The 72,089-nt window shown below is 37.4% G+C and overlaps 1 long non-coding RNA gene and 1 other non-coding gene across 2 annotated transcripts; both read left to right on the top strand.

Annotated features, from left to right (window-relative positions):
- Positions 1–38,885: 38,885 nt before the first annotated feature.
- On the top strand, positions 38,886–40,840 carry LOC141608974 (uncharacterized). The gene is made up of 3 exons (XR_012527103.1): positions 38,886–39,041; positions 39,145–39,248; positions 40,776–40,840. It is a non-coding gene; the product is annotated as an uncharacterized LOC141608974 (long non-coding RNA).
- A 10,947-nt stretch (positions 40,841–51,787) lies between these two features.
- Positions 51,788–51,894, top strand: LOC141609641 (small nucleolar RNA R71). Its single transcript, XR_012527563.1, has one exon. It is a non-coding gene; the product is annotated as a small nucleolar RNA R71 (small nucleolar RNA).
- The last annotated feature ends 20,195 nt before the right edge of the window (positions 51,895–72,089 follow it).

Raw genomic sequence — 72,089 nt, 5'->3', positions numbered from 1 at the left:
TATTCTTTTTATCTAGTTTTTACTCTCTTCTACATTAGACTGTTACTTTCGACGTTGGATTTTCTTTGCTCGGATTTCGTTCTTTACGCCGGAAATTGCTGGATTGTAATTCTCTTTCCCTTTTAATAATAATTAACCTTCCTTTGTTGTTTAATTCTTGTTTTATGTTATTGTCTCTTTCTGCCCTAATTTCTATTAGCAATTTTTATTATCATTTCATTATGTCATCTCATTGGAAATCTACATCTTTGTTAGTTTATCAATAGACATGAGTAGCTAATCTCCCTTCATGTTGGGATTAGGGGATCTGCGGTAGAATAATGACGACGTAGTAAATGAATTAGACGAATTGATTAAAGAGATCCTGTCACTATAGCAATATAACTGTAATTCCCGACCTAGTTGAGTGCACGCTTCTATGTCACCCATTAATCTGGCTACAATTAACCCTGGATCGAAAGATTGGATTAAATAGGCCTGCTATAAACAGTAGACTACCCTAATGAGGACGAAAGTTAAGTTAGTGGTATTTTAGGGTGGGAAGTGGACCGAAAGGACCTTCTAATATCCGTCTCACATTAGTTCGTCTGAGTCATTTATTGCCGAGTTGTTGTACTACCGTAGTGAACCGAATTCCCGACATGTCCCTCTCTATTTGATAGTTTAAAATCATTTTCTTGCCTTACTGCTCTGTCATTATTTCTCTTCCTTTTACTCCGTAGTTTAGAACCAAAAATTAATCAAACCCAATTGTTACCTTAGAATTAGAAATAGATAGTTTTGTAGTTACATTCCTCCCCGTGGATTCGATACTCGACCGCCTCTACTACATATTTAGTTGAGACCGTTAGGTTTTATTTTTGACAGTCTGCGACGGACGTGTCAAATTTTGGCGCCGTTGCCGGGGAGGCAATTGTTCCAATTACTAGCTGTTTTATTTTTAATTCTCCTTTTTAGTTTAAGGAACATCGTTCCTTAGACTGTTCTCATATCTTGTTTGTAGTTTCGTCTTATGCGCAGGTCGCAAGGTGGTCCACTACTACCTTTTGATCCCGAGATTGAGAGATCTCTGCGCGTAAAAAGGAGACTATTTCAAGAGCAACAGGCCGAGGAAGAGCCCAGTTCTCGTGGTAACTTTTACGAGAACGAGCTTTTCGAAGACAATCCACCGTCTTCTCCAGTTTCCAATTCATCACTTGAGTCTATCACTTTCCCAGAATTTCCCGAAATGGCCGAGGAAGCTACCATTGCTAGTCACTCCGAGCCCACCGCTGACAATCTTTATAAAGGGTTCGAACTGCCTGGAGATGCTAGGAAGTTTGAGCCTAAGCCTTCTTACATTAGCATGGTCGAGAAAAATCAGTTCGGGGGAGCTGCGAAGGAAGATGCAGCTCAACATATGGAGACTTTCATTGATTATCTTTGCTCCATACCACCTCCCCCACCGGCGTGACAACCGACCAAATCAAAGAAACTATGTTCATCTTCTCACTCCGCGATCTTTGCGAGGGAGTGGTACAGGATTTAGACAAAGTCGCTCACGGCATATGATTGGAATTCGCTAGCATTGGCGTTTTATAAGAAGTATTTCTCTGCTTCGAGAACCATTGCCATTAGAGCTCAGATAACCAATTTCAAACAGGGTCCCGACGAGAACTTCCACGAGGCATGGCTGCGATTTAAGAAATTGGTGCGGACCATACCGCATCACGGTTTCGAAAAATGGAGTCTGTGCAACCATTTTTATAATGGTTTATATGATGATCAGAGGGCTATATTAGATGCTGCAGCCAACGGTCGATTTTCTGACAACTTGGGGCCGACGAAAGGATGGAAAATCATAGATGATTTAGCCACTCATAGGGCTGAATACGGGAATTCAAGGGGAAACCAAAGGAGAGCTCACGAGTCCTCTTGGTGGGCTGCGTTAGAGGCCCTTCATCGCTAGGTTCGACAAGTACGAACTAGGGGGAGCTCTAAAGCCAGGGATGTACCAGGTTAATGCCATGACAGACGGTCCTTTCGTCTGTACGAGATGCGGGGTAGACGGACATGTCGCTGATTATTGTCCTAGTCCTTATGAGCAATGTGCTGCCTTCCAACATTACAGGAAAAACAACACCCATTACGAGCCGAATATCCACCCCAATTTGAGGTGGAGTAATCAGAACAACGTACTCAATCCCACCGCCCCTCCAAATCAGTCGCAGCAACCCTATATTCCTCCACATCAGAAGCAACAAGGCTATCAGAAACCTCCGTCCTTTAACCCTCCTAACCACGGTTCATCTTCAAGTGGGGTGAGTGAAATGGGCGAGTTGAAGTCTATGATGCAAGCCATTACAAAGCAGCTTCATGCGAGTGATCAACAAAGAAGCACGAGTGATCAACAGAGAGACGCGACCATAAAGGCACTTGAAACTCAAGTTGCCCAACTCGCCGCGAATCAATCCTCGAGGAAGCCAGGTCATTTACCGACTCAAAATGAGAAGAACCCAAATGAGACGGTACATTTGATAGAATTGAGAAGCGGTCTCTCTTACGAGGGACCAGAAATGAAGAAATCAGACCTGGAAGCAGCTGCAACTGATAATGAACAGTGTTCTGTTAAGAGGAAAGGACTCACGACACAATGATTACTCGATCGATCAAGTCAGTGCTGAAACAGTTCGATCGAGTGGAATTGGTGAGGAAAGCCCTCGATCGAGTAGTCACTCTGCTCGATCGAGTGAATCGAAGCGAGGGTGGTCGATCGAGTGGGGATGTTGCTCGATCGATGATGTTTCTTTGAAGAAGGAGCTCGATCGAGTGACCCACCGCTCGATCGAGTAACATTGATGACGGGAAGCTTATTCGAGAGCCTGCTAGTGCTCGTTTAAGCGATGAATTACCAGAAAGACCTCGTTCGAGAGGTAAGAAGCGCTGAAGGATCGAACTCGCTCAGGAAGACACTTTGGAAGCGAGAAACAAGGGACTCGAGATTCCAACCATGTTCCCTTCCCGAGGCGGCTGCAGAATACCAAGATTAATCAACAGTTTAGCAAATTTGTTGAGCTTTTGAAGAGTTTGGAAGTTTCCGTGCCGTTCCTTTGAATTGTGACTAAGGTACCTTCTTACTTGAAATTTATGAAAGAGATTTTAGCACGTAAGAGGACCATAAATGATAATGAGACCGTAGCCTTGATCGAGATGGGGTCACCCTATCTCAAAATAAGCTACCTATTAAGCAATCGACCGGGTAGTTTTTCGATCCCTTGTCATATAGGTATGCGAGTTGATTGATAATGCGCTATGCGATTTAGGCGCTAGCGTAAGTGTTTTACCTTTGTCTCTAGCTAAGAGACTTGGTGTGACAAAGCTGAGTTGCACCAATATGATGTCCGGATGGCCGACCGTAGTCTATCACGGCCACTAGGTGTAGCGGAAGACGACTGTTAGGATCGGGAAGTTCTTTATTCCCGTTGACTTTGTCGTCCTAGATATCCCCGAAGATGTGCATACCCCTATCATTTTAGGGAGACCATTTTTGTCCACTTGCCGTGCGGTGATAGATGTCGATGGGAAGACTTTGACATTTCGGGTAGGGGATGAGGAGCCGACATTTCATCGGTCCAAATTCCGAGGGCTCCCATGCAAGCTCGGCCTTGCAATGCCCCTCTTCTCGTTGACCCTATTATTGACACTCCGGATGAAAGTCCGGAGAATATTGCTATTATTGCGACCCTCCGCCTCGGATTGAGAGCAACAAGGAGGAAAATTCGTCTCGTTGTCCTTACCGCAGTACGAGATGAAGGCAAGAAAGGAGCGATCAAAGGACAGGGTGGAACCATTGTCAATCAAACTGGAGCCAAGAAGGCTAAGGAAGCTGACAGAGGGGCGAGAACGAAGACAGTTCGCACCTACATAGATGGGAACTACATTCCTCCTACTGTCACAAACAGCAATTCAAGCTCATGGAAGTCAAAGAGGACGGTCAGTATCGCTGAAGTGACGTCCTCCAGTCAGAAGCCCACGAAGGGGCTACTGACAGCTAATGGGAATTAAACGGGGAAATGCCCCGTGTAACAAAGTGTAATAGACAAGTTTTGAATTTCCTTTGAATTGGTTTATTTGCATTTTTATTAGGACAATTAGTTTAGACATTCTTTTTAGCGTAGAATAAGACTATAGACTGTGTTGCTGCATATTTGGTATTTTTGGGATGCGTTTGGATATGTTTTATGCAGGTTTGGGGAAATATCGCGCATTTCGAGGGAATAAAGACGGAAATCCAAGAGTCAACGAGAAGAAGCCCTCGATCGAGTACTTTTTATACTCGATCGAATGGTAATTGGGTCGATCGAGCTAGCTGGTTACTCGATCGAGGAAGGCCACAACAAAACAGCTCGATCGAGAGGTTGGTTACTCGATCGAGTAAGGGGACATCAACAAGTCCTCGATCGAGTGACTTAAAATCACTCGATCGAGTGGATTGAACAGGGACCGAGGGAGTTTTCTATCTTAAACTCTTTAATTCCCTAATCTTATTTCATTTCATTTATAATTTCCCTCTAACTTCCTCCCCTAATTGCGATTGATTTCCCCCAAATCCCCATCTCTTGCCCAAAAATCACCTAATCAAACACCTACATTCTCTTGCTAGTTAATTAATCTTCCATAACCCCTTAATTTCCCCCTCTTTTGTGCTCGTTTTTACGGTTTTCAAAGGGGATTAGGGTTTGCGGTTTTGTCGATCAAATTTCCGCCATTGTTGCCTGTTTTTGGAGTTTAATTACTTTTTGTAGGTCAATCATCATCAAGTAAGTATTTATATCACACTCTTTGCTATTTCTCTTGATTTAATTCGAATTTCTTTGAGGTGATTGCATTAGGGTTCGAAAATTCCATGTATAGTCGACTTGTTTCGATTTTATTGTGTTTATTTGCCCTTGATTAGCTCATTGATGATGTCTTCGCAATTCCTCGCTGTTTCTGCATGATAAATTCGAATTTTGCGCGATTTCCGCGGCTAGGGTTCCTGTGAGTCGAAATTTCGACTGTCAGACGGCTGTTTTGCTTCCATGCTTTGTTATCTGCGGTTATCGCCTATTTGTTACTGTTATTAACCGCTGTTAACTGTTTTCCGTCCCCTATCGCCATTACATGCTTTGAATTATTAGGAATCTCGCGCTGTGAGTGGTTATTCTCGACTGCCCAGAGTCATACATGCCCCCATTTCTGGTTTCATGCTGTTTTAGCCCTTGGCAGTCGCTGCTTCATCATTTTTTCACCACTCACATGCTGTTTTTCGAAAAATCTTTGAGGAATTGTTTGGTTTTGATTGCTGTACGTCGATTGTTTTGACTGATAGGGCCTCATATTTGCTGTCACATGTTGGTTAGCGGGTTGTTTTAACCACGGTTAGCAGCATCGTTTCTTATTCGTGCCTTTTGATACTTTGCAGGATGGACGCGAGTTCCTTGCCTTCTAGTAGTACGTCCTCCAGCTCTTCTGCGAGCGAGCAAGTGGTCCCTGCTGTTGCCACTAGCTCCGCCTTAGTCACCACTGCAGCACCAGTTCTACTTGTCTCAGCTGCAGGGACAGTTTACTCCGCGGCTAGCACAGCCGGGAGCTCGGTTCAGGCTTCACAGGCCATCACCCTCACTCCCACCAGGCCTTTCTCTTTCTTCGGACCGTGGACGGACGCCCGTTTCCAGCACTGGTATGCCGCCACCGAGACCACACAAAGAGCAGCTAGCCGGCTAGCCATCACTTCCAGCCCGTCTGAGGCTGTTGTTACGGGAGAGGGCGCTATCGCACCTGTACCGAAGATGCCCACGGTACGTTTCACTTCAGAGGCCCACCGGACACGGTACCTTACTGAGATGAGGCGGGATATGGCTTTAGCTGTATTCCCGCTTTACGAGTTCCATATCCGAGCCCGGCGACCGATTCCAGAGGGGTGGCCGCATCCTTCCTTCTACCGATACCCAGCGGACGGGTACCCTCCGTTTTCTTCTGACTCAGAGGAGGAGCCGGAGGAGACAGCGGTAGCACGAGAGGTGCGGCTACGGGCTGAGCAGGCGGCACAGCGAGCTTCCAGAGAGGAGGAGAGTGACCCTCCGTTCGTACCCGGTCCGGAGGATCAGGATGGAGATGACGACCGAGTCTCCCCCTTGTTTGTTCTTTGGTTTGGGGAGACTGTTTTGTTGAGTCGGAGTACCTGAGAGACGGCGGTGCCGACGACGAGTAGCTACTGGTCTACTCACTTCCCCAGTTTTCTGGCTGGTTTGGGGAAGTTCGTGTTTTGTATGTCTTCTTACTCTTTTATTTTCGTCTCCCTTATTTTTATTTTTTTGGTTGTATACTCCCATCCCCCATTTTTCTGCTGGTGTATGCTGGAGGACAACGAGGGCGTTGTCCGTTTTGGTTTGGGGAGGGTATTGCATCCTTTTGAGTCTGCATCTGCATTTGTTTTGCATTCACGTTTAATTTTTCAGTTTGCATTTGTTGTTTATTTTCAAAAATCAAAAAAAATCCAAAAAAATTAGAAATTGTTAAAAATTCAAAAAATTTCACGTTTATTTTTTGCATTTAGGTTGAGTCGGAACGGTAGATTCCCGTGATGAAATTGCACTATAGCTTGTCATATTACTTGAGCCTTGCACTTTATTGATGGTTTTTAGCTTTGTCATACGCATAGTCTACGAATTTCTGTTCAAATAATAGCTGACTGTTTAGACTTGACCTATAAACTGGCAAACTACTTAAAAATTCTGAGTTTTAGAGCCATAACTGGTGACATTCATGACCAGTTCATTAGGAATTTTGAGAGTAGTACTCCTTGCATAGCATGTTTGTCTCATTTGCACATTTATGACATTCAATTTCTCGTCAAATGCACATATTCGGGTCTGAGGTTGGTGTCACATGCAGGGAGGGTCTTGCAATTCCCCTTCTTTATATATCTTCACCCATTTAGCTCCACTTTAGCCAAAACTTGCCTTTTTGACCCATTAGCTACACTCCAAACTAAGCCTGCCCAGTCAAGCTAGTTAGTTTGTCCTTTTGTGGTATGTTTTCCATTGCAGTTTGGCCTGTCTCTCTTGTTGGAGTTGGTGTTGTATTAAGGAAGGAGGAAAGAAAGAAAAAAAAAGAGGTATTGAAAAAAAAAAGAGAAACGTGAAGTAAGAAAGAAAAAAGAAAAAAAAAAAAAGAAAAGAAAATGAAAAAAAAATGAGATTCACGTGAAACAAAAAAAAAAAAAAGAGAGAAATTGTGAAAAAGTTGGACCCTCTTGTCAGAGTTGAGAAGATGTTTGAAGACGTACAATCGACAAGAGGGTTGGTTGTTTCAGTTAGTTGTCTCAGACGGTGTTTAAAAAAGGGAACTTTGTGACCGTCTAGCTCCTCCACTCTTATTCCATATTTTTTTGAGGAGATTGTGCTTCCAGTCTAGTGAGTTTTGTGCCAAGTGAAGGGCACCTGTGTTTAGTCTTTCAGTCAGTTTGAGATCCGGATGGTTTATTATGGTCCTGTTAGGAACTAGCTTGACGCTTTTACCTCCACATTTCCATAACTTGTTTTGCCTTTTCTCACCTGAACCTCACTATTCCCATATTGTTTGCATACCCTCGGCTGTGACGGACATTGTTGGTTGGAATTTGTGCATTAGTACTTGAATTGTCTTTCATCTTTGTTGCATGCATGCTATGTAGGTCGCAGTTAGGCGAGTGACTGTCTTTTCTTCTCTCTTTTACATATTACATTTGCCCTTTGCTTCATGAGAGAAGAGTGACCACGTGAGAGTCCAGTTTTGTTGGTCTTGCAAGGTCGATAGGTCAGCCTTATTCCTGAACAGCTTATAATTCGTTTGCGTATTGACTGCCTAGCTTAAACTGTCGATTTCTGTTGCATTAAATCGGTTCAAGTAGACAAGTTAAGCTAGCTCTGAGTTGTCATTTCCGTTCCATTAGTTTAGTTTTGAGTTTACTCGAGGACGAGTAAAGGTTTGGTTTGGGGAGATTTGATACGTGCCTAATGTATAGTCTTTTTGGCCTATTTCAGCACGTATTTCTATGCATTTCTATGCTATTTTTATAGTATTTTGCCCCAAATTGGCTACTTTGGTGTATTTGGTCCTTTTTGTAGGAATGATCGCGAAAGTAGCGGAACCATGCTCTTTTCTGTCCTTTTGCATGTATTTAGAGGAGACGGGATTATCCCAGAGTGAGATGTTGCACTGAGAAGTGTCGTTGCACGCATTACGAGGTACTTGAGTGAAGACGTAAGCTGAATTGAAGACTCAAGTGGTCTATCGAGTTGATGGGTGGTCTATCGAGCAGTTTATAGGTCGATCGAGAGGTCCCTAAGCTTCCCAAGACTCGATCGAGCTGTTCCTTTCTCGATCGAGTAAGCTGCATTTGATCTGGTCCTCGATCGAGTTCCCTGAAGGTCGATCGAGGAGTTTCTGCTGAGCTGATGGTCGATCGAGTAGTCTAATCTACTCGATCGAGAGGACTTTGACTTCGTGGGCTTAATTAGTCCGTGTTTTAGTATATTCCGCATAAACACTTAGGCTTTTTGGCTATTTAACCTATGTTTAACTAGGTTATTAGTCATCTTTTATATTTTTATTCTCTTTTCATCCAGTATTCTTTTTATCTAGTTTTTACTCTCTTCTACATTAGACTGTTACTTTCGACGTTGGATTTTCTTTGCTCGGATTTCGTTCTTTACGCCGGAAATTGCTGGATTGTAATTCTCTTTCCCTTTTAATAATAATTAACCTTCCTTTGTTGTTTAATTCTTGTTTTATGTTATTGTCTCTTTCTGCCCTAATTTCTATTAGCAATTTTTATTATCATTTCATTATGTCATCTCTTTGAAATCTACATCTTTGTTAGTTTATCAATAGACATGAGTAGCTAATCTCCCTTCATGTTGGGATTAGGGGATCTGCGGTAGAATAATGACGACGTAGTAAATGAATTAGACGAATTGATTAAAGAGATCCTGTCACTATAGCAATATAACTGTAATTCCCGACCTAGTTGAGTGCACGCTTCTATGTCACCCATTAATCTGGCTACAATTAACCCTGGATCGAAAGATTGGATTAAATAGGCCTGCTATAAACAGTAGACTACCCTAATGAGGACGAAAGTTAAGTTAGTGGTATTTTAGGGTGGGAAGTGGACCGAAAGGACCTTCTAATATCCGTCTCACATTAGTTCGTCTGAGTCATTTACTGCCGAGTTGTTGTACTACCGTAGTGAACCGAATTCCCGACATGTCCCTCTCTATTTGATAGTTTAAAATCATTTTCTTGCCTTACTGCTCTGTCATTATTTCTCTTCCTTTTACTCCGTAGTTTAGAACCAAAAATTAATCAAACCCAATTGTTACCTTAGAATTAGAAATAGATAGCTGTAGTTACATTCCTCCCTGTGGATTCGATACTCGACTGCCTCTACTACATATTTAGTTGAGACCGTTAGGTTTTATTTTTGACAGTACTGCGACAGGGACGTGTCATCGCTTTAGCGTTATATAGAAAACGCTTCTTTTTCTTTGATGAGAAAGGTCGGCGGCGGCTCGCCACCGACAACGAAGTTAGCTATATCTGCATACCAAGGTTCTTGGTTAACAATAGACGATACAACAAAGCAATTAAAGTATCGTCGGGAAAAGAATCATCAATGGGTAGAGAATCTTCCCCTTCTTGTCGCATCAACCGCGACAAGTGATCGCCTACAACGTTCTCGGCTCCTTTCTTATCCTTAATCTGCAAATCAAACTCCTGAAGAAGGAGTATCCATCTCAGTAGCCGTGGTTTAGCCTCCTTCTTAGCAAGGAGATGCCTCAAAGCTGCATGGTCAGTAAAAACAGTGACTTCTGACCCAACTAAATAAGTACGAAACTTCTCTAAGGCATAAACTACAGCTAACAGCTCCTTCTCAGTGGTAGTGTACTTCACTTGAGCCTCATCCAGAGTTTGGCTCGCATAGTAAATAGCATTCAAGGCTTTGTCTTTCCTCTGGCCAAGCACCGCTCCTAGTGCATAGTCACTCGCATCACACATGATCTCAAACGGCAAGTCCCAGTTGGGAGGCTGTATGATCGGCGCGGAGACTAAGGCCTGCTTTAACCTGTTAAAAGCAGAAAGACAAGCATCAGTAAACACAAAAGGGGCATCCTTAAGCAGCAATTGTGTGAGTGGTTTAGCAATTTTGGAGAAATCCTTGATAAACCGGCGATAAAAGCCGGCGTGGCCAAGGAAGCTCCTCACCCCCTTAACATTAACAGGAGGAGGTAATTGCTGAATCACTTCCACCTTTGCTTTATCAACTTCTATTCCCCTATCAGAAACCAAGTGCCCTAAGACAACTCCCTCGTTGACCATAAAGTGGCACTTCTCCCGATTCAAAGACAAGATTAACCTCATACAGTACTGCAACACTTTCTCAAGGTTAGACAGACAAATCAGAAAAATCACTTCCATATACACTAAAGTCATCCATAAAAACTTCCATGATAGACTCAATATACTCTGAAAATATCCCCATCATACACCTTTGGAAGGTGTGGGGGCATTGCACAAACCAAAAGGCATTCTCGCGATACGCAAAAACGCCCTTAGGACAGGTAAATGTAGTCTTGGCTCGATCGTGCTGGGTGGATAGGGATCGAAAGAACCCACGAATACCCGTCTAAATAGCAGAAAAATTTATGAGAAGCTAACCTTTCTACCATTTGATCGATAAAAGGAAGGGGGAAGTGATCTTTCTTGGTGGCGGCATTTAGCTGTCTGTAATCTATGCACATCCGCCAACCAGTCACTACTCGAGTAGGTATTAATTCATTCTTCTCATTCTTAACTACAGTTGTCCCTCCTTTCTTCGGGACCACCTGTACTGGACTCACCCATTTAGAATTACCGACAGAATAAATAATACCGCATCCCAGCAGACTTCATTACCTCAGCCATCACGACATCCTGCATCTTCTGGTTCAGCCGGCGCTGACCCTGTCTGCAAGGTTTGTGATCCTCCTCCAGCTCTATCCTGTGCATACAAATATCGGGACTAATCCCCGTGATATCGTCCAGTGAATAGCCCATTGCCTTCCTGTTTTTCTTAAGTACAGCTAACAAAGAGGTCAGCTGATCATCACTAAGCTTGGCACTAACAATGACTGGATATTGCTCTGTATCGTCTAGGAAAGCATATTTAAGATGAGAAGGGAGAGGCTTACGTTCCGGTACCTTTACCTCAATGGAGCAAAGAGTGCTGATCATTTGTTCCACCTGCTCTCCTTCGTGCTCATCTAAATCATCAACAAGCAATTCCAACGCAGCGTCATCGTGCCGGGCTATCTCGCACACTCATCAAAAAGCATAAGAGCTTCTAGGGGTCCTTCATAGAGGAACCCGACCGAAGTCATAAATAGACTCGTCAATGATATCGACCGAATAGCAAGTGTCCTCTATCATTGGGTGGGCTAAATCTTGGGCAAACCGAATGTGATAGCGTCATCCCCCTCGCAAGAGTCGACGCCCTTGTCGACATCAATAACGCCCCATTTGTACAAAGGAATGGTCTTCCTAAGATAATTTGGGTCCGGGTGTCCTCGGCTATATCCAAAACAATGAAATCTCTTTGGGATGTAAAGCTTGCCTATTTTCACAGGCACATCCTCCAAGACACCTAAGGGTCTCCTAAAGATCTATCACCATCGTAGGGTAATGTTAGTCACTTTGAAATGACTCATCTTGATTTTTCTTGCAGACAGGAAGGGGCATGACACTAACACTGGCACCTAAATCGCAAAGGGCCTTATCAATAACCATATTGCCTATGACACAAGTAATAGAAAAGCTGCCCGGGTCTTTCATTTTTGGAGGGGCCTTATTCAACAGTAAATTACTAGACTCTTCCATAAATGAAACTGTCTCAAATTCACTCAAATGTCTCTTACGCGTCACGATATCCTTCATAAACTTAGCGTAAGTGGGTACCTGAGCAACAAGTTCGGAAAAAGGGACAGTTACCTGGAGGTTCTTCACGATGTCCACGAACTTACCGTACTGTTGCTCGATCTTTGCGTCCTTCAGACGACTTGGGAAGGGTACCCTGGTAGCGATGAGCGGTCCCGCAACCTTTTCTTTACCCTTATCAATGCGTGACATCTCCACAGCAGGGGAAGATGACACGGTGGCGGTATTAGATAGTGAATTAGGATTTCCGCCACTTAAAGTACTGGATCGAGTGCTTTTATCGCTCGATCGACCATGTTCATCACTCGATCGAGTGATTTCTTCAGCAGAGTTGCTCGATCGAGTGAGAGTGTCACTCGATCGACTAACTTGGGATTCTGCACCTCTCGATCGACCACCATTTTCACTCGATCGAGTGACAGGATGGGTTGAACAGCTCGATCGAGCAGAAGAGTCACTCGATCGAGTGGTTACAGCACACGCAGCAAGTATTTCCTTCAAAAACTCGTCTAATTCCTCATCCGAGTTATCGTCAGCTGTCAAAACCTCGTCTTCTTCATGAGTAAGGTCGTTTTGAAAATTCATTGCACTGACTGGATCGCAAATTGGAAGAAGCTTGGCTTGGTCTGTCGCAAGTGTCAACTGCGCGACTTGTTCTTTCAATTCCGATATAACTGATTCAGATTGCTGTGACATCTTTGACATACTCAACATGATGGATTTTAACTCGGCAATTTCTTCATTTGCAGAGGGAGGAATCGGTAGCGGAGCTGGCGTGGAGGGGGCAGAGACGCTCTTTATCTCTTCATAAAGCTGAGAGAAAGGGACCCCTTGCTTGTACTTCTTATAAGCAAGGGCGCGCTCTACACTTGCCATACATTCATAAAGGTCGTGCCCTTCCTCGCCACATCTACCACATGGCTCTATATGCTCTGTAATCGTAGGCATTTCGGCAATTAAACCTTCAAAGCAACAACTAACCTGCAAAACCAATCAAAGCTTTGAAGAAATGAGATCGGTCTCAAGGAATAAATTCCCTGAGACGAGAGACAAACTTAATTAAAGCAACAAGTATGCGCCACCTCCCCGGCAACGGCGCCAAAATTTGACACGTCTGTCGCGCACTGTCAAAAATAACCAAGCGGCTCTAACTAATATAGCTAGGGAAGTCGGGTCGAATCCACAGAGAGGTAGGAATTTGTCGGCTAAGCTTAAGTTCGTCAAAGTAACTAAATTGGGGGTTTATAAAATGTGGTTTCTAAACTAAAGAGGACAAGGAGAAGAGAAATAAAAGGAAGGAGTTAAGCAGATAAAGGAGAACAGCTAAGACAAACGGTTCACCATAATCATCTGGTCGAGTAATCTAGGTCCTAGGTCAATGCAGCACGGTCTAAGGGGTAGAGAACGTCACCTTTCGGTCCTTAATTCACCCTAAAGTGTAAACAGTTTAACTTTCGCCCTCGCTGCAATACTCTATTGTTCGCCACTAGTCTGCCTCTTCCAACCTTTCGGTCTAGGTCAAGGTTCACTAAGAATAAGGGTCTAATTGCGTCGACTCAATTAGGCAATTACAATTAATTGTAGCATTTAAACAACAAAGACGGTACCAGCATTAACCTAGTAAATCGATTACTCTCCCTTCAAATTATGGATCCCCTATAGTCTTAGCATAGGGAAATTAGCTACTCATAATCGTCGGATTAACAATTACAATAACCAAATAATTAAAACTAAGCATGATGATAAAACTATTAAGAAACCGATTGAACAATTATAAAACAAAGAGAAGAAGGATTTAAAAGCAGTAAATAAGATTAAGAAATAAACTAGATTGATAATACCGAATCCGAGTAGCAAAATGTAGAGAGTAAAATCCAAAGAATAGTCACAAAAGTGGCAGTGAAAAATGAACGAAGTGAAGAGAGAGTAACGTGATGTTCTCCCTCAGTCTTATACTAAAATTCCACTCTCAAAACCTAATGTATGGACTAATTACAAAAGCCCATAAATAATTAGGCGGAAATTAACAGTAGCACAGGAAACCGCTCGATCGAGCAGAAGTGATCCACTCGATCGAGCAAATTATCACCAAACCACTCGATCGAGTAAGTATGACCCACTCGATCGAGCACCACTTGCATGAACTCCTTGATCGACCCCTAAAACAGCTCGATCGATCAATCTTGAGTGTACAAAGCATTCGATCGAGCAGTTAACCACTCGATCGAGCTACACAGGCACGTTAGACCTTGAATCGCTTCCCAAACTCAGCTCACGCGTCTTCCAAGTGTTAAATTTCCAAGCTCCAGCTCCTTATTTTCCATGAATGCATACAATTGGGACAATTAAGGCTCGATTTAGCTCCTCTTCGGTCAATTCCTGCAAATTACAATAAACGGACCAAAGTAGAACATTCGGGGGCATTTGTAGCCAGATGCTACATAAAAAGCACAGAAATGCGTGTAAAAAATGAGGTGAAAACCTTATATAAAAGACACGCATCAGTAAGACCCTCTAATCTCTCTTAATTTATCTAATACTCTTTCACTATGCTTAATTTCTTATGTTAAGTAATTGAATGTTTGGTTTGATCATCCTTGCATATTGCTTACTTGACTAGTGCAAATCCTAGAGAAATGGTTTTATCTATTTAGGATTGTTTGAAGCAAGTGTGTTGTATGTTGATTTGGTTTAAAGGATTCATATAATAAATAGGAAAGTTTATGTCTTTTTCTCATTTGTATGGTTTAATCTCTTGAGGAAGTGATCCTAACTCCATCTTTTGATTAAAATCTTAATTTTCATGCTTAGTCTCTTTTCATGGTTTAACGACTTGTTGTCTAAGTTTGAAGGGTATATGTAGATGGTTTAATTTATAGGTATCAACATCTTGAGATGGTAGAGAGTAAAAAGGGTCAAGCTTTACTAATTGTTGGTTACTAAGAAGGAGTTACACCAAGTTCTCTTTAATATTGAATTTTCTTGCACACCAAGTGTTTGTTGTAGTGTCTTGTTAGAAAAGATTACAACTTTCTTGTACATTCATGTTACCAATCAACTCAAACCCCCCTTTTTGGTTTATGTTCATCTATTGTTTGTCATTGTTAATAAGCATTGTGTGCTTATAAACTTGTCATTAGAGTCTTAATTAGTAGTAGAGTCTTACTTAGTATTCAATAGTTTACAATTCAAGTTTTTAGTTTAAAAGTCCTTCTCTTGGGATCGACCTTTACTTGCACTATATTGCTTTATCCATTAGAGTAATCTAGAGTACAGTTTGGTTTATAAATTATTAATTTGGTAATTAATTCTAGTAATAACGACAACCGGTAATTTTACTATCAAATTTTGGCGCCATTGACGGAGAAGGCAACATAACTAAAGCTTGTTTTTGAACTATTGGTCTTTAATTAGTTTAGTTAGTCTTTGTAAATATTAGGACTCATTTATTTGCCATAATTATTATTTGTTTGATTAAATGGCTAAGATCTCCTTTGCACAAGATGAGGGTGAATTGTTTTGCAATTACTTTGATAGACTTGAGCAATATGTCTTGCAATGCAATTATTCTTATGATTCATGGGAGCTTGGCTGTATGGTTTATTATAGTTTGAATGAGGAGTATGTGGCTCGTGTGCATAACTTGAGCAATGGAAGATTCTTTGAATGGAGTTGTGAGGATAAATAGGAACTCTTTCACTACTTAGCCAATCTTACTAGGAAATGGGAGTTCCAAAACTCTTGTCAAACCCAATACCAACAAAGTGAGACAATGCCCACCCATGATACACCTTCAATGAGCATCCAAGAAATGTGTCAATCTCTCCTCAAGGGTCATAGTGAAATGAATCAAGAGTTAGATATGGATATAGAACTACACAAATCGAGAATGGACATCTTTAATAATCAAATGAACCAAATTCATGGTGATATTGATGGAAATGAGATGGATGAAGAGGTTCTTCACACTTTAGACAATGAGTGTTTTGATGATGGTTTATTTGATAAAGAGAATGATTGTGAGGTTGAAGACCCTCCTCCCCTTAAATTTGATACGAGATACTCTTATAAAGAGTATTGTTTTTTGGATGATGAGAAGGATTCTTATGTTTTCACCACTCTTCCACTCCTCCGTTGTAGTATCTACCGACACTTTGTGCACTTATGATTATGGTTCCTCGAGTAATAGTCATGTGGGTTAGGACGAATCCTTGGTCCTTAGTGGCCTTGATAAGGAGTCATTGAGTCAAATTGTTGAAAAAGATGAACATGAGGGAAGTAAGGTCGAGGAAGAGGTTGTTTGCGCCTTTGACAACTCTTATTTTGATGATTTATTATATGAGGAAGGTGAGATGTGTGACTTGAAACCTTCTTTGGCCTTGTCATCCATTGAGATCCCTATTCACACTCCTTGTACCGAAGTTGACGCCCCACACCTTGGAAACAACTCTTTGGTTCGTAGTAACTCTTGCCCGGAATTGGCCTTTAAAGAATCGGCGAGTAAGGTGTTTGAGAAGAATGACCAAGGATCAATGAATTTTGAGGTGGTTGGGATAGAAAAAGAAAAGGTGAAGGCTCTTGAAGCCGTGATTTATGGACCTCCAAATCCTATGAAACTTGTAAGTGTGGGGGTAAAGGAAGATGCAGAAGAAATGGAAAATGAGTTTGTAGAGGTGTACCCCCTTAAGTAGGAACCTCCACAAATTTGCTTTGAAGTGTCATCCAACTTACACCCGAAAGAAGCTCACGAGTCGCCTCATTCTTACTTGATTTTTACCAAGTCTATCCCATCATTCAAAGAACTTTATCGTTACAAGAAACCATTCCTTAGGCATGAAAAGTTGAAATATGTATCTTGTGCACACTCGGTCCTTGCTTGTACTTGCTATGTGGGTGATTCGTGCTATGATCATGCCTCTTATTTGTGGGCTACTGTGTATGACAAGTTACTAAAGGCGCTAAGTTGTTCCGCTATTGATATTGAAGAAGAATGATCTTGAAAAGTCGTCGAGCAAACGTCGAAAACCAAAAGCGCTTTACGGGAGGCAACCCGTACTCCTTTTACATTTCTTTATTTCCCTTTGCATTTGTAGTACTCTCCTCCACATTGAGGACAATGTGTAAACTAAGTGTGGGGGGGGGGGGGGATATTTGTGACACCCTCATTTATCGCGGAAAAGTAAACACGTAATTCTAGAATAAAACTGCATGGATATGTTTGTAATAGGTTCATTTGGGTAAAAACCTGTAATTTTTAAAACCTGAACCTGTTATAAAGATATCCAAATTGGAAGGTGTCAAACATACAAGGTCTAACTAGAAGTTTCATAACATAATCATCGCTAAAGTCGCGAATAGCAAATTATACAACCAAATGTAAAGAGGGAGACATATGTCCCTAAAATGTATGTGACATAAAAAGTGTTTAAGGGTCACAATAAAATAAAACCAATCTAGGTTCCAAGGTTACTTTGCTCGCTAGCTCGTCCATGTACCCCATATATGCATCACCTACCTGTCATTCGCATTTTATACAAATACAAAAGCCACAGTCAGTGGGGAGTAACTCCGAGTTCTCCCAGCCACGAAATGTCATAATTAATATAACATGTAAACATAAGAATATGAATACGAATCACACAATGCTTTAGCATATAGATGCTAGACAATCGTGCTTATCATGTGAACAACAATATAACGCCACATAGTCCTAGCATGTGAATACTAGACCGACTCATACTACACTATCATGTGAATCACATAACATCCAGGAATCCAAACTCTATCAACCATAGCCGGCTTGCATCTCACCTTCTATGATTCATAGAATCATCAAACAAGAAAGGGCAATATATCAAAGACAGGCATAAGTTCTTAGTACGGTCAATAGTCATTCTGTAACTCGAGTCTATACCACGAGGTAGGGAAGGTAATCGAACCGGTATCTTGGCTCAGAGGTTCTATCAAAACATGGCCAAGACACAACACAACCCTAGCCTAAAATCTGCGCAGACCTAGACATGCAGATACACACCACCGCACCCAAGACCCACAATTTTTCTAAAACAAAGTGAGTACCCTAAGGAGTCCACCAAAGGGTTGGCTAGTACTTAAGCTGACCACTTACTATCAAAATAAGTAACGAGGTCATGCCCCAACTTGGATATAAACCCACCAAGTCAGGAACACAGAGGCTATTAAGCAGTGAACATACACTCGTCAAAGACTATAATGACCTATCTATGATGAAGGCCGAAACACTCACCTAGGACCTAAATAAAACCAATCTAGGTCCCAGCTTGAATACTTTAGCCCGCACCACACAAGACCAGTAGGATACCCAATTAACCGTAAGAGGGCAAAAAGTCCAACTTACCAACATAAATGCTAACCTTCTATCATGTGAAAGACTATATAAATGTCTATTCAGCAGACAATCCAACAATATCCTCAATATCAATAATAATCCAAACTCCAGCTAACCGTTAATCTCATAATTCATGAGAACAAGCTAAAATGGCAACAAGACAAGAAGACTCAAGTATAAGGCAACCAATTCATCCAACAACCAACATGTGAAATGATAATTACAAATATCAAGGCATAACATAAAACATCCAATCTCACCTCAAAGACAAACCCTCGACCCGAGTCCCGCGACGGGTCATCGGTCAAATCGAGGCTGACTAGTTTAAACCTAGTTTGACCAAACTCGTTCGGTCAATCTGGCCCAGCTCAGAGTCTTTGCCTACTTTGGCCCAAATCATAAAATTTATCACAATATAATTCTCATGCTATTTCTATCATGTGAAAAACGAAAGTAACACATTATCAATCACCTAAACACTTAACAAACAACAGGCACAACATTAACTACTAATGTGACATTAATTCGTCGAGTAACTCGGAATAGTTACCTTACGCTAGCAAAGAGACAAGTAAAAACTTGAGAAAGCTTCTAAAACCCAAAATTACTCTTCATCTTCAACCACATATGATTCACCTAAAATAATTATGTGAAAGGACGATATTAACGAATTATCTTTATATCAAATATGAGACGGAAATTAATTTAATTATATTTTAAATAAACCAAACTAGCGTCAAAACAATTTATGGACACGGCTCAAAAGTTATTATGACAACCTCAAACTCGGCCTAACCACCAACTACACATGGCCTCAAACTCGTGACTTAGCTAGGCCACGGCCAGGCCACTAGGAGTCCGACACGACCACCACCCGACTACCCATAGCCACCCTTCACCCTACTTCATAACCTGACCCAAAAATCAGTCCAAAAAAAGAACCCAAAAGATGCCTAAATTCGACCCCAACTCCGGTCCTCAAATGCAAAGTGAAAACCCACGATGACGGCTCTCGTCCCCGCCCAAAACAGTACCAATCGTCCCCTTAAGACTCCTTCTCGCGCCTAAAAACAGTCCTAGTTGAGCCAACTAAGTCAGCATTTAAAACGGTTTTAGAGCGGAAATCCACAAGTATAAAGCAACTCAAAAAGGACCCTAAAGACTACAAAAATCGCCCCAACACACGAGTCCAAATTAGTCCAAAATAATCCCTACATGTCGGTATACACCGTCTCAACTATAAAACACACCAATTATCACCCAAAACAATCCATACATGTCAGCATACACCGTCTTAAATATACCACTTACTAGCTAGCATCCCAAATGATCCCTAGAGGTCAGTATACACCGTCTCAATCATCTCCACATATCAGTATACACCGTCTCAACTATACAACTGACTAATTAACATCCATAAGGATCCCTATATATAATTATACACCGTCTCAATTATAAAACAGACTAACCAGCATTCGAAATAAACATATTTTACAAGTAATATCGAGTAATCCGTTATCGTTACCTTTTTAAACTTCTACCGGGCACGTCTATTTTAGTACATACAACCGTCTTATAATAAATAAAGCTGAAAATATAAATGGGTTTGTAAAAATACATGACGAAAATGAATTTTACTTACAACGGATTGACGAGAACGACGAAAGGAGCGCTATGGAACAAAAATAGTTGAAAACGGATGACAAACGAGACATCGTATCAATTTTGAAGATCAAAATTAAAACGAAGGAAAAGAAGAACAAAGAAGGGAGGAAGAAGACGTGAAGGGATGAAGAAATGAGGCGTGCACTGTTGTCACCGCTATTTATTATACGTACGTTTCTTCGTTGTTAAGAAACTTCGATAGTTATTAAAACCGTTTCGAGTTAAATTTAACCGGTTTTAGTAAAAGTTTCAGTAATAAAACGGAATCAATAATAAATAAATTTAATGAGTGAAAATAAAATAAACTCAGCTAGTTAACGTAAATAATACAATATCAGCTTGAATCGGAATTATTAGCGATTTTTTTTTTACAAAACTAACGGATATTAATAAAAATTGCTAATTTAGTGAAATAAGCTCAAAATAGTTAATTGGACGGTTTTGTTCCCAAAATCCATCTCGGGTTTACTTAAAACAACTTTCATAAAGACTCGTAAAGAAACGGAAATTATTAAATAAATAAATTCGAACTAACTTCAATAAACTCGAACTAACTTTAAATAAACTTATTAATGATTATTAAAATTAACGTATCGAATTATGATGAAATTAATTAATTAGCTAAGCATATATATATAAATCGTTAAATGATGTAATTAAATTCAAAATAGCAATTAAAAGAATTTTATCCAACTTAATAAAATTCGGGGTGTTACAATCACCCCATCTTTTAAAAAGTTTCGTCCTCGAAACTTGAAAGTATAAATGAAAGGTTATAAAAATAAAACTGGAATTGGAATCGGTAACCAAAACATTTAAAAGGTCACTTATCGTAAGAATCAAAATTCTTTCAAAAGTTTCAAATAAAATTTTCCGACAGAACCAGATTCTCATCAGAGGAACGGAAGTGTTCTCGTTGCGCATTCAAGAACATCACATTCCAAATCCAAGATAAGGTCAAAGGCAAATCATTTGTATAAATCAAAAATCAAAATACTTTCGAAAACATTAATGAAGAGTTTTCAAAAGTATAAGTCTCATTCATGGAACGAAATTGCCCTTGTCGTGCACACAAGAGCGCTAACTTTCCATGTCAAAGACAGATTTAAAATAAAAATCATTCGCCGATAAGCGCAGGGCAAGTTATTAGACGCCTTTAATAACGAGTCCTAACATCCCATCAACGTTAAAATCAAAATAAGAGAAAGGTAATCTACTCAAATTTTCTTTTGTAAAAAGCCAAAATAGAAATAAAGGTTTCACCTTTAAACTAAAAGGGGAGTTAAATTCCTGAAATATAATATTAAACTTTAACAAAGGCATCATGATTAGATTAAAGTGAATAGAAATTGGATAAAATTTACAAAAATCTCAGGTTTAGCAACTCAAAACCATGATAAAGAAGTCTATACTCAAAGAACAATTAGAGAATTAAATCGAATTTTCATTTTCAAATCTTTAAAAATAGGCTAGGTTTGCAGAAGTGACATAAACTTTCAAGAATGAATCGAAACTGGTAGCTTGAAAGTTTAGAAGTTGTACAAAAAGGAAAGTAACTTAGATAGCATAAAAACAAAGTATGTTAAGAGAGCTCAAACTTAAGCCTCAAGAGAGCTATAATGAATTTCATAGGGTAGAAATTGAAGTCAAAATTACAAGGATGTCAAAGATAGAGTTTCACAAGATACGAGTGTCAAACTTAAAGGAGAAGCAAGATGAAGCGAGGAAAAGAGGTATGAACGGTAACGCTTATGATCAAGGAGAAAGGAAAACTAGACAACAAGGAAACGCCAGATACTCAAATCTCAAACAACAATGTCATCACTCCACTAAGGAAACAAAGGGTAATAACCAGATCAGGAAATGATAGGAAATTTAAAAAGGGATATATGAATATGTCAAGATGTGAGACTAAAAGAGTCGAATCATAAACATAACTAGTTACCAACCAGTAAGAGGTATTAGAATTAGGAAGGTACTCAAGACAAGGAAATAACGAGTAAACTTTTATACTTAAGAATCAAATCCAACCAAGGTATGAACGAAAGGGAGGAAAACGATTAAAGGTATGAAAGAGGATTTTAAGGCTTAAACCATACGCTTCCTAAAACTTAAGGTTCTCTCTAACAAGGTCACGCCTATTATGGTATTGTACCTTCATGACAAAACGACAAATCCCAAACAAGGGTCAAGGTAAAATAAACGCTCGCTTAAGGGGTGATAAATCGGTTAGATACTTCTTCCACCTATCTTATCACATATTAGGATTTCCCTAAATCAAATCTATCACTCAAGTATAAAAGCATCTCTTTATCTCAAGCACTCGACACAACCTCAATGTTTTAAAAAACCAAAGAATGAATTGATAAAGACTTCTCAACAATGTTCTCAAGGAACAACTAACACCAAATCACATTCCCAAACTATACGGGATTATTAACATCTAAAAATGGGTTTTCTTCCAAATTCATATCCTAAACTTATCTCATGTTTACTCCTAAGGCGACGACGCTCAACCTACTAAGCTTTCAAATCCCAAACATAAACAACAAAGCCAAGTTCTATAACTTTAATCACATAGGCAACTCATTCCTAACACAAAGAATCTACCAATCAATTATACTCACTTTGTCAAGGAACTAGGTATAAGAATCACTAAGTATGTCTCATCACCTTACCTAAGTCTTTCTAACATCACGACTTCTCAAAGCCAGGGTTAAGGGTCAGACACAAACAATCTCCTCAAAAGTCAAATTTTCCAACCCAGGTCAACATTCCTCACAAGAAGGAGTACTATCTAATGGCGTTAAGGGAGGATAAGCAAAGAACAAAGGACAAGTTAGGAGTAGAAGCGTAGCTTTTAAAGTAAAACAGAAGGGAGTTTAGAAGGAGGATAAGCACCAAGAGATTAAGAATAAGGCGAGATACAAAAAGAACGAGAAACATCTTCAAGGAAGTAGAAGCATTCTTCAAAGGTTGAACAAATCTTCAATCCTCAGCAATAGGCACTAAATCTTGATCTTCTTAAAATATAAGTGTCCTTTCAATGGAACGGAGATACTCTTGGCGATCACTCAAGAACATCAATGTTCCAATTCAAAGACATAAAAAAAATACATTTTTACACCAACAAATGATAAAACTAATTATCAGACGTCTCCAATAACAAGCTTTAACACTAATTGACGTTAAAACCAGTGAAAAACATTAAAATATTTTCAAAACCTTTCGTTCAAATTTTTTTTTTTATAATAAGGGTAATAACTCCATTAGCTATAGATAAGCTCAGGGTCATTGATCCAAGAACGCAACAATTATTAAATGACAATCAACAAACAGGTTAGTACCTAACAAAGAGCAAACACAAAGAGACTACAACATAAGGTCCTAAGTCTACCCATCCTACCCATCTCTCAAGTTTATTATTTTAAGGTCAAGTTATTTATATTGGGGTGCACAAACGTGCGTCGGGAGCAAATATGCTCTGATACCAACTGTGACACCCTCATTTATCGCGGAAAAGTAAACACGTAATTCTAGAATAAAACTGCATGGATATGTTTGTAATAGGTTCATTTGGGTAAAAACCTGTAATTTTTAAAACCTGAACCTGTTATAAAGATATTCAAATTGGAAGGTGTTAAACATACAAGGTCTAACTAGAAGTTTCATAACATAATCATCGCTAAAGTCGCGAATAGCAAATTATACAACCAAATGTAAAGAGGGAGACATATGTCCCTAAAATGTATGTGACATAAAAAGTGTTTAAGGGTCACAATAAAATAAAACCAATCTAGGTTCCAAGGTTACTTTGCTCACTAGCTCGTCCATGTACCCCATATATGCATCACCTACCTGTCATTCGCATTTTATACAAATACGAAAGCCACAGTCAGTGGGGAGTAACTCGAGTTTCTCGACCCACGAAATGTCATAAATAATATAACATGTAAACATAAGAATATGAATACGAATCACACAATGCCTTAGCATATAGATGCTAGACAATCGTGCTTATCATGTGAACAACAATATAATGCCACATAGTCCTAGCATGTGAATACTAGACCGACTCATACTACACTATCATGTGAATCACATAACATCCAGGAATCCAAACTCTATCAACCATAGCCGGCTTGCATCTCACCTTCTATGATTCATAGAATCATCAAACAAGAAAGGGCAATATATCAAAGACAGGCATAAGTTCTTAGTACGGTCAATAGTCACTCTGTAACTCGAGTCTATACCACGAGGTAGGGAAGGTAATCGAACCGGTATCTTGGCTCAGAGGTTCTATCAAAACATGGCCAAGACACAACACAACCCTAGCCTAAAATCTACGCAGACCTAGACATGCGGATACACACCACCGCACCCAAGACCCACAATTTTTCTAAAACAAAGTGAGTACCCTAAGGAGTCCACCAAAGGGTTGGCTAGTACTTAAGCTGACCACTTACTATCAAAATAAGTAACGAGGTCATGCCCCAACTTGGATATAAACCCACCAAGTCAGGAACATGACCTCGTTACTTATTTTGATAGTAAGTGGTCAGCTTAAGTACTAGCCAACCCTTTGGTGGACTCCTTAGGGTACTCACTTTGTTTTAGAAAAATTGTGGGTCTTGGGTGCGGTGGTGTGTATCCGCATGTCTAGGTCTGCGCAGATTTTAGGCTAGGGTTGTGTTGTGTCTTGGCCATGTTTTGATAGAACCTCTGAGCCAAGATACCGGTTCGATTATCTTCCCTACCTCGTGGTATAGACTCGAGTTACAGAGTGACTATTGACCGTACTAAGAACTTATGCCTGTCTTTGATATATTGCCCTTTCTTGTTTGATGATTCTATGAATCATAGAAGGTGAGATGCAAGCCGGCTATGGTTGATAGAGTTTGGATTCCTGGATGTTATGTGATTCACATGATAGTGTAGTATGAGTCGGTCTAGTATTCACATGCTAGGACTATGTGGCGTTATATTGTTGTTTACATGATAAGCACGATTGTCTAGCATCTATATGCTAAGGCATTGTGTGATTCGTATTCATATTCTTATGTTTACATGTTATATTAATTATGACATTTCGTGGCTGGGAGAACTCGGAGTTACTCCCCACTGACTGTGGCTTTCGTATTTGTATAAAATGCGAATGACAGGTAGGTGATGCATATATGGGGTACATGGACGAGCTAGCGAGCAAAGTAACCTTGGAACCTAGATTGGTTTTATTTTATTGTGTCCCTTAAACACTTTTTATGTCACATACATTTTAGGGACATATGTCTCCCTCTTTACATTTGGTTGTATAATTTGCTATTCGCGACTTTAGCGATGATTATGTTATGAAACTTCTAGTTAGACCTTGTATGTTTGACACCTTCCAATTTGGATATCTAATTCAGTGGGGAGTAACTTCGAGTCCTCCCAGCCACGAAATGTCATATTTAATGTAACATGTAGTGTAACATGTAAACAATATGATAAACAATTTAATTATCAAGTATTCTAACGTATGAACACTAAACTGACCAAATTAAACTATCATGTGAAACCTATAACAAGCAGTAATCAAAACTTTATCAATTGTAACCGGCTTACATCTCACCTATTACAATTCATAAAATCACTATACAAGAAAGGGCAATATATCAAAGACAGGCATAAGTTCTTAGTACGGTCAATAGTCACTCTGTAACTCGAGTCTATACCACGAGGTAGGGAAGGTAATCGAACCAGTATCTTGGCTCAGAGGTTCTATCAAAACATGGCCAAGACACAACACAACCCCAGCCTAAAATCTGCCCATCCTACCCATCTCTCAAGTTTATTATTTAAAGGTCAAGTGCTTTTAAGTGGGGTGCACAAACGTGCGTCGGGAGCAACAAGCTCCTTGGACTTAGTTTGGCTATACTTTGTAGTAAACCTTTATATATTTGTTGTGTTTATATTTTGAAGGGACATATGTCTCCCTCTTCTATTTTGGTTTGTATCTATATTCTCGCAGTTTTAGCATAGTTATGTAAATTAGTTTGTTAGTATTTGCAGGTTTTGGCACCCTCCTCTTGGAAATGTTTGTGAATGGTTTAGAAAAGTTTTAAAAATTACAGGTTTTGTCTAGTTGAACCACTTACAAACATATCCTGTCAGTTTTTCTGTAGAATTTACGTGTTTAATTAACGCTATATATGGGGGTGTCACAGTTGGTATCAGAGCTTCATATGGTGCCATTTTAATGGAGGCTTGATAGCTGTTGTTGTAAGAGAACTTAACCAGAGGTAAACATCTCCCAGGAAGTTTGGAAATCTAAGGCACAGGCACGAAGAAGATCCTCTAAAGTTTGAATTGTTCTCTCGGTTTGACCATCAACATAATTTTTACTACTAATATGATTCATTTCAAAAGATTACCCATTTGTTACTTATACTAATTATAACATTAATAAACCCGAAATGACAAATAATGCATGAAAAACCGCGAAACAAGCAACGGGTGACCGGGCCGGCCGTGGGCCGCACGAACTGCCGGGCACTCTTTGGCCGCCACCCCCAACCCTCCATTTCTCCATTTTTGTTCAGTTTAACATCGTCTGAAGCATCAATTAATCGTACCCATTTCATTTCCATACTAATATGAGAACTTAAACTAACAAAAGACATGAATTAGACAAGAATTTAACCCATATTATCATGTAAAATAAACTACTCACACAACAATCACAAAATCATACAAGAAAACAAGATTGTGACATTAAACCGTCGAGTAACTCGAAATATGTTACCTTTAGCAACAAAATGAGCAATTAGCACCTTGAACCCAAACCCTCATCTGCCAACTAACCACTATCTTCAACTATATACGAGCCTCCAAACTCGTCTTCTAAATCTTCACCTAAATAAACAATAAAAACACAATAATAAGCACAAAAATCGAAATATGCCCAAATTCGTCTTAAATCAACATCAAGAAAACTGAAATTAAAACATACTAGGATGTAGATCTTGAAGAGAGGATTCCGAAAATATAAATTTTGTGAAAATCGGACTAGAAACGAGTGAGTTATGGTGAAATTTGGCTTAGAAAAGCTTAGGTTGAATAGAAATGGTGTTTTGTTGCTAGAAGGTTCAAGGAACATGAATGGAAAAGAAAAAAAAATGAAAAGGAAAGGAAGGGGGAGGGTGCCGCGGGAAAGGGAGAGGAAGGGAGCGGATTTTAGGCGGGATTTCATGAGTCGGGTTTGGCTCGTTACGACGATAATTAGAACCGCTTGTCAATTGCAAATTCCGACAAGACCAAAGTTCTTAAACACGAGATTACAAGAAAATTGAGTATTCATATGACCCATTTCCATAATCGTTTGCCCAATTTTCGCTCTAAAACCGTTTTAAATGATGACTTAGTTGGCTCAGCTAGGACTGTTTTTAGGCGCGAGAATGGAGTCTTAAGGGGACGATTGGTACTCTGTTTTGGGCAGGGACGAGAGCTGTCATCGTGGGTTTTCACTTTGCATTTGAGGACTGGAGTTGGGGTCGAACTTAGGCATCTTTTGGGTTCTGTTTTGGACTGATTTTGGGTCAGGTTATGAAGTAGGGTGAAGGGTGGCTATGGGTAGTCGGGTGGTGGTCGTGTCGGACTCCCTGTGGCCTAGCTGTGGCCTGGCCGTGGCCTAGCTAAGTCACGAGTTTGAGGCCATGTGTAGTTGGTGGTTAGGCCGAGTTTGAGGTTGTCATAATAACTTTTGGGTCCTGTCTATAAATTGTTTTGACGCTAGTTTGGTTTATTTAAAATATAATTAAATAACCGTCTCTTATTTTATATAACGATAATTCGTTAATATCGTCCTTTCACATAATTATTTTAGGTGGCTCATATGTGGTTGAAGATGAAGAGTAATTTTGGGTTTTAGAAGCTTTCTCAAGTTTATTGCTTGTCTCTTTGCTAGCTTAAGGTAACTATTCCGAGTTACTCGACGAATTAATGTCACATTAGTAGTTAATGTTGTGCTTGTTGTTTGTTAAGTGTTTAGGTGATTGATAATGTTTTACTTTCGTTTTTCACATGATAGAAATTGGAAATAGCATGAGAATAATATTGCGATAAAATTTGTAATTTGGGCCAAAGTAGGCCAAGACTCGAGTGGGCAGATTGACCGAACGAGTTTGGTCAAACTAGGTTTAAACCAGTCAGCCTCGATTTGACCGATGACCCGTCGCGGGACTCGGGTCGAGGGTTTGTCTTTGAGGTAAGATTGGTTGTTATTGGAGGTTTTATGTTATGCCTTGATATTTGTAATTATCATTTCACATGTTGGTTGTTGGATGCTTTGGATGCCTTATGCTTGAGTCTTGTTTGCCTTTAGCCATTGTAGTTTATTCTCATGGACTATGATATTGATGGTTAGCTATAATTTGGTTATTGATAACATTGAGGATATGGTTGGATTGTCTGCTGAATAGACATTTATATAGCCTTTCACATGATAGAATGTTAGCATTTATGTTGGTAAGTTGGACTCTTTGCCCCTTTTATGGTTAATTGGGTATCCTACTTGTCTTGTGTGGTGTGGGCTAAAATATTCAAGCTGGGACTAGCTGGGACTAGGTCCTAGGTGAGTATTTCGGCCTTCATCATAGATAGGCCTTTATAGTATTTGACGAGTATATGTTCACTGCTTAATAGCCTCTGTGTTCCTGACTTGGTGGGTTTATATCCAAGTTGGGGCATGACCTCGTTACTTATTTTGAGAGTAAGTGGTCAGCTTAAGTACTAGCCAACCCTTTGGTGGACTCCTTAGGGTACTCACTTTGTTTTAGAAAAATTGTGGGTCTTGGGTGCGGTGGTGTGTATCCGCATGTCTAGGTCTCTGTGATTTTAGGCTAGGGTTGTGTTGTGTCTTGACCATGTTTTGATAGAACCTCTGAGCCAAGATACCGGTTCGATTACCTTCCCTACCTCGTGGTATAGACTCGAGTTACAGAGTGACTATTGACCGTACTAAGAACTTATGCCTGTCTTTGATATATTGCCCTTTCTTGTTTGATGATTCTATGAATCATAGAAGGTGAGATGCAAGCCGGCTATGGTTGATAGAGTTTGGATTCCTGGATGTTATGTGATTCACATGATAGTGTAGCTTGAGTCGGTCTAGTATTCACATGCTAGGACTATGTGGTGTTATATTGTTGTTCACATGATAAGCACGATTGTCTAGCATCTATATGCTAAGGCATTGTGTGATTCGTATTCATATTCTTATGTTTACATGTTATATTAATCATGACATTTCGTGGCTGGGAGAACTCGGAGTTACTCCCCACTGACTGTGGCTTTCGTATTTGTATAAAATGCGAATGACAGGTAGGTGATGCATATATGGGGTACATGGACGAGCTAGCGAGCAAAGTAACCTTGGAACCTAGATTGGCTTAATTTTATGGTGACCCTTAAACACTTTTTATGTCACATACATTTTAGGGACATATGTCTCCCTCTTTACATTGGTTGTATAATTTGCTATTCGCGACTTTAGCGATGGTTATGTTATGAAACATCTAGTTAGACCTTGTATGTTTGACACCTTCCAATTTGGATATCTTTATAACAGGTTCAGGTTTTAAAATTACAGGTTTTTACCCAATTGAACCTATTACAAACATATCCATGCAGTTTTATTCTAGAATTACGTGTTTACTTTTCCGCGATAAGTGAGGGTGTCACAGTTTGTAACACCCCGTATTTTATTAAGTTGGATAAAATTCTTTTAATTGCTATTTTGAATTTAATTACATCATTTAACGATTTATATATTTATGCTTAGCTAATTAATTAATTTCATCATAATTCGATACGTTAATTTTAATAATCATTAATAAGTTTATTTAAAGTTAGTTCGAGTTTATTGAAATTAGTTCGTGTTTATTTATTTAATAATTTCCGTTTCTTTACGAGTCCTTATGAAAGTTGTTTTAAGTAAACCCGAGATGGATTTTGGGAACAAAACCGTCCAATTAGCTATTTTGAGCTTATTTCACTAAATTAGCAATTTTTATTAATATCCGTTAGTTTTGTAAAAATCGCTAATAATTCCGATTCAAGCTGATATTGTATTATTTACGTTAACTAGCTGAGTTTATTTTATTTTCACTCATTAAATTTATTTATTATTGATTCCGCTTTATTACTGAAACTTTTACTAAAACCGGTTAAATTTAACTCGAAACGGTTTTAATAACTATCGAAGTTTCTTAACGACGAAGAAACGTACGTATAATATATAGCAGGCTAGCAGGCTCGTCACTCATTCTTTCATTTTTCCCACGTCTTTTTTCTTCTTCGTCCTTCTTCGTCCTTCCGTTGTTCCTTCTTCAACTTTTGTCAATAATCCGTCCTGGTGCTCCGTTTGTCATCCGTTTTCAACTATTTTTGTTCCATAGCGCTCCTCTCGTCGTTCTCGTCAATCCGTTGTAAGTAAAATTCATTTTCGTCATGTATTTTTACAAACCCATTTATATTTTCAGCTTTATTTTTTATAAGACGGTTGTATGTACTAAAATAGACGGTCTTGTAGAAGATTTGTTAGTCATAAATGATTAGTTCAATCGGAAAAAGGTAACAATTATGGATTACTCGATATTACTTGTAAAATATGTTTATTTCGAATCTTTGGTTAGTCATTGTTTTATATTTGAGACGGTGTATAATTATATATAGGGATCCTTATGGATGTTAATTAGTCGGTTGTATAGTTGAGACGGTGTATCGATATGTGGAGATAGTTGAGACGGTGTATACCGACCTCTAGGGATCATTTGGGATGCTAGTTAGTAAGTGGTATATTTAAGACGGTGTATGCTGACATGTATGGATTGTTTTGGGTGATAATTGGTGTGTTTTATAGTTGAGACGGTGTATACTGACATGTAGGGATTGTTTTGGACTGATTTGGACTCTGTGTTGGGGCGATTTTTGTAGTCTTTAGGGACTGTTTTTGAGTTGCTTTATACTTGTGGATTTCCGCTCTAAAACCGTTTTAAATGCTGACTTAGTTGGCTCAGCTAGGACTGTTTTTAGGCGCGAGAATGGAGTCTTAAGGGGACGATTGGTACTCTGTTTTGGGCGGGGGACGAGAGCGTCATCGTGGGTTTTTACTTTGCATTTGAGGACTGGAGTTGGGGTCGAACTTAGGCATCTTTTGGGTTCTGTTTTGGACTGATTTTTGGGTCAGGTTATGAAGTAGGGTGAAGGGTGGCTATGGGTAGTCCGGTGGTGGTCGTGTCGGACTCCTTATGGCTTGCTTTTAGGCGAGTTTGATGGCCGTGGCCTAGCTAAGTCACGAGTTTGAGGCCATGTGTAGTTGGTGGTTAGGCCGAGTTTGAGGTTGTCATAATAACTTTTGAGCCGTGTCTATAAATTGTTTTGACGCTAGTTTGGTTTATTTAAAATATAATTAAATTAATTTCCGTCTCATATTTTATATAAAGATAATTCGTTAATATCGTCCTTTCACATAATTATTTTAGGTGGCTCATATGTGGTTGAAGATGAAGAGTAATTTTGGGTTTTAGAAGCTTTCTCAAGTTCTTACTTGTCTCTTTGCTAGCGTAAGGTAACTATTCCGAGTTACTCGACGAATTAATGTCACATTAGTAGCTGATGTTGTGCTTGTTGTTTGTTAAGTGTTTAGGTGATTGATAATGTGTTACTTTCGTTTTTCACATGATAGAAATTGGAAATAGCATGAGAATAATATTGCGATAAAATTTGTAATTTGGGCCAAAGAGGCCAAGACTCGAGTGGGCAGATTGACCGAACGAGTTTGGCCAAGCTAGGTTTAAACCATCGACCTCGATTTGACCGATGACCCGTCGCGGGACTCGGGTCGAGGGTTTGTCTTTGAGGTGAGATTGGTTGTTATTGGAAATTTTATGTTATGTCTTGATATTTGTAATTATCATTTCACATGTTGGTTGTTGGATGAATTGGTTTGCCTTATACTTGGTCTTGTTGCCTCTTTGCCATTTTAGCTTGTTCTCATGAATTATGAAATTAACGGTTAGTTGGAATTTGGATTATTATTGATAATGGAGATATTGTTGGATTGTCAGTTGAATTGGGTATCCTACTTGTCTTGTGTGGTGTGGGCTAAAGTATTCAAGTGGGACTAGTGGGACTTGGTCCTAGGTGAGTATTTCGGCCTTCATCATAGATAGGTCATTATAGTCTTTGACGAGTGTATGTTCACTGCTTAATAGCCTCTGTGTTCCTGACTTGGTGGGTTTATATCCAAGTTGAGGCATGACCTCATTACTTATTTTGAGAGTAAGTGGTCAGCTTAAGTACTAGCCAACCCTTTGGTGGACTCCTTAGGGTACTCACTTTGTTTTTAAAAAAATTGTGGGTCTTGGGTGCGGTGGTGTGTATCCGCATGTCTAGGTCTGCGCAGATTTTAGGCTAGGGTTATGTTGTGTCTTGGCCATGTTTTGATAGAACCTCTGAGCCAAGATACCGGTTCGATTACCTTCCCTACCTCGTGGTATAGACTCGAGTTACAGAGTGACTATTGACCGTACTAAGAACTTATGCCTGTCTTTGATATATTGTCCTTTCTTGTACGGTGATTCTATGAATCATAGAAGGTGAGATGCAAGCCGGCTATGGTTGATAGAGTTTGGATTCCTGGATGTTATGTGATTCACATGATAGGGTAGTATGAGTCGGTCTAGTAATCACATGCTAGGACTATGTGTTGTTATATTGTTGTTCACATGATAAGCACGATTGTCTAGCATCTATATGCTAAGGCTATGTGTTATTCATATTCATATTCTTATGTTTACATGTTATATTAATTATGACATTTCGTGGCTGGGAGAACTCGGAGTTACTCCCCACTGACTGTGGCTTTCGTATTTGTATAAAATGCGAATGACAGGTAGGTGATGCATATATGGGGTACATGGACGAGCTAGCGAGCAAAGTAACCCTGGAACCTAGATTGACTTTATTTTATTGTGACCCTTAAATACTTTTTATGTCACATACATTTTAGGGACATATGTCTCCCTTTCTCATATTTGGGTTGTATAACTTTGTTTCGCGACTTTAGCAATGGTTATGTTATGACTCTTCTAGTTAGACCTTGTATGTTTGACACCTTCCAATTTGGATATCTTTATAACAGGTTCAGGTTTTAAAAATTACAGGTTTTTACCCAAATGAACCTATTACAAACATATCCATGCAGTTTTATTCTAGAATTACGTGTTTATTTTTCCGCAATTAATGAGGGTTTTACACCAACAAATGATAAAACTAATTATCAGACGTTTCCAATAACAAGCTTTAACACTAATTGACGTTAAAACCAGTGAAAAACATTAAAATATTTTCAAAACCTTTAGTTCAAATTTTTATTTTTTTTTATAATAAGGGTAATAACTCCATTAGCTATAGATAAGCTCAGGGTCATTGATCCAAGAACGCAACAATTATTAAATGACAATCAACAAACAGGTTAGTACCTAACAAAGAGCAAACACAAAGAGACTACAACATACGGTCCTAAGTCTACCCATCCTACCCATCTCTCAAGTTTATTATTTTAAGGTCAAGTTATTTATATTGGGGTGCACAAACGTGCGTCGGGAGCAAATATGCTCTGATACCAACTGTGACACCCTCACATATCGCGGAAAAGTAAACACGTAATACTAGAATAAAACTGCATGGATATGTTTGTAATAGGTTCAATTGGGTAAAAACCTATAATCTTAAAACCTGAACCTGTTATAAAGATATCCAAATTGGAAGGTGTCAAACATACAAGGTCTAACTAGAAGTGTCATAACATAACCATCGCTAAAGTCGCGAATAGCAAATTATACAACCAAATGTAAAGAGGGAGACATATGTCCCTAAAATGTATGTGACATAAAAAGTGTTTAAGGGTCACAATAAAATAAAACCAATCTAGGTTCCAAGGTTACTTTGCTCGCTAGCTCGTCCATGTACCCCATATATGCATCACCTACCTGTCATTCGCATTTTATACAAATACGAAAGCCACAGTCAGTGGGGAGTAACTCCGAGTTCTCCCAGCCACGAAATGTCATAATTAATATAACATGTAAACATAAGAATATGAATACGAATCACACAATGCCTTAGCATATAGATGCTAGACAATCGTGCTTATCATGTGAACAACAATATAACGCCACATAGTCCTAGCATGTGAATACTAGACCGACTCATACTACATTATCATGTGAATCACATAACATCCAGGAATCCAAACTCTATCAACCATAGCCGGCTTGCATCTCACCTTCTATGATTCATAGAATCATCAAACAAGAAAGGGCAATATATCAAAGACAGGCATAAGTTCTTAGTACGGTCAATAGTCACTCTGTAACTCGAGTCTATACCACGAGGTAGGGAAGGTAATCGAACCGGTATCTTGGCTCAGAGGTTCTATCAAAACATGGCCAAGACACAACACAACCCTAGCCTAAAATCTGCGCAGACCTAGACATGCGGATACACACCACCGCACCCAAGACCCACAATTTTTCTAAAACAAAGTGAGTACCCTAAGGAGTCCACCAAAGGGTTGGCTAGTACTTAAGCTGACCACTTACTATCAAAATAAGTAACGAGGTCATGCCCCAACTTGGATATAAACCCACCAAGTCAGGAACACAGAGGCTATTAAGCAGTGAACATACACTCGTCAAAGACTATAATGACCTATCTATGATGAAGGCCGAAACACTCACCTAGGACCTAAATAAAACTAATCTAGGTCCCAGCTTGAATACTTTAGCCCGCACCACACAAGACCAGTAGGATACCCAATTAACCATAAGAGGGCAAAGAGTCCAACTTACCAACATAAATGCTAACATTCTATCATGTGAAAGGCTATATAAATGTCTATTCAGCAAACAATCCAACAATATCCTCAATATCAATAATAATCCAAACTCCAGCTAACCGTTAATCTCATAATTCATGAGAACAAGCTAAAATGGCAACAAGACAAGAAGACTCAAGTATAAGGCAACCAATTCATCCCACAACCAACATGTGAAATGATAATTACAAATATCAAGGCATAACATAAAACATCCAATCTCACCTCAAAGACAAACCCTCGACCCGAGTCCCGCGACGGGTCATCGGTCAAATAGAGGCTGACTGGTTTAAACCTAGTTTGACCAAACTCGTTCGGTTAATCTGGCCCAGCTCAGAGTCTTTGCCTACTTTGGCCCAAATCATAAAATTTATCACAATATAATTCTCATGCTATTTCTAATTTCTATCATGTGAAAAACGAAAGTAACACATTATCAATCACCTAAACACTTAACAAACAACAGGCACAACATTAACTACTAATGTGACATTAATTCGTCGAGTAACTCGGAATAGTTACCTTACGCTAGCAAAGAGACAAGTAAAAACTTGAGAAAGCTTCTAAAACCCAAAATTACTCTTCATCTTCAACCACATATGAGCCACCTAAAATAATTATGTGAAAGGACGATATTAACGAATTATCTTTATATAAAATATGAGACGGAAATTAATTTAATTATATTTTAAATAAACCAAACTAGCGTCAAAACAATTTATAGACACGGCTCAAAAGTTATTATGACAATCTCAAACTCGGCCTAAACACCAACTACACATGGCCTCAAACTCGTGACTTAGCTAGGCCACGGCCATCAAACTCGCCTAAAAGCAAGCCATAAGGAGTCCGACACGACCACCGCCCGACTACCCATAGCCACCCTTCACCCTACTTCATAACCTGACCCAAAAATCAGTCCAAAACAGAACCCAAAAGATGCCTAAGTTCGACCCCAACTTCAGTCCTCAAATGCAAAGTGAAAACCCACGATGACGGCTCTCGCCCCGCCCAAAAACAGTACCAATCGTCCCCTTAAGACTCCATTCTCGTGCCTAAAAACAGTCCTAGCTGAGCCAACTAAGTCAGCATTTTAAACGGTTTTAGAGCGGAAATCCACAAGTATAAAGCAACTCAAAAACAGACCCTAAAGACTACAAAAATCGCCCCAACATAGAGTCCAAATTAGTCCAAAATAATCCCTACATGTCAGTATACACCGTCTCAACTATAAAACACACCAATTATCACCCAAAACAATCCATACATGTCAGCATACACCGTCTTAAATATACCACTTACTAACTAGCATCCCAAATGATCCCTAGAGGTCAGTATACACCGTCTCAATCATCTCCACATATCAGTATACACCGTCTCAACTATACAACTGACTAATTAACATCCATAAGGATCCCTATATATAATTATACACCGTCTTAATTACAAAACAGACTAACCAGCATTCGAAATAAACATATTTTACAAGTAATATTGAGTAATCTATAATTGTTACCTTTTTCCGATTGAACTAATCATTTATGACTAACAAATCTTCTACAAGACCGTCTATTTTAGTACATGTTACACTACATGTTACATTAAATATGACATTTCGTTAGAATACTTGATAATAACATAAAACCTCCAATAACAACCAATCTTACCTCAAAGACAAACCCTCGACCCGAGTCCTGCGACGGGTCATCGGTCAAATCGAGGCTGACTGGTTTAAACCTAGTTTGACCAAACTCGTTCGGTCAATCTGGCCCAGCTCAGAGTCTTTGCCTACTTTGGCCCAAATCATAAAATTTATCACAATATAATTCTCATGCTATTTCTAATTTCTATCATGTGAAAAACGAAAGTAACACATTATCAATCACCTAAACACTTAACAAACAACAGGCACAACATTAACTACTAATGTGACATTAATTCGTCGAGTAACTCGGAATAGTTATGGAGTATGTCAGTAAATGCCTCACCTGCCAGAAAGTAAAGGTAGAGCATCAAAAGCCCGGGGGTTTGCTTCAACCCTTGGATGTTCCTCTTTGGAAATGGGAGTCTATTTCCATGGATTTTGTGATGGCTTTACCCAGGACTTCCACTGGGAAGAATGCCGTTTGGGTGGTTGTGGACCGATTGACTAAGTGTGCTCGGTTTATTCCTATCAAAGAGACCTGGAGATTAGAAGTTCTAGCTGGTGCCTATGTGAATGAAGTAGTGCGCTATCATGGGGTTCCTAAAGATATAGTTTCAGATCGAGACCCTCGATTTTGTTCTCGTTTGGACCTGCATTACGGGAGGCCTTGGGTAGTAAACTATTGATGAGCACTTTGCTTTTCACGCCGCCATGATGGTCAAACCGAGAGAACAATTCAAACTTTAGAGGATCTTCTTCGTGCATGTGCCTTAGATTTCCAAACTTCCTGGGAGAAATGTTTACCCTACGGTTGAGTTCTCTTACAACAACGGACTATCAAGCCTCCATTAAAATGGCACCATATGAAGCTCTGTACGGTAGAAAATGTCGTACTCCTGTCTGTTGGGATCAAACCCAAAATGTTCCAATGTTAGGACCTGATTTGGTGACCGAGTCCATTGAACAAGTTAAAATCATTCGGGAGCGGATGAAAGCCGCTCAGGACCGTCAAAAATCATATGCTGATGTCCGTCGTCGACCACTTTCCTTTGAGGTTGATGATCAAGTATTCCTTAAAGTGTCACCTATGAAAGGGGTGAAACGGTTTGGCGTAAAAGGGAAGTTGAGCCCTAAATATATTGGACCTTTAGGGTGATTGAAAAGATTGGTCCTGCTTTGCTTACCGTTTAGAATTGCCCCCAAATCTGAGCAAGGTTCACAATGTCTTCCATGTTTCTCAGTTGAGGAAGTACATTAGTGACCCTAGCCATATCATCCAAGAAGAGATTCTTGAATTGGAGCCTAACTTGGCGGTTGAAGAAAGGCCAATTCGGATTCTTGAAAAAGCCAACAAGCAACTTAGGAGCAAAGTTGTACCTCTAGTCCGTGTTCTTTGGCGTTGTGGAAATGTCGAAGAAGAGACTTGGGAGACTGAAGCTTCTATGTTAGCTAAATATCCTGAATTATTCTCGTAAGGTATTCCTTTTCTTACTCTTTTTCGAGTTACTAAGCCGTGTTTAATCATAATTAGTAAAGATATTATTCTTATTATAGAACTTTAAACTAAAATTTTGAAAATGCTTTTATGATTTTTAATGGTTTTAACATTAGTGAATGTTAAATCTCGTTGTTGGAGACGTCCCAATAATGGGTTTTCTCATTTATTGGTGTAGAAATATTTTTTTATATCTTGATATGAATGTGGATGTTCTTGTCTGATCAACAAGAGTATCACCGTTTCATTGAAAAGATACCTATATTTTTCTTATGATTATATTATTAAGATGTTGTATACTATAATTTCTCCTTCTAAGTTTCGAGGACGAAACTTTTTAAAAGGAGGGGTGATTGTAACACCCCGTAATTTCGGACCATTATTATTTTGCGGAAGTAATTTATTAATCAAGTAAAATTGATATTAATGTATTTGAAGTAATATTAATTCAAAGAAATATAATTTTATTATATTTTGAAGTAAAGTATTTATTTTGATAGTTTCGAAATGTTTAAAAATAGTTTAAACCGTGTAAAAACTTTTTATTTCGAAATAAGGGCATATCGGGGAAAAATGACAACTCTATTGAAAATTGGGCAAACGATTATGGAAATGGGTCATATGAATACTCAATTTTCTTGTAATCTCGTGTTTAAGAACTTTGGTCTTGTCGGAATTTGCAATTGACAAGCGGTTCTAATTATCGTCGTAACGAGCCAAACCCGACTCATGAAATCCCGCCTAAAACCCGCTCCCTTCCTCTCCCTTTCCCGCGGCACCCTCCCCCTTCCTTTCCTTTTCATTTTTTTTTTCTTTTCCATTCATGTTCCTTGAACCTTCTAGCAACAAAACACCATTTCTATTCAACCTAAGCTTTTCTAAGCCAAATTTCACCATAACTCACTCGTTTCTAGTCCGATTTTCACAAAATTTATATTTTCGGAATCCTCTCTTCAAGATCTACATCCTAGTATGTTTTAATTTCAGTTTTCTTGATGTTGATTTAAGACGAATTTGGGCATATTTCGATTTTTGTGCTTATTGTTGTGTTTTTATTGCTTATTTAGGTGAAGATTTGGAAGACGAGTTTGGGGACTCGTATATTGTTGAAGATAGTGGTTAGTTGGCAGATTAGGGTTTGGGTTCAAGGTGCTAATTGCTCATTTTGTTGCTAAAGGTAACATATTTCGAGTTACTCGACGAATAATCGTCACATTCTTTGCTTTTTGTATGATTTTGTGATTTTTATTTGAGTAGTTTATTTCACATGATAATATGGGTTAAATGCATGTCTAATTCATGTCTTTTGTTAGCTTAAGTTAACATATTAGTATAGGAATGATTAATTGATGCTTCAGACGATGTTAAACTGAACAAAAATGGAGAAATGGAGGGTTGGGGGTGGCGGCCAGCAGGCCCGTGCAGGCCCATGGCAGGCCCACGGCTGGCCCGGGTCATCCCGTTGCTTGTTTCGCGGTTTTTCATGCATTATTTGTCATTTCGGGTTTATTAATGTTATAATTAGTATAAGTAACAAATGGGTAATCTTTTGAAATGAATCATATTAGTAGTAAAAATTATGTTGATGGTAAAAATTATGTTTATTTTGGTAGTTGACACATGTTAGAATAGGTTATAAAATGAAATTGTAATGAATAGGCTCAAAATGAATTTTATAGCGATAATTGTAATGTTTGGATGATTATCCAAAATCGAGCCTTGGTCCCTTTGGTGAATCGATGTCAGTCAATTGTGTGATTGGTCAGCCGCAATTTAACCCGTACCTGTCGCAGGACTGGGTTGCGGGTAAAAATTCGGTTGGATGAAATTTTGTATGAATTGGATAATTGGCCTTATTCTTGTTTTAGGCCATTTATTAAGTTTTTAGTTCACATGTGTTGTTGGTTGAATTTAATAGTTTCTTATATTGTAGAAACGGCCCTAGATTCCCTGAAACCTTTAATATTGTTAATATTGCTAGAATTGGAATTGGTATTGAATACTTCTTGCAGGTTGTTGTGTTTGTCATAGATAGGTCTTTATAGTCTTTGACGAGTATATGTTCACTGCTTAATAGCCTCTGTGTTCCTGACTTGGTGGGATTATATCCAAGTTGGGGCATGACCTCGTTACTTATTTTGATAGTAAGTGGTCAGCTTAAGTACTAGCCAACCCTTTGGTGGACTCCTTAGGGTACTCACTTTGTTTTAGAAAAATTGTGGGTCTTGGGTGCGGTGGTGTGTATCCGCATGTCTAGGTCTGCGCAGATTTTAGGCTGGGTTGTGTTGTGTCTTGGCCATGTTTTGATAGAACCTCTGAGCCAAGATACCGGTTCGATTACCTTCCCTACCTCGTGGTATAGACTCGAGTTACAGAGTGACTATTGACCGTACTAAGAACTTATGCCTGTCTTTGATATATTGCCCTTTCTTGTATAGTGATTTTATGAATTGTAATAGGTGAGATGTAAGCCGGTTACAATTGATAAAGTTTGGATTACTGCTTGTTATAGGTTTCACATGATAGTTTAATTTGGTTAGTTTAGTGTTCATACGTTAGAATACTTGATAATTAAATTGTTTATCATATTGTTTACATGTTACACTACATGTTACATTAAATATGACATTTCGTGGCTGGGAGGACTCGAAGTTACTCCCCACTGAATTGTGGCTTTCGTGTTTGTATAAAATGCGATTGACAGGTTGAAGATGATTAAATGGGGTACACATACGAGCTAGTGAGCAAAAGAACCTTGGACTTAGTTTGGCTATACTTTGTAGTAAACCTTTATATATTTGTTGTGTTTATATTTTGAAGGGACATATGTCTCCCTCTTCTATTTTGGTTTGTATCTATATTCTCGCAGTTTTAGCATAGTTATGTAAATTAGTTTGTTAGTATTTGCAGGTTTTGGCACCCTCCTCTTGGAAATGTTTGTGAATGGTTTAGAAAAGTTTTAAAAATTACAGGTTTTGTCTAGTTGAACCACTTACAAACATATCCTGTCAGTTTTTCTGTAGAATTTACGTGTTTAATTAACGCTATATATAGGGGTGTCACAGTTGGTATCAGAGATTAAGAATAAGGCGAGATACAAAAAGAACGAGAAACATCTTCAAGGAAGTAGAAGCATTCTTCAAAGGTTGAACAAATCTTCAATCCTCAGCAATAGGCACTAAATCTTAATCTTCTTAAAATATAAGTGTCCTTTCAATGAATTCTCAGCCCACAAAGCATCATTGTAAATTGAAACAAAGCTGGTGGAATCCCGATGGACCATGCTTTTGATTTTAGGAGAGAGCTTTTCAAGATAAACACAAAGAGACTACAACATAAGGTCCTAAGTCTACCCATCCTACCCATCTCTCAAGTTTATTATTTTAAGGTCAAGTTATTTATATTGGGGTGCACAAACGTGCGTCGGGAGCAAATATGCTCTGATACCAACTGTGACACCCCTATATATAGCGTTAATTAAACACGTAAATTCTACAGAAAAACTGACAGGATATGTTTGTAAGTGGTTCAACTAGACAAAACCTGTAATTTTTAAAACCTGAACCTGTTTGTTGATTGTCATTTAATAATTGTTGCGTTCTTGGATCAATGACCCTGAGCTTATCTATAGCTAATGGAGTTATTACCCTTATTATAAAAAAAATGAAAAGGAAAGGAAGGGGGAGGGTGCCGCGGGAAAGGGAGAGGAAGGGAGCGGGTTTTAGGCGGGATTTCATGAGTCGGGTTTGGCTCGTTACGACGATAATTAGAACCGCTTGTCAATTGCAAATTCCGACAAGACCAAAGTTCTTAAACACGAGATTACAAGAAAATTGAGTATTCATATGACCCATTTCCATAATCGTTTGCCCAATTTTCAATAGAGTTGTCATTTTTCCCCGATATGCCCTTATTTCGAAATAAAAAGTTTTTACACGGTTTAAACTATTTTTAAACATTTCGAAACTATCAAAATAAATACTTTACTTCAAAATATAATAAAATTATATTTCTTTGAATTAATATTACTTCAAATACATTAATATCAATTTTACTTGATTAATAAATTACTTCCGCAAAATAATAATGGTCCGAAATTACGGGGTGTTACAATCACAAGCATTTATGTTGGTAAGTTGGACTCTTTGTGTTAGGAATGAGTTGCCTATGTGATTAATGTTACACTTTCAGGGATTTGACCCCCAATTGGGTTTAAAAGTGAAACCTTTATTTCTATTTTGGCTTTTTGCAAAAGAAAATTTGAGTAGATTACCTTTTCTTTTCCAACTGTGACACCCTCAAATTATAGCGTTAACTAAACACAAAAGTTCTACAGAAAAACTGACAGGATATGTTTGTAATTGGTTCAACTAGACAAAATCTGTAATTTTAAAAACTTTTCTAAACCATTCACAAACACTTCCAAATGAAGAGTGCCAAAAACCTGCAAATGCTAACAAACTAATTTACATAACATAACTAAAGACGCGAGAAAATAGTGATACAAACCAAAATAAAAGAGGGAGACATATGTCCCTTCAAAATATATACACAACCAACTGTTTAAAGGTTTGCTACAAAATATAGTCAAACTAAGTCCAAGGTTCTTTTGCTCACTAGCTCGTCTGTGTACCCCAACTACGCATCATCAACCTGTCAATCGCATTTTATACAAACACGAAAGCCACAATTCAGTGGGGAGTAACTTCGAGTCTGAAAAACCGCGAAACAAGCAACGGGCTGACCCGAGCCAGCCGTGGGCCTGCACGGGCCTGCTGGGCCTGCTGGCCGCCACCCCCAACCCTCCATTTCTCCATTTTTGTTCAGTTTAACATCGTCTGAAGCATCAATTAATCGTACCCAATTCATTTCCATACTAATATGAGAACGTAAACTAACAAAAGACATGAATTAGACAAGAATTTAACCCATATTATCATGTGAAATAAACTACTCACACAACAATCACAAAATCATACAAGAAAACAAGATTGTGACATTAAACCGTCGAGTAACTCGAAATATGTTACCTTTAGCAACAAAATGAGCAATTAGCACCTTGAACCCAAACCCTAATCTGCCAACTAACCACTATCTTCAACTATATACGAGTCTCCAAACTCGTCTTCTAAATCTTCACCTAAATAAACAATAAAAACACAATAATAAGCACAAAAATCAAAATATGCCCAAATTCGTCTTAAATCAACATCAAGAAAACTGAAATTGTAATGAATAAGCTCAAAATGAATTTTATAGCGATAATTGTAATGTTTGGATGATTATGCCGAAAACTGAGCCTTGGTCCCTTTGACTGAATCGATGTCAGTCAATTGTGTGATTGGTCAGCCGCAATTTAACCCGTACCTGTCGCAGGACTTGGGTTGCGGGTAAAAATTCGGTTGGATGAAATTTTATATGAATTGGATAATCGGTCTTTTTCTTGTTTTAGGCCATTTATTAAGTTTTAGTTCACATGTGTTGTTGGTTGAATTTAATAGTTTCTTATATTGTAGAAACGGCCCTAGATTCCCTAAAACCTTTAATATTGTTAATATTGCTAGAAATGGTATTGGTATTAAATACTTTTTGCAGGTTGTTGTGTTTGTCATAGATAGGTCTTTATAGTCTTTGACGAGTATATGTTCACTGCTTAATAGCCTTTGTGTTCCTGACTTGGTGGGATTATATCCAAGTTGGGGCATGACCTCGTTACTTATTTTGAGGGTAAGTGGTCAGCTTAAGTACTAGCCAACCCTTTGGTGGACTCCTTAGGGTACTTACTTTGTTTTAGAAAAATTGTGGGTCTTGGGTGCGGTGGTGTGTATCCGCATGTCTAGGTCTGCGCAGATTTTAGGCTAGGGTTGTGTTGTGTCTTGGCCATGTTTTGATAGAACCTCTGAGCCAAGATACCGGTTCGATTACCTTCCCTACCTCGTGGTATAGACTCGAGTTACAGAGTGACTATTGACCGTACTAAGAACTTATGCCTGTCTTTGATATATTGCCCTTTCTTGTATGGTGATTTTATGAATTGTAATAGGTGAGATGTAAGCCGGTTACAATTGATAAAGTTTGGATTAATGCTTGTTATATGTTTCACATGATAGTTTAATTTGGTCAGTTTAGTGTTCATACGTTAGAATACTTGATAATTAAATTGTTTATCATATTGTTTACATGTTACACTACATGTTACATTAAATATGACATTTCGTGGCTGGGAGGACTCGAAGTTACTCCCCACTGAATTGTGGCTTTCGTGTTTGTATAAAATGCGATTGACAGGTTGATGATGCGTAGTTGGGGTACACAGACGAGCTAGTGAGCAAAAGAACCTTGGACTTAGTTTGACTATATTTTGTAGCAAACCTTTAAACAGTTGGTTGTGTATATATTTTAAAGGGACATATGTCTCCCTCTTTTATTTTGGTTTGTATCACTATTTTCTCGCGTCTTTAGTTATGTTATGTAAATTAGTTTGTTAGCATTTGCAGGTTTTTGGCACTCTTCATTTGGAAGTGTTTGTGAATGGTTTAGAAAAGTTTTTAAAATTACAGGTTTTGTCTAGTTGAACCAATTACAAACATATCCTGTCAGTTTTTCTGTAGAACTTACGTGTTTAGTTAACGCTATAATTTGAGGGTGTCACAGTTGGACACCACCGCACCCAAGACCCACAATTTTTCTAAAACAAAGTGAGTACCCTAAGGAGTCCACCAAAGGGTTGGCTAGTACTTAAGCTGACCACTTACTATCAAAATAAGTAACGAGGTCATGCCCCAACTTGGATATAAACCCACCAAGTCAGGAACACAGAGGCTATTAAGCAGTGAACATACACTCGTCAAAGACTATAATGACCTATCTATGATGAAGGCCGAAACACTCACCTAGGACCTAAATAAAACCAATCTAGGTCCCAGCTTGAATACTTTAGCCCGCACCACACAAGACCAGTAGGATACCCAATTAACCATAAGAGGGCAAAGAGTCCAACTTACCAACATAAATGCTAACATTCTATCATGTGAAAGGCTATATAAATGTCTATTCAGCAGACAATCCAACAATATCCTCAATATCAATAATAATCCAAACTCCAGCTAACCGTTAATCTCATAATTCATGAGAACAAGCTAAAATGGCAACAAGACAAGAAGACTCAAGTATAAGGCAACCAATTCATCCAACAACCAACATGTGAAATGATAATTACAAATATCAAGGCATAACATAAAACATCCAATCTCACCTCAAAGACAAACCCTCGACCCGAGTCCCGCGACGGGTCATCGGTCAAATCGAGGCTGACTAGTTTAAACCTAGTTTGACCAAACTCGTTCGGTCAATCTGGCCCAGCTCAGAGTCTTTGCCTACTTTGGCCCAAATCATAAAATTTATCACAATATAATTCTCATGCTATTTCTAATTTCTATCATGTGAAAAACGAAAGTAACACATTATCAATCACCTAAACACTTAACAAACAACAGGCACAACATTAACTACTAATGTGACATTAATTCGTCGAGTAACTCGGAATAGTTACCTTACGCTAGCAAAGAGACAAGTAAAAACTTGAGAAAGCTTCTAAAACCCAAAATTACTCTTCATCTTCAACCACATATGATTCACCTAAAATAATTATGTGAAAGGACGATATTAACGAATTATCTTTATATCAAATATGAGACGGAAATTAATTTAATTATATTTTAAATAAACCAAACTAGCGTCAAAACAATTTATGGACACGGCTCAAAAGTTATTATGACAACCTCAAACTCGGCCTAACCACCAACTACACATGGCCTCAAACGCGTGACTTAGCTAGGCCACGGCCAGGCCACTAGGAGTCCGACACGACCACCACCCGGCTACCCATAGCCACCCTTCACCCTACTTCATAACCTGACCCAAAAATCAGTCCAAAACAGAACCCAAAAGATGCCTAAATTCGACCCCAACTCCAGTCCTCAAATGCAAAGTGAAAACCCACGATGACAGCTCTCGTCCCTGCCCAAAACAGAGTACCAATCGTCCCCTTAAGACTCCCTTCTCGCGCCTAAAAACAGTCCTAGCTGAGCCAACTAAGTCAGCATTTAAAACGGTTTTAGAGCGGAAATCCACAAGTATAAAGCAACTCAAAAACAGACCCTAAAGACTACAAAAATCGCCCCAACACAGAGTCCAAATTAGTCCAAAATAATCCCTACATGTCAGTATACACCGTCTCAACTATAAAACACACCAATTATCACCCAAAACAATCCATACATGTCAGCATACACCGTCTTAAATATACCACTTACTAACTAGCATCCCAAATGATCCCTAGAGGTCAGTATACACCGTCTCAATCATCTCCACATATCAGTATACACCGTCTCAACTATACAACTGACTAATTAACATCCATAAGGATCCCTATATATAATTATACACCGTCTCAATTATAAAACAGACTAACCAGCATTCGAAATAAACATATTTTACAAGTAATATCGAGTAATCCGTTATCGTTACCTTTTTAAACTTCTACCAGACCGTCTATTTTAGTACATACAACCGTCTTATAATAAATAAAGCTGAAAATATAAATGGGTTTGTAAAAATACATGACGAAAATGAATTTTACTTACAACGGATTGACGAGAACGACGAAAGGAGCGCTATGGAACAAAAATAGTTGAAAACGGATGACAAACGGAGCATCAGTATCAATTTTGAAGATCAAAATTAAAACGAAGGAAAAGAAGAACAAAGAAGGGAGGAAGAAGACGTGAAGGGATGAAGAAATGAGGCAAGCGAAACTGTCACCGCTTATTTATTTATTATACGTACGTTTCTTCGTTGTTAAGAAACTTCGATAGTTATTAAAACCGTTTCGAGTTAAATTTAACCGGTTTTAGTAAAAGTTTCAGTAATAAAACGGAATCAATAATAAATAAATTTAATGAGTGAAAATAAAATAAACTCAGCTAGTTAACGTAAATAATACAATATCAGCTTGAATCGGAATTATTAGCGATTTTTTTTTTTACAAAACTAACGGATATTAATAAAAATTGCTAATTTAGTGAAATAAGCTCAAAATAGTTAATTGGACGGTTTTGTTCCCAAAATCCATCTCGGGTTTACTTAAAACAACTTTCATAAAGACTCGTAAAGAAACGGAAATTATTAAATAAATAAATTCGAACTAACTTCAATAAACTCGAACTAACTTTAAATAAACTTATTAATGATTATTAAAATTAACGTATCGAATTATGATGAAATTAATTAATTAGCTAAGCATATATATATAAATCGTTAAATGATGTAATTAAATTCAAAATAGCAATTAAAAGAATTTTATCCAACTTAATAAAATTCGGGGTGTTACAATATTGGTTGTAAAATATGTAAGCTTTATTTCATGTTTTGATGCATTATTAATTTTTTAAAAAAAATTGAAAATTCCGGCTAGGTGAAAACCCATAAGGGTGGGCACCTAGGCAAGATTGGAAAAGGTGGCCGAGGACGAAATGAAAACCCGAAAGGGCATTCCGGGCAAACTGAAGAATAGAGTGCGAGCCACCAATTAGAGGTAAGAAAAAAGTTAAGGTGAAAACCCGAAAGGGCACCTTAGGCAAAATGAGTGATTTTCAAAAAACAAAAAATTGAAAAAATTGAAAAATGAAACACCAAAAATATGAAGTGATAAGAAGGGAGCAATAAGGAGGGTCTTGGAAGGAGGCTAGTTCTAGAATTTAATTTCTTTTTGAGTCACAAAAATGTATCCAAAATTGATTGGTGGTTTCTTCTTGGGGTGCTAAGTTGTGAATGTTGTGGTGTTGTCCAACTTAGTAACCATGGCTTGCATTTGTATGGAGTGATAAGGGGGTGTTATAATGGCGTAGCTTAGTCGTTATCGCAACCAAAACAATATTTATATTATTACAAACTACTCTTAGTAGAGCGGTAAGCAAAGGCCGGATCCCAAAGGACATGTATCGATTTAAGAATTCAATTGCAACTAGTTATGTCTTAGGGTATCACAAATTGAGTTTAGATGAGATGTGGTCTAAACTAATCAACAAGATGAATGTAAATTGATGAAAACAAAGTAAGCAATTAACGAGGTTTGTAAACAATTGATTAAGGGCACTAGGGATTCATGGGTTCATAAGGGAATCATGAAAATATATCATGCAAACATGTTTTCAAATAGAAGCAAGCAACTTATTATTGTGATGGAATCGAGTTAGTGTATGTCTTACAATTCCTAGGAAGATTTAGGTCCTGGAGCCGAGTCGATCAAGACTTTACAACACCTACAAGTCGACTTAGTCTCTTCCTATTCAACTCTATGCATGGTCTAACAAGGCTCGAGTTGGCTTATATCTTACAAGCCTTATTGAAAAGATGAGAGATGGGTAAAAAATGCAAGGTTTCATAGTCTAGCATTTCATCAAACATAACATGTGCATAGGTTGAAATCACAACAAGCAAGCATTCAATTATAAAAATATATTAAATTAAGTATAGATCAAATCCCATGATTGATTACCCTAATTCCCCCATCAACCCTAGCTTAGGAAACTACTCACTCATGATCAAGTTTAATATGATAATAAGGATGTCAATCATATTAACAAAGAAAAACATGATAAATAAGTAATGGAAATAACAATAATTAAGCAAAGGTAAAAAGGGAATATAATAACTTGACATGATCCAAATAATAAAGAAAAGAATAATAGAAGGAAACTTGATGATTGATGGAGAGTTGTTAATCCTCCAATAAACCCCAAATAATCTTCTAATTACCCAACTAAAACTAAGAACAATTGAGAGATTAAGAAAGATTAAGATGTGATTAATATTAAAATGTGCATTACAACTTGAATTAAGACTAAATTAAGAGATTTAGAAGGAGATTAGTATTTGATTCTAGGATTGATGCTAATATAGGTAGTCCAATAGGTATTTATACTAAAATTATGTACAAGGATTAGGGTTATTAAGGGCTTAAATGACGATTAAGACCTTAAGAGAAGCTATATAATTTTCAACTCCCGAGGGACATGCGCGGCTTGAGTAACAACTCCCCAGGTTCAACTCCCGAGGGACATGCGCGGCTTGAGTAACAACTCCCCAGCGACCTGGCTTTGATTGTGCTCGGGTCTGTAAGAGGATCCGCTCGGGCTGGGACTCGGGACACCTCGATCTTGGGTCTGGGACGCTCGTCCTGAGCTCGGGACGCTCGGATCCTAGGACAGGATTCTTCTCTTATTCTTGGCTACCTAACAATCCGTGGGGACTGTCTTAGAGACGCACAGATCTTTCATCATTGCCCATTTCACTTAATTTATTTGCTTAGGCCTCTAGTGTTGGTCTCCTCTTCAATGTTTGGTCATTGAATGTGATCCATTTAGCTCCCTTTTGCTCCATAACTGCAAGTCTAGCAATCCTCTCCTACAAAGGACATAAAACCTCAAAGAATATGCAAAATAGGGAACTAAAGTTAAGAAATGACCCTAATAGATGCTAGAAAGCATGTGAACAAGGTTAATTCGGGGACTAAATGTGCTCAAATATGAGTCACATCAAACATCCGCAAACCGAATCTTTGCTCGTCCCGAGTAAAGAGGTGACTAAAATTATGACCTTTATTTAAACTAACCTACTAATATAGCCGATATGAGACAATTAGCGGGTCTCACTCCGCCCCTTCAACTCACAACAAGACATCTATGAGGTAAGATGCCTTCTTGCAAGGCAAGGTGGGGCTTGCCAAAATGGCGATGCATCCAATCATTAAGCACACAAAACAAGTAATTGATGCATCTACAAAAAGGAATTGCCACTTTCCTCATCTAAGTGGCGGAAATTATCTAGAAGGGAAGCAATCTAAGGGTACACACTCCATTATTGATATGGTTTCTTCAAGATACTAAGTCTAGGAGGATACCAATAAATCACCTCCAAGTTGTGTCAATCTAGGGTATCTTTGTCCACAATCGCTAAATGCTTTTGTCAAGAGTAGACTCCCTATGGTGTTAGAAACACTGTAGGATCGCAGGATTCCCCTTCTTCAAGTGTGAGCTCTCCATGTTTCACACCGATTACCGCTCCCGCGGTATGCAAGAAAGGTCTTCCTTAGATGATAGGAATGTTGGAATCCTCTTCCATGTCTACAATGACAAAGTCTATCGGGATGAAGAATTTGCCAACTCTTACGGGCACATCCTCCCATACCCCTAGAGGTATCTTTGTTGATCAATCCGCCATTTGAAGAGTATTTTTGGTGCATTTGAGCTCTCCCATTCCTAGTCTCTTACATACCGAGTATGGAATGACACTTACACTTGCTCCAAAATCACACAATGCCTTATTGATTGTAGTGTCGCCAACGGTATATGGAATAGAAAAACTTCCCGGATCTTTAAGCTTTGGAGGGGAACTCCCTTTAATAATAGCACTACTCACTTTGGTAAAGGCAATAGTCTCCAACTTTTGGATGGATTTCTTCTTGGTAAGAATATCCTTCATGTACTTTGTATAAGCTGGAACATGATTGATCAATTCCGTGAATGGGATTGAGACTTCTAAGTTCTTCACAATTTCCATGAACTTTCCAAGTTGCTCATCAAGCTTAGGCTTAGCTTGGCGACTTGGGAATGGAAGTCTAATCGCAATAGGCGTTTTTTAGCCTTCTCTTCATTTTTCTTCTTTGAAAGTTCATTGGTAGTAGGCTCTACCACCTTAGAGTTCTCCACAGCTCTTTGGTTGCTACTATCATCCACAATATCTTCATTAATTGGCCTCTTCGACCCCTCATACCTTGTACCACTCCTCAAAGGGATGGCACTAACCATTTCATGTCTTGGGGGGTTACCTTGAGGAGGTAATTGCCCCTTTTGTCTTTGGGAGCTAGAAGGTGTTAGTTGAGTCATTTGAGTCTCTAACATTTTGGTGTGGGCAAGTATGTTGTTGATGGAGGTTTCTTTATCTTGGTTATCTTTTTGCATTTAGGTGAAGAATTCTTGTTGGTTCTTTTGCATTTGGAGGACCGCTTTTTGAACATCAAATCTTTGGTCATTGGATTGGTTGCAGGAAGGTTGATTTTGATATCCTTGGCTTTGGTTGAAAAAGGGTCTTTGATTTGGATTTCTCATTGGAGTTGGGGTGTATGTTGGTTGAGGATTTTGGACATTTTGGCTCTTGTATGAAAGATTTGGATGGAATTTGGTATTCTCATTATAGTAGTTGGAATAAGGGGTGTCATTCTTGTATGCTTGGAAAGCATTTACTTGTTCATTTGTTCCCCTACATTCGTTCTGATCATGTCCCAAGGTTCCACAACTTTCGCATACTCCATTTGGGATTGAGGTTGATGCCATCATAGCATTGACATGTTGTTCTGGTGATTTGGAAGCTTCATCAAGCTTAGCCATGGCCTTTTCAAACTTCAAATTGATGGTGTCGATATGAGCACTTAGTTGAGAACCCAATTGTGTGTTGGAATCTACCTCATGCTTTTCTCCTCTAGTGGCCTTTCGAGGCGTACTATATTGGGAATTATGAACTGCCATCTCTTCGATTTTGGCCCATGTTTGGTTGTCATCAACTTCGGTAAACCTCTCATTGGATCCCATATTAAGCACATTGCGCGAGTCTTCATATAAGCCATTCCAAAATTGTTGAACAAGGAACCTCTCACTAAGTCCATGGTGTGGACAAGAACGACAAGTGTCCTTAAATCTCTCCCATGCTTCATATAATGATTCCTCATCCCTTTGCTTGAACCCGGTGATTTGGGCTCTCAACATGTTAATCTTCTCCGGAGGATAGAATTTCTTGTAGAAGGCAAGTGCTAACTTCTTCCATGAATCAATACCAAGAGTACCCTTGTCTAGGCTCTTCAACCATTGCTTTGCGGTGCCGATCAAGGAAAAAGGAAACAATACCCATCGGATTTGGTCTTGAGTAACTCCGGTTTGAGAAATTGTATCACAATAGTCACAAAAAGTCTCTATATGTAAATGAGGATCTTTACTAGGCATCCCTCCAAATTGACTTCTCTCAACTAATTGTATGAATGCGGATTTGGCAATGAAATTACCGGTTAAATGTTGTGGTGTAGGAGTACCGTTTGGTAGGTTCTCCTCGGTTGGTACAGAATGAGATGAAAATTTAGGCATTATAGATTGATTTTGTGGTGGGTTTGGAATTGGGTTAACCTCTCCTTCTCTTGCAAAAGGGTTGACAAACTCAATTTTATTTGGTTAAATGTCCACAATCTCTCCAATACCTACAATTCTTGAAGTACCTCTAGCAACTCTTCTATTGTTGGTTAAGGTCCTTTCAATCTCGAAATCAATAGGTAATGGGTTAACTTATGATCTCCGAGTCATGCAAAATATCAAACAACTAGAAAACAGTTAGAACAACCTTGAGGAGATTGGTTTCCCCAAGGTAACGAAAGACACAACTAAAAACAATTAAGAAAAACAAATCAATTTAACACCGTCCCCGGCAACGACGCCATTTTTGGTGTAGCTTAGTCGTTATCGCAACCAAAACAATATTTATATCTTTACAAACTACTTTTAGTAGAACGGTAAGCAAAGGTCGGATCCCAAGGGACGGGTATCGATTTAAGAATTAAATTGTAAGTAGTTATGTCTTAGGGTGTCACAAATTGGGTTGAGATGAGATGTGGTCTAAACTAATCAACAAGATGAATGTAAATTGATGAAAATAAAGTATGCAATTAAAGGGGTTTGTAAACAATTGATTAAGGGTACTAGGGTGTCATGGGTTCATAAGGGAATCATGGAAATAGATCATACAAACATGTACTCAAATAGAAGCAAGCAACTTATTGTTGTGATGGAATCGAGTTAGTGTATGTCTTACAATTCCTAGGAAGATTTAGGTCCCGGAGCCGAGTCGATCAAGACTTTACAACACCTCCAAGTCGATTTATTCTCTTCCTATTCAATTCTATGCATGGTCTAACAAGGCTCGAGTTGACTTATATCTTACAAGCCTTATTGAAAAGATGAGAGATGGGTAAAAAATGCAAGGTTTCATAGTCTATCATTTCATCAAACATAACATGTGCATAGGTTGAAATCACAACAAGAAAGAATTCAATTATGAGAACATATTAAATTAAGCATAGATCAAATTCCATGATTGATTCCCCTAATTCCCCATTAACCCTACCTTGGGAAACTACTCACTCATGATCAAGTTTAACATGCTACTAAGGATGTCAATCATATTAATAAAGCAAAACATGATGAATAATGGAAATAACAATAATTAAGCAAAGATAAAAAGAGATTATACCCACTTGAGATGATCCAAATAATAAAGCAAAGAATAATAGAAGGAAACTTGATGATTAATGGAGAGTTGTCAATCCTCCAATAAACCCCAAATAATCTTCTAATTACCCAACTAAAACTAAGAACAATTGAGAGATTAAGGAAAGATTAATATGTGATTAATATTGAAATGTGCATTACAACTTGAATTAAGACTAAATTAAGAGATTTGGAAGGAGATTAGTAGTTGATTCTAGGATTGATGCTAATCTAGTTAGTACAATAGGGTATTTATACTAAAATTAAGTATAAGGATTAGGATTACTAAGGGTTTAAATGACAATTAAGACCCTAAGAGAAGCTTGATAATTTGCAACTCCCGAGGGACATGCGCGGCTTGAGTAGCAACTCCCCAGGGACACACGCGTCCTGGCTTTGATTTTGCTCGTGTCTGTAAGAGGATCCGCTCGGGTTGGGACTCGGGACTCCCGGATCTTGGGTCTAGGACGCTAGTCCTGAGCTCGGGATGCTCGGATCCTAGGACAGGGTTCTTCTCTTATTCTTGGCTACCTAACAATCCGTGGGGATTGTGTTAAGGACGCACGGATCTTTCATCATTGCCCATTTCACTTGATTTATTTGCTTAGGCCTCTAGTGTTGGTCTCCTCTTCGATGCTTGGTCATTGGATGCAATCCATTTAGCTTCATTTTGCTCCATAAATGCAAGGCTAGTAATCCTCTCCTACCAAGGACATAAAACCACAAAGAATATGCAAAATAGGGAACTAAAGATAACAAATGACTCTAATAGATGCTAGAAAGCATGGAACGAGGTTAATTCAGGGACTAAATGTGCTCAAACATGAGTCAGATCATATAAGTAGTGACGAGTTGTGATTGATAGGAGGATTTTGATGAGTCACTTTGCTATTGCCTTGGGATAAGGCAAGAGTGACCATTACTACTTCTTTAGTGATATAAGAAGGGTGAAGTTGCGTGATGAGTCAGAGTTGGAGTTGTGTCGTGTCCTGTGTGAGGGATGGTATAAGGAGGGTGAGTGAGAGAAGAGTTTGTATCAACTTTGAGTCTAGATTTTCTCTTTAATTGGTGGTTGTTCAAGAGGGAGATATAAGAAGGAAGAGGTAGGGGAAGAGTAATCATTTACACCCTTACTCACTTGTAGACTTCCTCAATTGTTTGTCTTGTGTTTTGCTCGGGACGAGCAAAAGTTTAAGTGTGGGGGTATTTGATAGAGTCAAATAGTGTCGGCCTAGTTAGGTAATTTTAGTTGAATAAACTTGTCACAAAGCCGGTTTTGAGTGTTAATCGTTGTATTTTCCGGTGAATCCACTTTGATTGTAATTTGGATCATTTGAACTTGATGTTTGTATTTACATCTCAAGGTAATTCAAGTACTTCATATTGGTAAGTTGAGATGAATGGATCATTTTGTACAAGCCGAATCACAAGTCAACCCGAGCCACAATCAACCAAGGTGAAGAAGGAGAGCAAAAGGTAAGCCAAGGGAATAAGTTCAAAGTCAAGAAAAGTAAGCTAATGGAAGATTTGATACCTTGGCATAGACAAACAAGAGCCAAAATGAAGAATTGAAAACTCGGTTTCACAAGGGTCAACTTCAAATGGATATATCTCGAGTTCTAGAGCTCGTATCGACGCAAGACCAATTGGAGGTGAAAGCTTGTGATCTTAGCTTTCTAACGGTAGGTAACACGTCTCTGCTCTGAATATCGCAACTCTAGTTCCGTGTTTTTGGGATCTAAAAACACTTCTACTCTAGAATTTTTGTGTCTCCCTATATATATCTAGAATTTTGAGATTTAAAAACACTTCTACTCTCATTTAAAAATCTATGTTTAATCTTAAGCTTGTAATAATTAAGACAAGAACTCTCTCTAATTTTATGTTAATCTTTCTTCAATTTGTGGGTTGTAACAAGATTACGGAAGACTAAATCCTTCTTTACTTGGTGTAATTTCATTCAAAGTTCCAACCTTTGGTATTGTAAGACCCTCTAATCTCTCGTAATTTATCTAATACTCTTTCTCTGTGCTTAATTTCTTATGTTAAGTAATTGAATGTTTGGTTTGATCACCCTTGCATATTGCTTACTTGACTAGTGCAAATCCTAGAGAAATAGTTTAATCTATTTAGGATTGTTTGAAGCAAGTTTGTTGTATGTTGATTTGGTTTAAAGGATTCATATAACAAATAGGAAAGTTTATGTCTTTTTCTCATTTGTATGATTTAATCTCTTGAGGAAGTGATCCTAACTCCATCTTTTGGTTAAAATCTTAATGCTCATGCGTAGTCTCTTTTCATGGTTTAATGACTTGTTGTCTAAGTTTGAAGGGTATATGTAGATGGTTTAATTTACATGTATCAACATTTTGAGATGGTAATATTAGGTAGATAATTTTGAGAGAGTAAAAAGGGTCAAGCTTTACTAATTGTTGGTTACTAAGAAGGAGTTACACCAAGTTCTCTTTAATATTGAATATTCTTGCACACCAAGTGTTTGTTGTAATGTCTTGTTAGAAAAGATTACAACTTTCTTTTACATTCATGTTACCAATCAACTCAAACCTTCCGTTTTGGTCTATGTTCATCTATTGTTTGTCATTGTTAATAACCATTGTGTGCTTATAAACTTGTCATTAGAGTCTTAATTAGTAGTAGAGTCTTACTTAGTATTCAATAGTTTACAATTCAAATTTTTAGTTTAAAAGTTCTTCTCTTGAGATCGACTCTTACTTGCACCATATTGCTTTATCCATTAGAGTAATCTAGAGTACAGTTTGGTATATAAATTGTTAATTTGGTAATTAATTCTAGTAATAACGACAACCGGTATTTTTACTATCAAATCCTGTCAATATCGAAACTCCCTTTGTTCTTCTGTATACTAAAATCCGTCGAAGATGTCCTCTATTTCATTCCCTGATCTTGGACTAGTGGCTGGAGTATCCACCAAGGGCAAGTTCGTCCATTCATTTCCAAGGTTAGCAACGCACTCTCTTATCTAACTTATGAATAGCATACAAAAAAGATATTTTAAATGTAATCCTAAAGACGAATAAAACAAGATCCCATATGAATATATTTTATCTTATATATTGAGAGAAAATGAGAAGATTCTTCTTACTTATGAATAGTGTACAAAAAAAGATAACTACCATTTAGAGTTGAATGGAAGGAGTGACATTTTTAGTCCAAATACGATTTCTCACGAAATTAATGAGAAACTTCTTTTTCTTTCCCATTAAAGTGTTTTTTCCTCCTTAGTTACCCTCTTTAACTTCGTGCAGTTTTATAATAAATGCACTTTTATAATATAAAAGTTTGATATTCTTATTTTACTTATAAAAACGAATCAAACAAGATTTTATATGAGTATATTTTCTCTTATATATTGCAAAGAATCTCGAAGATTCTCTTCGTTCAAGAAGATCGACAAAAAAAAATGAATGATGTGTTTCAATACACAATACTTCAACCATAACAAACATAGTGTTAAAAGGAGATTAGACTTTTGCGGCTTTATCTAGTCTTAGACCAAGACAAGGGTCAGCTGGACTCGACAGGCCTCACAAATTGTCATTTCCAAAGTCAACTAGTAGTTAGTCAGTCGTCCAACCCGCCCTTAAACCGGTTCGAGAATGGGTCCCATATTCCTAGCCCAACCGCCCAAGCCCGCTAAAAAAGGCATCGCTACTGATACAGGGCTCGGATTGCTTGGTTCGACCCAGCTCGACCCTATTCCGAGTACTCAACTTGTTCCCAAGTCTTCTCTTAAGATTTTTATATTTTATTTGAACGTGTTTATTAGTTATGACGACTTATTCAATTTTCAATTATTCTATGAAATCTTTGGATGGCCAAATACGATTTCTCACGAAAATCTGTGCGTTGTTTATTAGTCTTCTCCTAAGATTTATTCGAACGTGTTTATTAGTCTTCTCCTAAGATTTTTATATTTTCAATTACATCGTTAGTAAACTACGTAAATCTGTGCATTGTTTTCTTTGTCGTTCTTATTTATCTTTTCTTGCATCCGTTAGTAATATTTTTAGTCCAAATACGATTTCTCACGAAATTAATGAAAACCTTTTTGTTTTCTTTCCCATTTATGTGTTCTTTCCTCCTTAGTTTAACCCTCTTTAATTTCGTGTAGATTTATAGTCGGAGATGTAGCAAATTACCCCCATAACTTATGTAATATGTGCAATTCACCCCCTAAGTTTCATTTGTAGCAAATTACCCCCATATGTTTTAAAAAATGTGCAATTAAGCCCAAATCAACTTTTTTTACCATTTTTTTTAACTAAAACCTAATATTTTCTATTATAAAAATAATTTTAAATATATCTATTAAAAATTAAATACAATATTTACATATTCAACAAAAAATGTGTTCCAAATTTAAGATCAAAAATTTTTTGGACATGTAACTTTTCATTGTAACTTCACTAAAAAATAAAAATTCTCATATTATGAATACTTTTCCACCAAAAAAAATAAAAAAAATTATTTAAACATGCCTTCTAATAATTAGGAATTTTAGGATTAATATTTGATCAATATTTTTTACTTTTAATAATAGTAAATATATTTAATTTAGTAAATTCATTAATTTCATTACTAAAAATAAGAGATGTGGTAAATTGCACATTAGGAGAAACTTATGAGGCCTATTTGCTATATTTATAAGTTAAGGGGCTTAATTGCACATCATATCAAACACACTTTTATAATAAAAGTTTGATATTATTATTTTACGGATCAAATAAGATCTCATGTGATTATATTTTCTCCTATATATATTGCAAGGAATCTCGGAGATTCTCTTAGCTCAAGAAGATCGACAAAAAAATAAATGATGTGTTTTAATATGCACGAAGGAAGTACATAATACTTCAACCGTAACAAACATAATGTTAATGGAGATTAGACTTTTTGCGGCTTTACCTAGTCTTAGACCAAGAGAAGGGTCGGCTCGACTCGACAGGCTTCACAGTTATTTCAAAAGTCAACCAATAGTTAGTTAGTCGTCCAACCCGCCCTTAAACCGGACCGAGAAATGGTCCCATATTCCTAGCTCAAACTGTCCAAGCCTGCTAAAAAGGCAGCGCTACCGATATAGGGCTTGGGTTGCTTGGTCCGACCCAGGTCGACCCTATTCCGACTACCCAACTCGTTCCCAAGCCTTCTCCTGAGATCTTTATATTTTATTCGAACGATGTTTATCAGTTATGACGACTTATTCAATTTTCAATTATTCTATAAAATCTTTGGACGGCTAAAAGGTAGGAAAGAAGCAATTAGCAAGTGGTTTCCTTCACGCAGTCTACTTCCACTCTTCCCTCCTTCGTTCCTACTTGTTCTACCAAATTGTTTCCTTAATTGTTGTGTAAAAAAAAAGGAAACAAAAAAGCGACTAAGGCCCTGTTCTTTCTGCCTTTTTAGAGCTGAACTGAGCTGAGCGAGCTAAACTGAACTGAACCGAATGGAGCTGAACTGAACCAAAATAATAATAATAATAATAATAATAATAATAATAATAATAATAATAATAATAATAATAATAATAATAATAATAATAATAATAATAATAATAATAATAATAATAATAATAATAATAATAATAATAATAATAATAATAATAATAATAATAATAATAATAATAATAATAATAATAATAATAATAATAATAATAATAATAATAATATAATAATAATAATAATAATAATAATAATAATAATAATAATAATAATAATAATAATAATAATAATAATAATAATAATAATAATAATAATAATAATAATAATAATAATAATAACGGAAAATTCACGTGGTACCCTCGAGCTTTGCAATTTTGCACGTGGTACCCACTTTTTAAGTTTGTGTACATAATACCCTCCATGTTTAATTTTCATGCACAACATACCTTTTTTTGTCGCTATAAAAAAACACAATTATTCATAACTCCTAGACCGGAATTCAGAATAGGTCAATTTTTATTCCTAAAATGTTTATCTCGTTATAATCTAAGATTTGAGGAAAAAAATTGCCGACTGACATTTTATAGGGTTTTTTTTAACGAAAATCTCAAATCAACTGTATCTTCAATCTTAAATTTTCAAATGACCATTTTTGTTTTATCAATTTATAGATCTCGAAAAGGTAATCAATCTGCAAAAAAAAATTAGTCAATTCCGATTTCTGGTCTATGATTTATGCTCATTTGAAATGTTAGGAACGATAAAAAGGACACGTTATGCTTGAAAATCAAATCTAAAGGATACAACTTTGCCTCCCTCATTTTTTCGCTGTAAAATTCAAACCAAAGGTTAAAAACCCTGAGTGTTATGTATCTTACTCCTCCTTCCGCCGTCAACTGATCAATCAGAAAAAAGAACTCAACCCCAACAACTTTGGCTCCCTCATTCTCTACATCTCTATCATTCTTTGTTAGATAAATTCTGAAAAAGCCCGCATATTTCAGCCAATGGTCTGCCCCGAAGGTTGCAAATTTTAATTTACGAGATTGCTTTTCTTCTTATTTATCCAATTATAGTGTGTTTTTCTATATTTTGTGCATTTAGGTTATTCTATTTTTCTCCCTCATTCTGTATCTTTTGACTGGTGTGTTTTTGATTTATTTGGTTATAGAGGATACAAGTTTGAAGGCCACCGTTTGCAATGATTAATGATGCAAATAACATGCAATTGACGTTATCCTTCGATTGATTAGCTTGAATGGTTTAACTGTTAATCTATATTCATCTTTCACGAGGCATTCTCTATTTTCATGTTTGTAATATAGAACAGTCGATTAAGAATGATTTACACTTAGTTCGTGTTTATCGACCATGAAAGACCAATTTTTTGTTCTTATTTCGTGTTTATCAGCTACGAAAGACTAATTATTTGTTACCCTGCCTTTTAATTCTCGACGAGGGCTTTTTTAATTAATGGTAAACAAATAATTGTGGTGAACGTAGTATTATCGAATATCGATATACTACTTTGAACTTTAACAAATTTTAATAATAACAATTAGATCAAACCATCATTACAATTTAGAAAAAGAAACATAAGTAAGTATAATGGTTGGTTTGCACTGATACCAAGCTATGATTACAGCTTAACATGGGATTTGTGTCTGCATTGTGTTTGTCATTGTCGTTTACATCTTGCAGCAAGTAATAATGCCCGGTGTTGTCACTAAACTGCCTGCTTTGGGAGTCACCTTTCATAAAAGCCCTAATTTGGTATCGATCTGTTTCATTTGTGAATATATGTATGATCGAATGATTATTTATTGAATTGTAGGAGAATTGACGGAAGTTATATGAGTTTTTCCTTCAGTAGATTCTGTTGTTTGTTTGACGACAGATATCAGCTAATTCGGAAGTTTATAAGAGTTAAGTCATGAAACGGTAGTACCTGCCCTTACATCCATGTATCCTTGAAGGTAAAATTTACCTTTTCTATCTCAATTTTACCATCCTTTCCGGTTTCCACGATGTATACTTATAAATTAGTTTTATTGATGGTGCCCAAAAATATATTGACAGAATTGTATTTTGAAAATTGAAGCCATCTGCTCTGAGGCATTCCCTATTTTCATGTTTGTAATATAATCAAAATAGTCGATTAAAAATGATTTATTCTTATTGTTGGAGTATGTGTCCTCAACAATAGTGCGATCACATGATTTAAAATCATAATTAAATCTCATAATAAGAATATAGAGGAAATGGTTCAATTATATTGTCAACTGATCAACATTAATCGATAATGATTGGCTAACTAGAGTTTAACATTACTGTCGTTTGACGGTGATGATCAGTTGATCCCTTCGGTCACACCTATAGGATGACGCGCAAATGGAAAAGTAATTATTTGTATTAGATACAAGTTAATTAATCCCTTATAAATATTGAGTTATATGAGTTTGGAACTCATAATTGTAAAAGAGATTTATAATTATTTTGAGGTAAGGGTAGTAAGTTAATTATATTTACAATAAGTTGCAAATTAATTAAAATGGGCATTGTGATACCCACTATATGTTGTGATAATAATAGAATATTACTCAACAAGTTGAGCATATATTTATCGGTTATTAATTTGTCACATAATAGTTATTTGGTCAAATTAATATTTAATTATGCTAGATAATTAAATACACGATTTATAAGCATTTACGTAACGAATGTCGAAAACCGAAATGGACCCGTAAACAGCCCATAACCGGTTTTATGTGGAGTGTTTAGGACTCCATTAGGTTTTGTCTTTTGTGTTTGGAAAAGATGCTAGAAAACATAATTATTACACTTTCTCTATTATCACAACCTACTCTTACACCTAGTCTAATGCATACAATTAAAAATAGAAAAGCAAAAACCCACTCACCTATAAGAGGGGTGCCGGTTTTATGCTCTTAATATATAGCACTTGTTGCTCTATTTTTCTCACTTGATGCATGACATAACCTCTCTCTAACATCTCTCATATAAACTCTCTAAAAATAATATGGTGATATTATTCCTAAATTACTAGAACAGTAATATTTTATAAGGGTTATTTCTACAATTTTCTAGTTAAAAACTTGTAGTAATTTTTGTGTTTAATCTTGGGTGTTCTCTAAAGGAGATGTTCTTATTTGAGCACTTGGTTGGAAGATCATCCTACTATTCAAAACTCTAGAACAAGTGAAGGTAGGAGACCTTCCTTGTGCCCAATAATCCGAAATAACAATGTAAGGAACATTGTTTTTCTCATTTTATTTCTTATTTAGTTATGCATGCACTAGATCTACAAAACTCATATTAAAATGTTAATTAGTTCACTATAAGAAATGTCTTATTGGAGGTATATGAACTTAACAATTGGTATCAGAGCATAAGATGTTGCATGCATAATCGATTTATAGCCTTTTCGAGTTATAAGTAACTTAATTAAAACTAAAAATTTGTGATTTATTAGATAAAGTCAAGAAATCATGTTGCATGTTGTATATTCTGGTCCTAAAATGTTTTTAGGTCATTTTTATGATTTATGGTATTTTATTGTTCATTTTAATGATTTTTAGTTATTTTATTACATTTTAATGACTAAAATGGTATTTAAAATGCTAAAAATAGTTAAACTTAGTTTCTAACCTTGAAATTTTTATATGACCTCACATGCATATTTTACATTTGTATGTAAAATTTCGTATAAATTTGATTTATTTTGCATGATTTATGATTTTTATGTGATAAAAATGAATTAAATGGAGGTAAAATGGTTAAATATAGTTAAACTTCGAAATAGGCCATGAAATTTTAATATGTTATCACATGCATATTTTAATCACTGTGTGTAAAATGTGATATGAACTTGATTCATTTAGCATGATTTATGATTTTTTAGTGTAAAAATGACATAAATAGTGACTATTTTAGCATAAATAGCTAAAACGAATGACATGGCATGAGAAAAGTATTTTAGGTTTCATTTATCTCCCACTTATCAGATCTAAAGTTGTAAAATTGATTATATTAATTTTTGTATACTTTAGATGTTTTATTTGATAAAACCGATAAATCGCAACTACATTTTTCTCGAAATTTTAACCATGATTTTTGACATTATGAGTGTCATGGATATATTCCAGAATGTTCAAAAATTTAAAGTTTAAATTTTGAAATTATTTTAATTTAATTTGGATTTATTTCATAAATGTTATGACGTTAAGGTCAAAATGAGCATTAAATTATGTCAAGTTGAATTATTTTCAAAAATTGAGTAATGACTAATTTTTGAGTCCTAAGAGTGTTAGGATAATTAACTTGGACTAAAATTAGATTTTAGTATTATTTAGCGATTTTAATAAGTTAAAATCGTGCATTTCCATAAAATCGGGTTATATAATCGATATAAGTTAAATAGAGCGATTTGGCACATAATTTGGCATGATAGACACATATTATAATGTTGCATATTTCATTGTTGAATGTCATATTTTATTTATGTAATTTTGAATTATGTAATTTTATCTTAGTATGGCCTTAGTTTTAATCGATATTACCCGTAATGTAAGGGGATATTGATTCGGTTGTAATTTAATGTGATCTCGTATCACTTTTATTTTTACTAGTTTTTCATTATACAAATGTATAATAGGAATAGCTATGTATTTTTAATATTATTTGTAATTCCGGAGTTTCTTCAAGACGGTGCCATTCGTAAAGGCGTTCCGACAAAGACGGTGTTCTAGGGAGGCGTGCCACTTGAAGAATCAAGGGATCAAAGGAGTTGGTTTCCGAATTTGTAATAGGTTATTTGATTTTCTATTTTAGGAAGGCCATACTAGGAATTTATTATTTTGCTTTGCATATCTTTTAATATGTTGCATGCATTGCCAAATCGTCATAACAACACATGCATATCATATCGAGTCTTCGACCGTGTCAATTATAATTATCGAAAATTCAATTTTTTAGCTCACTTAAATTTGATAGATAATAAATAGACAAGACCTTTACTTTTAAAAGATTGACACTTAGCCTTACTAAATAGTAGGAGCACATGAATCTCAATTTCATAAGGGGTACAATACGATTTTTCGGGGTGCTTCTATTGACGTTGGGTTAGTGGAGTAATAAATAGTTATTACACTTCGAAAATTTGGTTGATGTCAACGGAGGTATTTTGCGACCATAGCCGCAATAGGTTCGGGCTAAAGATGAACTTAACGTAAATTCATCGACCGAGAGTTCTAATTGTAGAATTGGTTAAGAGGGTACTAAACCCACCAAGTTATATTAGTAAAGATGTAGAGGGCCCGTAGGCTCACATCCAAGTTAATATGAATTTTGGATCTCGGAATCATTTATCATAGTTGGATAAAGGTCACTATGAAAATGCTAAGACTTGTTTTAAAATATTTACAAGTTTTAAAACGATAAATGTTTATAATTCCTTCATTTTTCTATTTTGTAGTCAATTTGATTAGTAAGCAATGACTACTCCAATTTCATCCGCATCAACTAGTGCAAACGCTCCACCACTCCCCCAATACTTCTTGGCTCCGATCCTTTATGGATCGATGTAAACTTGAAAAGAATGGTTCAAACTTTGCCGATTGGGATGCGCAACTCCGTTTGGTCGCGGAAGGTGACGACAAGCTTCGTTACCTTACCGAAGCCGTTCCCACCACACCTACTACTAGGTCAACCTCCGCCGCAAGGGAAGCCTATGAGGCCTACCTAAAAGAGTCGGCCGCTATCAAGAACATCTTGATTTTCTCTATGGTGCCCGATCTCCAAAGGAGTGTTATTAATATGAGCACGGCCTATGAGATCTACACCAAGCTTGTGACCATATTTTCACAAGCTCCAAGGATCATCCAATATGAGGCGGCCTCCATATTTTTCGAAATCAACATCAAAGAGGACCAAAACGTTAGCCCTCATGTGCTCAAATTGATTGAGCTTGTTGAGACTCTTAAGATCCAAGGGGTTAACATTCCCGAACAACTCGTTATAGACCGAGTTTTACATTCCTTGAACAAAGTCAAAGCATATGTGCAGTTTAGGGTAAACTACAATATGCAAAACATGAAGACTTCTCTCCATGAATTGCACAAATTTCTTGTGCAAACCGAGAGAGATATGGGTCTTAATGTTAATTCAACCAAGGATGTGCTCGCAATTAACAACAAGAGCAAAGGGAAATTTTAGAGGAGTGCTAGTAAGAGCAAGAAACCCACTCCCTTCAAGGAAAAAAGGAAAAGCAATTAAGAAAAGCTTTTCTAAAAAGGGTGCTACTTCCGAAGACAAATGCCATTATTGTAATGGCATAAGACATTGGAAGAGGAATTGCCTGAAGTATCTTGGAGATATCTGTGACACCCTCATTCATTGCGGAAAAGTAAACACATAATTTTAGATAAAAACTGCATGGATATGTTTGTAATAGGTTCATTTGGGTAAAAACCTGTAATTTTTAAAGCCTGAACCTGTTATAAAAATATCCAAATGGGAAGGTGTCAAACATGCAAGGTCTAAAATAAATCTCATAAATAAATCATCGCTAAAGTCGCGAAACAAAATTATACAACCCAAATACGAAAAAGGGAGACATATGTCCCTAAAAAGTATATGACATAAAAAGTGTTTAAGGGTCACAATAAAATAAAGCCAATCTAGGTCCCAAGGTTACTTTGCTCGCTAGCTCGTCCATGTACCCCATATATGCATCACCTACCTATCAATCGCATTTTATACAAATACGAAAGCCACAGTCAGTGGGGAGTAACTCCGAGTTCTCCCAGCCACGAAATGTCATAATTAATATAACATGTAAACATAAGAAAATGAATATGAATAACACATAGCCTTAGCATATAGATGCTAGACAATCGTGCTTATCATGTGAACATCAATATAACAACACATAGTCCTAGCATGTGAATACTAGACCGACTCATACTACACTATCATGTGAATCACATAACATCCAGGAATCCAAACTCTATCAACCATAGCCGGCTTGCATCTCACCTTCTATGATTCATAGAATCATCAAACAAGAAAGGACAATATATCTAGAGACAGGCATAGGTTCCTAGTACAGTCAATAGTCACTCTGTAACTCGAGTCTATACCACGAGGTAAGGTAAACACCCTAGTCCTAAACCTGCGCAGACCTAGCGACATGCGGAAAACTACCGCATCCAAGACCCATGATAACAACACATGAGTACCCCTAAGAAGTCCACCAAAGGGTTGGCTAGTACTTAAGCTGACCACATACTTCTACGAGTACGTCAGGAGGTCATGCCAAGCTGACCACATACTTCTACGAGTACGTCAGGAGGTCATGCCCTAACTTGGATATAAACCCACCAAGCTAAGACACAAAGGCTATTAAGCTATGAACATACACTCGTCAAAGACTATAATGGCCTATCTATGATGAAGGCCGAAATACTCACCTAGGACCTAGTCCCAGCTTGAATACTTTAGCCCACACCACACAAGACAAGTAGGACACCCAATTAACCGTAAGAGGGGCAAAGAGTCCAAACTTGCACATACAAATGATCATACACACCCTAACATATGAAAAGCTACGCAAGGGCATATTCAGCTGACAATCCAACAATATCTCCAATATTAATAATAATCCAAATTCTAGCTAACCAACAGTACCATAATCCATGAGAATAAGCTAAAATGGCAAAGAGGCAACAAGACTCAAGCATAAGGCATCCAAAGCATCCAACAACCAACATGTGAAATGATAATTACAAATATCAAGGCATAACATAAAACATCCAGTAACAACCAATCTCACCTCAAAGACAAACCCTCGACCCGAGTCCCGCGACGGGTCATTGGTCAAATCGAGGCTGACCGGTTTAAACCTAGTTTGACCAAACTCATTCGGTCAAACTGGCCCAGCTCAGAGTCTTGGCCCATTTTGGCCCAAATCACAACATTCCTTACAATATCATTCTCATGCAATATTCCAATTTCTATCATGTGAACACTATCAACATAAAGAAAATATTCCAACTTACAAAATAACTAATTCCACAAAATTCTCACATAATAAAATAGCATAAATAACCGTCTCACACAAGGGTAAACTTTTCTATAAATTTTTAATCGATAAAACGACGCCATTTACTCATACGGACTCCGAATTGAGTGATTCAAGTGGCTAAACCACCTAATTTTTCGATGCCGTTCAATCTGTCATATTTTTGGAAATATTGGAAACCGTCTTGGTCTGGTACTGACGCGTTCCAGCCAAAACACGGACTTGTCACAACACATAATTCCTCATCCCAATTTGTTCCAAACAATAATATACAAATGGGTGACATAAATTAAACATAAGCATACTCATCTTACTCCATTCATTCATTTATCAACAAGATCGTCTCAAACAACAATAAACAACAACAAACAACAACAAACGACAACAAACAACAACAAACAACAAATACAACTACTAATGTGACATTAATTCGTTGAGTGACTCGGAATAGTTACCTTAAGCTAGAAAAAAAAGAGAACAATAACACTTGAGAAAGAGCCCTAGAAACCGAAATCACTCATCATCTTCTACAATATATGAGTCCCCTAACTCATCTTCAAAATCTTCACCTATACAAACAATAAAAACACAATTTTTAAGCTTAAATTCGAAACCCTAAAAAAAGTGTCTTAAACAAAAATTGGGGGAAATGAAAATAAAGCTTACTAGTAGATGAGGATTGAAGAGAGGATTCCAAATATAAAATTTTTATGAGATTTGGTGGAGAAATGAAGGATTTAGGGATTGTAAGGAGGATTTTTGATATGAATTTGGTGTTTGATGAAAGGAAGAGAGAGAGTGAATTATGGAGGAAATGAAAGTTGAAAGAGGGGATAAATGGGAGTAGGGTGTTTGGGTGAGTTTCAATTGTTTACGTTTTGGTTCGTTTCGACGGAAATTAGAAATATTCGTCGAACGCGATTTCCGAGAATATTAAAGTTCTTAAACACGATTTTACTAAAAGATTAAGTACTCATATGCCCAATATCCAAACTCGTTTACCCAACGACCGTAAGAAATGGGAAAATCCCAATTTTACGACTTTTATCCGAAATCTATTTTATCAAAGGAAAAGGTTTAAATATAGTTTAAATCACTTTTAAACATTTCTAAACTATCAAAAATAATTACATTTCTTCAAAATAAAATAAGATTATATTTTATCAAATAAATTTTATTCCAAATAAATTAATGTAAAATTAAAATAGATTAAAAAAACTTTTAAAATATAATAAAGGTCTTCAAATTTACGGGGTGTTACAATCATCCCTCCTTTTAAGAAGTTTCGTCCTCGAAACTTGCAAGTAGAAAATGAAAATATAATACGGACGAACTCAATTTTCCAAGGGCGAAAATCAAAACATTCAAAACAAATTGGAATTTCAAAAGATCATCCTTCAAAAAGGGCTTAAGAAACTTTCAAAAGCACGATGTCCATATCAAGGGAATGAGAGAACTCTTGATGCATGCAAGCGCGCTATCATTCCGAATCAAGGACAAATCAAAATACGAAATCATTCGCCAATAAGTGCAGAACTAGCTATCAGACGTCTCCAATAACGAATCCTGACAATGAATCAACGCCAAAACAAAATGAAAGCGAAAGGTCAAATGCAATTGTTATAGAAAAATGTTAAATCATTTTTCAAACTTTACCAGAAGTCAAGTTTTCCAAATATAATACAAATTTTAACAATGAATCGAAAAGTTAACTCACATTGGTCCGAAATTACACAAAACGAGAAATAGCTTAGGTATCAAATCGAACACCAAGGTTGAAAGAGAGTGAGAAATCATTTTCAAATGTTATAGAAATAGGTCAATTTGTAGATTTAACTCCAAATTTAAAATAATGAACCAAAACTTCACTCAAACTAGATAGAATCTATGCAAGATGGAAAACAACTCGGGAACGAGAAGTGCAAGTCGCGATAGGGAACTCACACCCAACAGACAAGAAGGAATTGAACTCTTAAAGGTGGAATTTTGGGATGAAGTCAATAAAGATGTCAACGAACAAGAAGCTTTACTCAAAAGGTCAAATGAGTTCCAAAAAGGCGAACTCAACGGAACAAGCCAGAATAGCAAGAATGACAATTGTCGGAGATCGGAATTAGGAAGATCGGTACATCAAGAAAGGTTACTCACTCAATTTTCCAGCCACAGAGTCATCCTACTAGGTCCTCCGAACATCAACAGGGCAACAACCAGAGGCCACACTAATCCAAAGAGCCATCTGAAACACTCATCGACAAGTCTACTTATAAGCTAATCCTTGAGACAATCCTATCCTCTACAATTATAACTTAACAATTTCCCAATCAAAATGTTTCCACCAATATCCTCCACCGAACAAAATCAAAATCCAAAGTCGAAACTAGTAACAATATTATACCCTTACCAAGATTCAATATTCCCAAACGCATTCATGCTTGAAACCAACCCACAAGCAACAAGTTGCACTATCCAATCCATAATTAGCACTAACTATAAGATAAATGGGTTCATCACACAAATCATCTGATTGGTTTACTCAAGATTCACTATCCTACTTTCCAACAATATTCCAATTCCAATAGAAAGATTCCTCAAAGGATTAAATATAAGGTCCAAAATTACAATAACATTCCACAAACTTAGCTATCAATCTCCAATACCGTAAAGTAAGGCTCAAATGACAAACGAACAATCCCCGAACGAACAATGCCCAAAACAAATCCAAAATAACCATAGAAATACTCCACCAAGGTAAACTAATCCCATTAGTCTCATCATCAAATCGAAACCAAAGTGAGTCTTATACCACCAAATCACGCGAACCTCAAATCGCAAGGAGACTACAACATTGCCATCATAAGAATTCCATCAAAAATCTAACTCTCATATCACATGGTCAAATACAGACACAAACTCCTACACCAATTCCCGACAAAAATCAAAATACAAAAATCCTTAAATCACACCCCACTAACTCTGTAAACATGGTCAACAAGGTACCAACTATACTAAGGAGATAAGGAGTGATAACGGGATAGAGAAACGGTAAAATATTTTCGAAGGGTGCATGAGCATGACAAGTTAGGAAAACTAAGGAGTCGGACCGTAAAGATAACGGTTGACAGAAATAAGAGGTACTCGAGTTAAGAAGATATCTCGGGCAAGAAGAAGATACGTAAACTTCGGCATAAAAACAGGGTTCAACGAACGCTAAAGAGAAGGAGAGGAGAACAGAAGCGGCATAATGAAAGGGTTACCGCTTAACCAAACACTCCTCAAGGCTTATGATCGCTATGATAAGGTTACATCACTAAGGTGCTCAACAAAGCCTCAAAAGTCTACCAAATCATAGGACTAACAAGGACTCCACAATGGTAGGTATTCCTCAACTCAATTGGTTCCAAGAGCCAAAATTAATTCACCACACAAATTCATTTGTTACCATCCAAGTCCCAAAGTATCTCCTTTACAATTCTCGTCATCGAACTTCACTTGCTATGTCATCCCCAAGTACCATGGCTTGTTTACATTATCATCTCACCACTTCGTACCTCTAGTCTCCGATACCATAAATTAGAATCGCATCTTTGAACTCACGAACTACATCGAACAACTTTCCACCAAAATTCCCAAATTCAGATATGATTAATAAGGTCAACCACGTGTTCTCAAATTTCAAAAGGTCAACAAGGGCTACTCTATACTAGATTTGGTCAACTCAAAAGGTTTAACAAACTAACTAATTCTAAAGTACGATACCAATCCATTAAGCAACGTCAATGTCCTATTGTATTCCTTTCAAGGCCTACAAAGATTGGGGCTAACTATCATTCCTTTAATTCTCCACAAGAAACATCGAGACTCTCAAATGAAGTAGCTTAGGTTCATTCCAACTTATGTGCTAAGGTAGTACCCATGCTCAATCACCTATAACAAACAAGCTCTCAATAGACATAAATCCCAAGGTGTTTCTCAACTCACTAGGCTCTCACATCAAGCACAACTAACAAGACTAACCAAAGGATGAAACGGGAGAAAGAATAGAAGAGTAGTTACCAAGGCGAGAGAAGAGGAATAGAAAGACGAATAAACAACGAGATTGAAAGATTAAGGTAAGGTACACTGAACACGAAAAGAAATATCGAGAAAGTGGAAGCATTCTTCATTTGGCATAACCAATCTTCAACATTCGGCAACGGCCACTCAAACTTGTTCACCAACGAGTAAGATCACGGTCATAGCTTCAACGGCACGAAAATTAATAACTAACAATTAACAAACCTAGCTTGTAAGATTGCATTATCTACGTTTCTTGGAGGGGCCATCTTGCAAAAAAGAACATTGGTTAGCACCTAACAAATAGCAATCACAAAGAGGCTACAACATAAGGTCCTAAGTCTACCCATCCTACCCATCTCTCAAGTTTATTATTTTAAGGTCAAGTTATTTATATTGGGGTGCACAAACGTGCGTCGGGAGCAAATATGCTCTGATACCAACTGTGACACCCGCATTCATTGCGGAAAAGTAAACACATAATTCTAGATAAAAACTGCATGGATATGTTTGTAATAGGTTCATTTGGGTAAAAACCTGTAATTTTTAAAGCCTGGACCTGTTATAAAAATATCCAAATGGGAAGGTGTCAAACATACAAGGTCTAAAATAAATCTCATAAATAAATCATCACTAAAGTCGCGAAACAAAATTATACAACCCAAATACGAAAAAGGGAGACATATGTCCCTAAAAAGTATATGACATAAAAAGTGTTTAAGGGTCACAATAAAATAAAGCCAATCTAGGTCCCAAGGTTACTTTGCTCGCTAGCTCGTCCATGTACCCCATATATGCATCACCTACCTGTCAATCGCATTTTATACAAATACGAAAGCCACAGTCAGTGGGGAGTAACTCCGAGTTCTCCCAGCCACGAAATGTCATAATTAATATAACATGTAAACATAAGAATATGAATATGAATAACACATAGCCTTAGCATATAGATGCTAGACAATCGTGCTTATCATGTGAACATCAATATAACAACACATAGTCCTAGCATGTGAATA

The sequence above is a fragment of the Silene latifolia genome, chromosome 10 (assembly GCF_048544455.1).
Source record: "Silene latifolia isolate original U9 population chromosome 10, ASM4854445v1, whole genome shotgun sequence".
NCBI lineage: Eukaryota > Viridiplantae > Streptophyta > Magnoliopsida > Caryophyllales > Caryophyllaceae > Silene > Silene latifolia.
The sequence above is the reverse complement of the archived record's forward strand: the minus strand, read 5'-3'. Positions and strand labels throughout refer to the sequence as shown.